We start from the raw sequence: 69,604 nt of genomic DNA on the forward strand, positions 1-69,604 counted from the left end.
CTGCACGTACCATGACTGCCATCCGACAGATAGTGCTGAAAGTGATCAAATGCTGCATGCACCATGACTGATCAAATGCTGCATGCACCATGACTGCCATCTTCACTTTTCTTGTTCATTTCGAAGGGTGAGCAAGTGGGAACATTTATATTCAAATGCTAAAATGATAACTTATATTCATCACTACTATAGTATTATGAGGAAATTAAGTCATGTTAATGAAATTCAATATAAAATTATAAATACTCATAATCGTGCACGAGCTATACTTAAAAGTTACATGAACAATCATGTCTCGTACAATTTAAGAGCTAAGAAGACTTATATTTTAACCAAACAAATAAATCCCTCTAACAAATACTAAAGCGGACAATCTTATGCACCACCAGATTACATGGCTTATGAGTGACTCCGGGCCCAAACTTGTAACTACATCATTAAAGGAATCCAAAGCAAAAATCTCTTACAAATAATACATTTTGCCGCAAAAACATGTGAATTAATAAGAGTCCTTGTTATCAGATTCCACTCCTAACGAATAGAGGTAGGCATCAAGCGTTAACTCCTAACCCGCTTTAATAGGAAGAAGCTCAACGGCAACACAGAGGTATTACTATAGTTCTTATTCCAAATGAATCAAGATTGAAATAGATCAACTATTTAATCGCGTTATCATTGTGTTATTGTTTTCGATGGGTGAGGCATGCAGTCATGCACACCTTCATTCATGCATGTGGCTAATTAAACTAAAGAGTTGGACCGCTAGCAGTTAAATTTGGTGATGAGGAATTTTTCTACAAAATGTAGGAAGACTAGTATCCTAAGTTCAACTCTCCCATCCTCTAATTACAGAACAAAATCGGAAAAATAAAAATAGCTTTCATAATAGATTTCCATGTCAGATTCTATAGCATATTCCCTGCTAAATAAAAACACCCTATAATTCTTCTTCTCTTCTGCTTAGATCTGAAACCAGATCCAGTGTACCCTTTTACTAGTCTACCTTCAACTCTCAAGTTACCTCTCAAAAAAGAAGAGGGAAGAGTAATTCTCCTTCAAAGGACACGTGTCCATCCATCACTGGCCCTCTTCATTTGTTCAGTCCAATTGGGTTACTGCATGATCCTCTATATAAACAACTCTCACAAGCGATTCCAGCACTGCAAAGGATCTGCTTCACATTCTCTTTCGCATTGACCCAATTACAAGGTGAATCCCAACATCCTTTGAACTTTTAAATCTCATTAAGTCTGAATCTTAAAGTTCAAATCTTTTTTGTTTTTCTCATTGGGTTTGATATAAAGTTGGGTTCTTTGGTTTCTTCAGTTTATGATGGTTGATGGGTTTAAGGGTGCTCTAGTTCACGGTGTAGGCCTCAATGCAGTGTCTTTAGTAAAATCTTACTGGGTTTGGGGTTTTAATGCTTGATTCATTGGTTTTCAACATCTGGGTGGATACTTGTTTGCTGTTTTATTGCTTAGTTTTCTGGGCATTGGTTCTTCATAATTGCATAATGTTGTTTTCCAAAGTCGAATTCTAGTTTTCGATTCAAAGGGTCCATTTTGGACAAGCTGAAGCTCAGTTCTTTGATCAAAAGATCTAAACTTTAAGTTGAGCATTGTGTTGTTCTGAATTTGGTTTGCAGGAAAAGTAGCAGGCTGTAAATGGCGGTTATGAAGCCTGGAGTGATTGCCTTGTTTGATGTTGATGGGACTCTCACTGCTCCCAGAAAGGTACGATATCTCTGGTTTTAGTTTCCTCTAAGTCTCGTTTGTTTTTAAGTAGGGATCTTAAACAATAATTTACTGATTCAATATGGATGTACTCATATGTATGTACACGCTCCTTAAAACATCTCTAATTCATACATTTCGTTGGAATGCTAGGATGTTACTCCGCAAATGTTAGGATTCATGCGAGAACTCAGGAAGGTACATAACTTACTCGTCTGGAAGTTTACATATATGCAGGGGCTCTTTTTTTATGAGGGGTTGGGCGGTGAGTGTCTCAGTGGATGATTATATCCTTGTTGGATTTCAGGTTGTTACAGTGGGCATTGTGGGAGGATCCAACCTTTCTAAGATAACAGAGCAGCTTGGAAAGACAGGTATATATTTCTTCATTTTTAATGTAATCAACAACTTTAGATGTATTATAATTTAATTGTATGTAATGGAGAACTGACTTCAAACTATAGTAGCAGTCAAGTATAGATATATGGTACTTGTCCATTGTTTGAATTCTGATCTTTGTTTTTACTGGACCTTGATGATATAGCTTTCCTCCCCATACCTAAGGATCTATGCAAAACTTATATCTCTGTGTGTTTAAGTACAATTGCAATTGTTTTGTTCTATCTATGATTAGCGTTTAGAATGTCTTACAACACAATTTTCTATAGGTTGGTACTCTTTTCCTTTTCCTCTTACTCTTAAACATCTTATTGATATTAGATTTGAGGGCTGTTGTGGCTAAATAAATAGCTATGTTTTTACTGTTTTCAAATTCCATCGACTATATCTATTAACTGTACCTTTGTCTTTGCAGTTATGGGTGACTATGATTATGTATTTTCTGAGAATGGTCTTGTGGCTCACAAAGATGGGAAGCTCATTGGCACCCAGGTATGTCAAAACTTAGTGGTGATAATAGAACACAAATTCTCACATTCATGGTGTGTGCTGTTTAAGTGATTTTTCTTTGAAATATAAATCAACTATGTGAAAGTTGGTTGATATTCTTAAGCATCATGTGGCAAAAAAGATGTTTTAATTGTAACTCATGATCCTTTGCTAGATAAATGTATGGCTGAGAACAGAAGGAAACAAAATCTACTGATCTGATACCCCAAATTTGAGCAATGTATGTATTGTTAACATAAAAACCTTTTCTCAGAGAAAAAAGAACAAAAAGAAAGTGGATACCCTTCTAGCAAAGTTAAATATATCCATGTTACAATCTTATTGTCTGGATTCTTTTTAGTTTCATTAAGAGAGGAAATGTGATTATCTGTGGCCAATAGAAGGTCAGGTAGCCTATTAGATTAAGGTAATCATGTGCTGTAACCTGTAGGTTCTGTATGGTACATACTTATGTTTCATTTCTTCATTGTCCTCGTCAATTTAGTTTCTATTTGTCAGAAATTCTGCACTTTCCGAGACTGAAAAGCCTTTAGCTAGGTTTAGATGCTCATTAATGATTATTGGTTTATGGATCCACGACAGTACTGTATTCTTTTTCCATTTCCTCCATGTATTTGATAAATACCGGACTGATGGGTTTTGCGTTTTTCATTGTTTTTCATTTTTAGAGCTTGAAGTCACATCTTGGAGATGATAAGATCAAGGTAAAACATATCCTCTGTTGTATTGTACTGGTTTCTGTACTTGGAAGAGACCTAAGGAAGTCTGAAGCACTGTTTTGAAATAGATTTGTTTACAATTGTGCAGGAATTTATCAATTTTACACTTCACTATATTGCTGACTTGGACATACCGATAAAGAGGTTAGTGGAGTGGGGAACCTTTGCTAATGCTTAACCTGTGTATGGAAAAACTTATACTTATTTTTAATTATAACTGTAGGGGTACATTTATTGAGTTCCGAAGTGGGATGATTAATGTATCACCGATTGGGCGAAACTGTAGCCAAGAGGAAAGAGATGAATTTGAAAGATATGACAAGGTTAGATACTTATGCAACAAAATAGTTAAAATGTTATTTCATTTAATTCTTTATAAATTATCTTATTTAATAAGTCATCATATTGGTTTGCAGGTTCACAACGTACGCCCCAAAATGATTTCTATCCTTCGTGAGAAGTTTGCTCACTTTAACCTGACATTTTCCATTGGAGGACAGATAAGCTTTGATGTCAGTGATAGTTGATATTCATTTATGCTTTGATGAATCTTGGAATAAGTGCTTAGCTAATTGCTTATTTATTTTTACTTGGCAATCCTTAGAATAGACTAGTAAGTAATAACAGGTGGTTGACATTTTCGTTGAAACTGAATTTGTATGGTTAACATTTAACAATGCTTGCTACAGGTTTTTCCTCAAGGTTGGGACAAGACATACTGCTTGAGATACCTGGAGGAATTTCAAGAAATCCATTTCTTCGGTGACAAAACTTACGAGGTTAGTCCATACTCCATAGTTCTTATGGTCCATTCTTCTTCCACCACAGTTGCTCATTACCATTTTGACCCCTTCTCAATAAATTCCTAAGTTCCAGCCTCATGTTTTATCCTTTACATTTGAACCTTCCTTTGTTCGGGTGCTAAGAATTGCGAGTTGCATTTCTGTAGGGAGGAAATGACCATGAAATTTATGAATCTGAACGAACTGTGGGTCATACAGGTAAAGTCTACATCTCAAGTTCCGGCTACTTACAGCCGTCTCCTCATTGATTAGCAATATTTAATTAGGGCTAAGCTTGTAGTGGTCTACCCTTTTGCAGTTACCAGCCCTGAAGATACAGTCGAGCAGTGTAAAGCTCTCTTCTTCAGTCGCTGATATGAAACCAGTCTTTCAGTTTTCAATCATATGCCATTTTTTAAAACAAGAAGCAAAAGTTGTATGTCATTTGTAATTCTATATTTTATGAGAGTAAATGTTGAGCAGAAGTCGGAAATGTGTAATATTTATAGACACAAATATGTTGGTTGAGACATGCCTTTCTGCATTGTATTTTTTGTACCATTTGTTTCGATGTATCAATCTAAAAAGATATTTTCTTTGCACCAACATTGCTTCTGCTAAGGCTTGTTGCCCAATGCCCTGTGTGGATTTGTTCTCGCCTCCAACAAGTCATTTGAGCGATTTGGAATTTTTTGACAAAAATGAGGTCATGAGTCGATCAGCTCTATCCACTGACAATTAGGTAAACTAAAGGTCAGCTCTATACTAACCCAAAACAAAAGCACCCTTAAACTATAAGGATGAGCTCAATCAATCAAACACCATGTATACAACATGGTAATTATTCGCGTGATTGAAAGTCGGATGTGTCATGTGACATCTGGAGCCATACCAGACACCGGGTTTGTTCTATTGATGGACCAGCTTTAGATACATATTAAAAATATAAATATATATATATATATATATATATATATATCAATAAAAAATATAAAAAAAGCAAAGTGCCACGAAGTCTTGAACTCAAGAAGTACAAAAGCATAAGAAGAGTGGAGTAAACGAAAGGAAGCAGGGAAGCAGTTGAAACTTTGAGACACATGGCTGCTGCCGCTAAACAAGTACAACAGCAACTACTAGAAGATGAAAACGACAGATTCTTCGTCGCCGTTCATGTCGGCGCTGGATACCACGCGCCTTCCAACGAGAAGGCCCTCAGGTCCGCCATGAAACGCGCTTGCCTCGCCGCCGCTTCCATTCTCCGCCAGGTCTCTCTTGATCAATTCCCATTTTAGAATTTGAGTAATGGGAAGCTTTTGTCTATAACTGATGTTTGGTCTTGTTTTGCTTCAGGGCTCTGGTAGGTGCATAGATGCTGTCACTGCAGCTATTCAAGTGTTGGAGGTATGTTTATATCAAGTGTGATATGTATGCAACTAGTCAATGTGGGATCCAATAGCCTCGCTTTTTTTCTTATGCAAGAATTACCATTGTGGTTTGGCTTTAACTTTGGTGCTAATGAATGTGTATTCTGGGAGTTGTATAGATTTTTCGGATAAAAGTTAGGCCAGATCATATAAGAGGAAGGTTACAGTGTCTAAGAAAGATCAGATATTTTGCCTCGTGATTTCAGTTTGTCGATGGAATTGTGGAGGGTTTGTTGGTAGAAGTGTCTTCTCTTTATGTGAGAGCAATATATGGTGTCTAGCGTATCTTGTAGTGTTTGTTTTGAGTCTGTTTTGAATGAAATTGCTTTCCTTTAGGATGATCCAATCACGAACGCAGGCCGGGGGTCTAATTTGACTGAAGATGGTCGTGTAGAATGTGATGCCAGTATTATGGACGGGAATTCTGGAGTATTTGGAGCTGTTGGAGCATTGCCAGGTTTTCTCCTGACTGAAGATTACGTAATTTAGTAATGATGCCATGATATAGTTTCTCTAGAAATTGCTGGTTATCTGATTCTGATTACGTATTAGGACTTCCTTGATTGATTCATACTATGCAGTTTCCCATGTGTTTACTGAAAATTTCTTGCATATGATGTAGACCAGGTGTCAAAAACCCCATCAAGGTTGCTGCTTTACTGGCCAAGGAGCAAATGATGGGATCCTCCCAGTTGGGCCGAATACCTCCCATGTAATAATCAGTCTCTCCTACTCAGAAATTATAGTGTTCTTATTCTAATTTTTTTAACAATATCTTCTTAATCTAATTATATCCCTACTTCAATAGTATTTTCTTTCTATTATTTTATCGCTTACATATGTGTAGTTTTTAGTAGATTCTTTGCCCATTCCTTTTTGTTTCTTTTTCATTTTCCGTCGTGTTCTTTTGCTTAATTTACTGATGAAGCACGCTCTTTGATTTGTAGCTTCCTCGTTGGTGAAGGTGCCCGCATATGGGCGAAGTCCAAGGGCATTGCTTTGTCGGAAAGCACATCAGCTGCTGATGAGGTCATTTCTTGTACTTTGTCTAATATAATTTTTAACCAATTATTCAAAAATCACTAATCTTTGTTTAATTGAATGTGCGATTTACAATTTTAAGGCTCTGATTTCAGCCATGAAGTTCTTTCTTAGAATCTATTGATTAACTTGTGTGTTCCAAAACAGTGGCTGGTAACGGAAAGGGCAAAAACACATTGGAAAAAGTACAAAGCAATGGTAGATGATGCAAAAGCAAAGACAGAAACTTCTGCTGGTGGACTTCCTTGTAGTCCTCAAGAGGCTGCTGGAATTCCAGGTACCTCATCACTTTTTTATGTCAAAAGCACCAGTACTTTCTTTTTCAAAGCTGATATTATTTACAGCTCATCTTCCCCCGTTTACATATCATTTCTTGGTGATGACACTGATCAATTAGTTCAATTTTCGCTATCCTATATCGTTATCATCGTTACTGTTGTTGCTTTGCTATGCCATAATATGTAAGGGATATTTTACACCAGGGTTCCAAAAGAAACTTCTGAACCATTGATTTACAAATTGAAAATAAAGGACCATGACATACTTTGATTCCACTTCATATCATAATATGTTCTATATTCCTTTTCCTCTTGCCTTGCCCTATTAACAGTCTGATGTGCTGTTAGTTTAGCAGCAAAGTTTTGGACCCAGGTTATTTTCTCCACTAAAGATATATTGGTAATTTGTTCCTGTTATAAGTATGCGAGTTTTAAATTTTATACTCTCTGATCATGCATTTTTCTCAACCCTCTTGCTCATTCTTATTTGCCGTTTGTCTGACCATATAATATATTCAGCAAGTATATTTTTCTCTGAGTGTTATTGCATTTGTGTTTCAGAATTAGAAGCTCAACCATGTGATTTTTTGAATAAAAATGGGGCAGAGGAGGATTGCATCATGGACACTGTAGGAGTTATTTGTGTAGATGCTGACGGACAAATTGCATCTGGTGCCTCAAGTGGAGGCATTGCATTAAAGGTGACTTATAGTAATAAAGTTTTGCCCTTCTCTGTTTGTAGTGACTGATAATCTAACCATCTGCTTGTATGTGGGAAAATTACAGGTTGGTGGGCGTGTAGGGTTAGCAGCAATGCATGGTTCAGGCTGTTGGGTATCCTCCAAAGGTCTTTTTGGGGCTCCATGTATAGTCGGTTGTTGTGTAAGTGGTGCTGGAGAATATCTGATGAAAGGGTTTGCAGCTCGAGAGTGCTGTGTCTCTTTATCACTGTATGTTTGACCTATATATCATTTTCAATACATGAAAAATGTAGATAGAGTAACACACACACTCACCAAAAAGACTTCAGTTCCTGGCACTTCCTGCTTTAATGCATATTGAAGTCCCCAAAGTTGAATTGATCATGATTCTTTATGTTGGAAATTTGGTATTGTAGAACATTAGTTTCTTTTACCAATTGCTTAGTTCATACGCCATGCCTATTCTTGTCTGCATAAAGCTCAGTACGTGAACCTGACAGTCATATTCTTTGCTTAGTTCACAGGCAGGTCCTGCCTCTGCTTGCATGAAAGTTTTACGCTCCTTTGTTCAAGAGAGTAATCAAAATTGTACTGATAGAAGTGCCGGATTTCTAGCTGTGCAAGCTGATGCTCCTGTGATGGTGAGTTCCAAGCTTGAACCTTTTTTTCTTTGTGCTGGTTTATGTGGAAAAGATTTATGTTTATCAGTTTCTTTAGGTTTCAGGAAGTTCTCCAAAGTTAAAAGCTATTGAGATTGCAGCTGCTTACTCTTCCTTATCCTTTGGGATAGGATTTTTTGGAAGCTCTATGGAGCGACCCAAGGTATATCATTCTGTTTGATCTCATCAGTTCTCTTTCTCTTGGTCTAGTTTTATACTCGAAAGCTCTCATTGTCTGATTATTCTTGTGTTGTTCTTTCACAACAATCTCATCCTTACAGGAGAGCAGTCATTGCCTATATCCGGTGCAAAAATGAATTGTAGGAAATGTACTAAAATGGCAACTGAGATAGAGACACCAATAGCATCAATAATTGATTTCCTAAACCTTTTATATACAGAAAAGTTGTATTGAGATTATAAAAACCTTCCATAATAGCAAAAATGGACTAAAATATGCCCTGGATTTACTGACGTGACCTGACATGATGTGCCCATTTCATGAGATGTGCAAATGTAGCTAAAGTCTAAAATTAGGAGCTTGACTGCAGAACCTCTAGAATTGAACAGATGCTTTCTTCCATAACACCAATCCTTTCTGTAGAATGGTATTATCTATTATTATTGTTTTAAATAAATGAATGTGTTTGCTAGCAAACTAGTGATGGTAAGTGTGAGAATATATTGTTAATGGCAACTTGAAAACTAAATGCTTCATCCTTTGCCTAAATCAAGATTTTTTATTTCTAATATGAATTTTGAATCCCTTGTGAGATAACTATAAAACTTTTCGCATCTTTCAGGTTTCAATTCTCAGGAGTACAAAATTGCAAACCAAAACTGGAGTAGACCATTTTGAAGCACGAATTGATCTTTCTCCTAAAAGGAAGCTATGACTGCAACCCTGGCGTAACTATTTGGATTCTGGCAACCATGTTTGGAGGTGTTAGGTCATCTGTCTCCAGTTGATGAGTAGTTGTTTCCCAAAGTACATGATCAAGTCCGTCCTGATCAATTCTGAAAGAATTGGAAGAGGCTCAAGGGAAACTTATATTACTGTATGTTCTCCAGTTAATCACTAGTTGTTTTCCAAAGTGTGTGATCATATCAACTCATGCCTTGTTTATTATCGGTGAATTTTGGCCCCTTTGTCTCTTTCTTATATTAAAAACTCAAGTTGTTTAATTTGGAATTTGATAATGAAGATCTCTGTATGTTGGTTTCTGCATGCTTTTGTTTAGTGACTAATGGGTAGGATGACCCGACCACCAATGGCAGTCTTTAACTAAATCACTGATAGAGAAACATCGCAGGCATACGCATTCGATTCTGAAGAATTGGCAGCTATATTCCATAGTCAATACGCCCCTAATTCAGGGATCATGCGTGCGCTGTGTGACTATGGTTTGATGATCATTGAAAAGGTCAATGCTTTTAGGTCAAGAGCTAAAAGGTCAACGAACAATTACCTACTTAACATGTTCTAGTTGGAGTTCTAATGGAGGGCGAATAAGCCTGCAAGTGGAGAGATTCTTAAACATTGGCTGAACAAATCAAAGATTGTTTAAGTACAAGCATAAATTAACAGAGAGAGGGAGAGAATAATTGTATAGAAAGAATGGAGATTCAAGTATCTTATTCATCTCCCAAAGGGGTGTGTATTTATAGGAGTACATTTGTAGTGTGAATGCTCCAAGAGAAAACCAATTTGATAACATTCTTCTCTTGGTTGATTGAGGGCTGCAGCTCCACATGGTGGCTGTAATGATCACAATTGCCATGCTTGTTGCCCTTTGGCATCAAGTATGTCACACAAGTCTCTATACCTATATTATACACTCAAGTACCTATTACATGATATAGACATTTATACTCTGACTCATGTATACTACAACATGATTCATATATACTACAACAAAGATGACATGGCATTTGAAATTTTGAATACATTAATTATTGTTGCTTCCTTTGTAGGCAACATTGTAGAAAAATATACAAGGACTTGCTATCAGAACTAAACGTTAGCAGCAAGTAGAGATATAGTATAGGTTGGCTGAGCAAGTAAAAGACATGCTAAAATGTCTCGAGTCTGCAAAAGTCTACTCTCTATCTACCTCTTTCTGGTGATCTGCTCCTAAAGCATCTAACTATTCAGCTATTCTTGGATTTTTTTTATTTTTTTTTGGTTTGGTTTCTGCGGTTTCTGCTTTCCTTGATATAGTTCCTCACTTGCCTGTTCTTGAGACCTTGTTTTCCTTTTTTGTGGTTTTCAATGGCCTCAAGCTCCCACACAGCCCCTGCACCGCTTCCTACATCAGTTCGTTGTTGGAAGTATGATGTGTTTCTGAGTTTCAGGGGTGTAGATACTCGGAAGGGTATTACATTTGAATTATATGATCGTCTGCAGAACAAAAGAGGAATTAAAACATTCATCGATGACAAAGACCTGCCACCAGGGGCTGACATTTCTCCCACTCTCCTAACAACAATTGAAGAATCAAGGTTAGCAATTGTTGTTCTCTCCCAAAACTATGCTTCTTCTATTTGGTGTTTGGAGGAACTTGCAAAGATTTGTCAATGCATGAAAGATGAAAACAGAATTCTTCCACTTTTCTATCATGTCGAACCTAGTCATGTTCGATTTCAGAAAAGGAGTTTCGAAGAAGCTTTCACCAAGCATGAAAACTCTAACCGACACCAATCAGAGAAGGTGCAGGAGTGGAGAGATGCTTTAGCACAAGTGGCAAAGTTTTCTGGGTGGCATACACAAAATTATAAGTAAGCATCACGATACTATCTTCATTAGCAAGAGTTCAAATTGTTCTTTTGAATTTATCATTAATTTTCCTGATGATATTTGACCGTTAATTACTTGTAGGACTGAAAGAGAACTTGCCGATGCCATTGTGGACTTTGTGTGCAGTATAGTACAACCAGTTGGAATCATCATGGGAGATTTTGAAGCATTTGAAGCAACAAGGGAAGCCATGGACAAGGTTACAAAAGCGCTAAAAGATGATGAGGTCTCAGCTGTCGGGGTCTATGGAATGGGAGGCGTTGGCAAGACAACCATGGTAAAACATGTTGGTAATCAAGCCCGCAAAAATGGGATTTTTCATCATGTGATTATGGCTGTCATGTCCCAAAGCCCTGACTTGATGGAAATTCAGCACACATTGGCAGAGCTGCTGGGGATCGATTTACAAGAGAAGTCACAAAGTGGAAGAGCCTCTAGATTGAACAAAGAGATAATGAGAAAAAATAAAATCCTTATAATCTTGGATGACATTTGGGAGAGAATAGAATTGTCAAGCATAGGGATTCCCAGCTACAAGGAACTTCAAAAATGCAATTCCAAAGTCCTACTCACAACAAGGATACAGAATGTTTGTCATGCCATGGAGTGCCAAGAAATGATCACCCTTAATGTCCTCTCGGAAGAGGATTCTTGGACCTTATTTATGAGAAATGCAAGAAGGTCTTTCGAAATGACCATTTTCAGGGATATAGCGAGGAAGGTAGCTAGAGAATGTTGTGGTCTACCAATTGCATTGATAGCAGTTGCAAGGGCACTTGGAGATAAAGACCTGCGAGAATGGAAAAAGGCAGCTTAAAGACTAAACAACTCGCAAACTGCCAACCTTGACGATAAGGGAGATGCATCCCAATGTATAAAGTTAAGCTACGATTACTTGAAAGATGAGGATTGCAAGTCATTCTTCTTGGTTTGTAGCCTATTTCCTGAAGACTATGACATCCCAATAGAAGACTTGTTTAGGTATGCAATTGGGAAAGGTGTGTTTCGAGATGCTGACACAATTGAAGAAGCTAGAGAAACACTACATATGGTGGTCACATACCTTAAGAATTCAAGCTTGCTTTTAGATAGTGGCAAAGAACTATGTGTAAGGATGCATGATGTCGTTCGGGATACAACCATGAAAATTGCACTATCTGAAGATGGTCACGGGTTTTTTGTAAAAGCTGGCCGCAGTTTGGAGGATTGGCCACGTCAATTACAAGAAGGCTACTCTGCGGTCTCACTAATGGGGAATGAAATCCGCACACTACCAGAAGAGTTGGTATGTCCAAAACTCCAGGTTTTATTACTACAAGATAATTGCCATATAGAAAAGTTCCCAGAGGCCTTCTTTCAAAGTTCCAATGAACTAAGGGTCTTAAATCTTAGCAACACTTGCATTTTATTACTACCCCAATCATTCAGTCTTCTAGCCAACCTCCAAGTTTTGCATTTAGATGATTTGAAGATCATAACTGACATTTCCATGCTTGGAAAACTGAAAAAACTTGAGATCCTTAGTATGAGAGAATCACACATTGGGGAATTTCCAAAAGAAATAGGAGATTTAACCAATCTAAGGATGTTGGATTTGACTGGTGGACATATTGTCACAATTCCATCAAAAGTTTTTTCAAAGTTGCATAAACTAGAAGAACTGTACATGCAATGTGGGTTTTGGGACTGGGGGAGTGAAGTTGAGGGAGGAGGAGGAGAAACCAATGCTGGCTTTGATGAGTTGACTAGTTTGCCATATTTAAGAGTTTTGAAGGTTTGGATCTCCCATGCAAATTGTATCCCTAAAAATGTTGAACTCAACCCGAATTGGGTTGAGTTTGATATATGTATTGGAAGAGATGACGAGACGGTGGTCTCTCAATATTGTTATAATTCAGTATGCTTGACACTTGACACAGCCATCAGCACATTACCGGATTGGTTTGTCTTTGTGGTAATAAACAAAGCAGAGAAGCTAGAGTGGGTAGAGTGCAAAGGGTTGATTGATTTTTGTGTGGAATATGAGCATAGGAGGTTAGATAGATTGAAGTATCTCTCTATAATTGGGTGCGATGAGAACTTGAAAGAGTTGATGAGCACAACAACATGGGTTCCGAAAGAACCTGTGTTTGAGAACTTGGAAGACTTGCATCTCAGTCGAGTAGATTTCATGAAAGAGTTATGTCTTGGTGATTTACCACAAGGGTCTCTATTCAGTCTCAAGTTACTTGAGGTTGACTCTTGTTATAACTGGGGGAACATACTTTTACCATCAAAATTGTTGCAGAGAGTACGAAATCTGGAAACTCTAATTTGTAATGATGTTGATGGAATGGAATATGTATTTGGATGCGAAGGATTTGAGCCGGAAAAATCAAAATTGATAGACTTGTCATTGAGGAGTTTAAATGCAGTAAGAAGCATATGTAATGGTCCTGCTCCACCTGCAATGTTCCAGACTCTTAAAGTTGTGTCCATTGAACAATGCAGCTTTGTAGGAAGTCTTTTCTCTTATGAGGCAGCTCAGTGTCTGTATCAATTGGAAGACCTTTCAGTTGGCAGTTGCCCTCTTTTGGAAAGAGTGATTGAAGCAAACAAGGAAACAATGAACAAGAAGAAGACCATTTTTCCAAAATTGAAGAACTTAGTTTTGATGAGACTTCCTATGTTGTACAGTGGAAGTGCTACTATTGATTTTGAGTGTCCTTTACTGGAATGCTTGTATTTGAAGGACTGCTCCCAGTTTTTATCTTCAACCTCTGCTTCTGACTTCCACAGTAGGAAAAATGTCCAGTTCAATGATGAGCAACACTACCTGTCTCTATGGGAGAGGTACGTCCCTGTGTCATATATTACACTTTTGCTCCTTGTTAGATCATGCACTGTGATGTTATCATTAAGACTTATTATATTGCCTTATTTACTTCTGATTTATTCAAACTTTTTTTTTGAGTAACTGATTTATTCAAACTTTGATCATTAGAATGTGGGGAGACATAATATAAAGAACAAAAGCTGATGCATGGAGAAGAAGCAGTAGGAGATCTTCAATGGCCCAGAAGAGGACACCTCAATTGGCTATTAAATGAATAGTTGTTCTTCCAACTGTGTAAATGTGTTGCTTCGAATTATTGGCACAACTCTTCGAGCTTTTTGGCCCTTCTTTTTTAATTCTATTTAAATGAATTGGATTTTTTAACAGCTTATGCATCAAGATCCTCTCCCAAAGTATGTAGTTGTAGCACAATGTATAGTAGCTGAAGCTCTGACTATTAGCCTTCACGAAGCATGAGCCTTAAGCTCATGACATGATAGTCAAAACCCAGTACATATAGATGGGTAATTATTGCGTGGTCCGGGACTATCATGTTTCCATGATCCCGACCACTAGCAGTTGTATTAGTTACAGTATAGGCTTCAAGTAGTTATCATATGCTCTCCAGGCATCTTGGTTCCAGTTAGTACATCCCTTATTAGATGCAATTCATCGATCACTTTCCCGATCTCCATTCGCGCTTTGGGCAAATCTACTGAACAAGCAACTCCTATCCTAGCAATGGAAACCAAGCATTTTTCAACCCTTTGCCTTTGATCATTCTGAATGTGATTCCTGTTGCTCATCCTGGCATTAATGATAGTGCTGTGCTCTTTACTTTGAAGAAGCACTGGATCATATATTTCTTTCACACATTCAGGCAAAGTCATCCGAACATACTTGTGCAGGTTCAGACCATCTGTAAACATGTCAGCAGTTGGCCTCTTGCCCGTAAACATCTCCAATAATAAGATCCCATAGCTATACACGTCGCCATATGTTGACACCGGACTTCCCATACCATACTCTGGAATGTATTTGTACAAAGTCATATAGATTATACAGTCAAAAAATGCACTAAAGAAACACATATATTGTATGTAAGGGAAGAGTTGAAGTATAGAGCCAGTGTTACCTGGAGCAATATAGCCGATGGAACCCATTATTGCATTGGAAGAATTTTCATGTGCGTGGAGTGGATTTGTGAGGTACCTTGCTAAACCAAAGTCACCAACACAGGCATTCATATCATTGTCCAAGAGAATGTTACGAGGCTTCAAATCACAATGAACTATTGGCTTGTGAAAGAAATTGTGCATATAATCCAGAGCAGTAGCTATGTCAATGGCAATGTTTACCCTCTGAATAAGATTCAAATACCCTTGCACAAAGGGAGCCCCAGGTAGTCTATCAGCTGAACTGTGTAGCCATTCTTCTAAACTTCCATTCATCATAAACTGATACACCAAAGCTTTGAAATCATTTCCTTTGAAATCGATACTTGCACAAGCAGTTATTAATTTGACAATATTCCGATGCCTAATGCTTTTCAAGATTTCACATTCAGCTATAAAACTTCCTCTTGAACTTTGAAGATTAAGTACTTTCACTGCAACAATTCTTTCTTCCTGATGGAGAATTCCCCTATACACAGACCCAAACCTACCCCTACCAATCAAATTCCGGGGAGAGAACCCATTAGTTGCTTTGAGAAGATCTCCATATGACACTTTCAATTGTGAAACCCCCAATGAGCATGATCTTGGTGTCGACTTCACTTTTCCTTTTCTTAACGGGTGAATAAGCAAAAAGCACAACACTATGATAACAATAACCCCGCTACAAGCAATTGAGGTAATGATTTTCACCCTTGGAATCGATTCTGTAGAATTGCATCTGGGAAGTCTTAAGGTAGGTATACCTCCACAAAGCCGTGCGTTTCCCATGATAGAAAACGCACTAGTATTCTGGAAAACCCCGTCCAATGGTACTGCACCATCAAAATCATTAAATGACAGATTCAAATTACGCAAAAATGGGAGATTCCCAAAGGCATCAGGAATCGTGCCAGACAAGTTGTTACGAGAGACGTCAATATCTTCAAGACCTCTCACCTCCAACAACCAACCAAGAAGCATCCCTTCCAACAAGTTCCCTTCCAAATGCAAAGTTTCCAAACTTTTGCAACTCCGTATGTCCGATGGAATCGAACCTGACAACTTGTTTTCAGAAACATCCAAGGCAACAAGATTCTTTAACTTACCTACTTCAATAGAAATGGGACCAGTAAAATGGTTACTAGACAAATCCAGAACTTGTGACAAGGAGGATAAACTGAGGATTTCAGGTGGAATGAAACCACTAAGATTATTTTGAGAAAGAACCAAAACAAGCAAGTTGTTGCATTGACCAAGACTCTGTGGTATTCCTCCTCGTAAGTTGTTTGAAAAGAGAAACAATGTGCTTAGTGAAGTTAGATTTCCTAGAGAAGATGGGATAGTACCTGACAGCTGATTGTGATTCAGAAACAGATTATACAGCTTATGTAGTTTACCAATTGAGCTTGGTACAGGGCCTGTTAATAGGTTGATATCCAAGCCTAGTATCCCCAAGTTGATGAGATTTCCAATCCCAATTGGAATGCTTCCGCGTATCTGATTTCTTCCCAATCTAATTGCCTTGAGCTTTTTTGAGAGATTGCCTATGGACTCAGGTAGAACTCCTTGAAATTTATTTCCATTAAATCCCAACAGCTCTAATTTAGTGCTGTTAACCAAAGAAGAGACAAAACCCAAATCGTTATCCCCATATCCAAGATTGTTATCATCCATTTCTACCCTAGACAGATTTGTCATCCTCGCCATGCTAGGTACTTTGCCAGTAAAATGGTTCTGTGAGATTCCAAATTCTGAGAGGTGGGTGGCATTGGAGATTGTAATTGGTATTTCTCCACTGAATTGGTTCATGTGGAAATGAAAGATTTCGAGTTGTGGAAATATTGAGAGCCCCAATCCAAAAGGAAGAGTTCCATCTAGTTGGTTATCAAGCAGTGAAATGTGCTTGATTGAAGAGAGGTTGTATATGGACGGAGGGAGAGTACCAGTCAAGTTATTTGTACCCAGTGCAAGAAATGTTAAGCTTTTTAATTTTCCAATGCTACTTGGAATAGCTCCAACCAGATTATTTTGTTCCACAGAAAACATATTAAGAAAAGAAAGATTTCCAAAACAAGCTGGGATTTCTCCTATTAAATTGTTCTTGCCTAAATTAAGTACCTGAAGCTTGGACAATGAACCGATTTCTTTAGGGATGATCTGGCTGAAGCTATTGTTTTGGAGGTTTAATACCCTGAGAAAGCTCAAGTTTCCGATGTGGTAAGACAGGTGACCCTTGAGCTGGCTTGACTGGAGGTCCAGCACCGTCACTCTCAGGTGTTTTCGACTGCAGTGAATGCCTGGCCACTTGCAGACAGGTAGGGATTCATTCCATGAGCTAAGGATGCCAAGGGTATCATTCATTTCAGCTTTCAAGGCTAGCAATGCCAGCTTATCCAATTGACCTCCTCCTAGACCTGAAGAGGCTGAAATAAGGAGAAAGAGCTGTAAGATAATCGACCAAATGCTAGTACTGAACCCCCAGAACTCCATTTTTGGCCGCAAATTGAAGGTTTGAAGCTGAATACCAGTGCTGTATGGTAAACATGAAAAATTTGAAAAGAACAACATAGACTAAATTGTGAAGAGGATGAGAGTATGAAGTTTTACTCGGCCCAACAAACATCTTGACACAGACCTGTTAATGCTGACCGAGTATTCGTTCAACTCAAATTCGTCTGCATTAACTTCTCATTCAAATCGTCCAACACGTGAACAGACTCATCTATATTTTCTTAGACTCCAGATATTATTCTTGCCAAAAAAAAAAAAAAAAGACTCGGATATTATTACGAAACAAAGAACATTGCACTTTTTTATGTGAACATGAATTGCACTCACAACTCACAAGAGAATACAACGACAAGGGTAAGAACACTGGACTTTAAATATTAGGAAATCAGGAGAGAGATGCCCCAAGACTATCAAATAAAATGTCAGAGTAAGTACTTGGTTTCTGCTATATAATTCTCCTGCTGTAAATACATTATACCACATTATACATTAGAACGGTCCGACCAAGATAGATTTGACTGTTTTGACCAGAAAAGAGCTTTAAACTCTGAAAAAACTTGACCGAAAAGAACTCTCGACTTCAAATAGTGAAACCAATAGGAACAGGACAGAACTGTCCCTGCACTAAAAAGCATTGCTATGGGAGTAACTCTGAAGATCTCACTGGAAGTTGTGTATCCTTTTTGCTGATATGAGTGTATTAGTGAGAAGCATTGCTATAGTCATTGGACCAACTCCTCCTGGTACTGGAGTAATTGCTGAAGCAATTTCTTTGGCCTCCTTATAACAGACATCTCCAACTAGCCGAAAGCCCGAACGCTTTGTTTTATCCTGTCCAAATATACAAGCACAGAATGAGCACATGAACACGTGTAACCTTGAATGAGGGAACAACATGCCATGACCATATCATCAATTTCATTCTTTAAATGCAATAATGCTCCATATATCTCGAACAACCTAGATAATGCTTCATTTCCTGTTCACCGATCTTCAAAGGAGGGATATATTTATTTTATTTTTATTTTTTAGAGGAAACAAAGAGTTCATTACTGAAATTAAGAGATAAAAAACCACAGCCTAGAGAAAAACATAAGACAAAGACACTAGAAACCAGATACAAGAAGCCAGCCTCACTTCACAACAGCTAAAAATATTAAAAGAGAGGGACTAATTCCTGAAATGATTGGTAAGCGAAGCCCATAAAGCAGAGTTGCAGACCAGTACCACAGTCAATCCCAAATCATCATCCCAAAGCCCATAAACTTAAAAAATTCTTCTAGTTTGCTCCATCTCTAAAACACAAAATACTGCCGAAAGCAAACATACCCAAAGGATTTTGGCTTTCTTACCTTCCCAAAAGCCATAAACCAAGTGCCTAAAAGCTCAAGACATCCCTTTTAACTGACCCAGTATCACAAAACATTAGAGAACTTAAGAAATGAATTTCTAAACATTAAACTGAAAGGCCATATTAACACGGTATGATCAATTACCAATTCTGCATCTTTTCAAGAACAAAGACGGTCCAATATATCTGATAATTTAGCCAAAAGATTCATTTTCTGATTACAAACTCAAAAGAGAAATGCTAAATGCATGAGAGAGAGAGAGAGAGAGAGAGAGAGAGAGAGAGAGAGGAATGAATTGTCAAGGGATGATAAAAAAGACCATCAACAAAGCCGTTCTCACCTCAACTGGATTGATTCCGACATCAATAACTACTGCACCAGGTTTAATCCAGCTACCCCTCACCATATTTGCTTGCCCTACAGCTGCGATTACAATATCTGCTTGTTTTGTTAACTCTTCGGGATTCTTGGTTCGGGAATGGACTATGCTGACTGTAGCATCTTCCCTCTACCATAATTTTGAATTTCAAGTTAGTTTAAGAAGATAAAGAAAGAACTCCCTGGTTTAGAAAATGAATCTCACCTGCAGCAACAAAGCAACTGGCATCCCAACAATATTGCTCCGGCCAATTACAACAGCTCTCTTTCCTTTGATAGGGATGTCATATCTATGCAACAGCTCTATGCAGCCTTTGGGAGTACAGGGAACAAAGAAGGGTTCCCTACCTCGCATGGCAAGACAGCCAATATTTAGCGGGTGAAATCCATCCACATCTTTCTCAATGCTAACAGCATTTAAAACGTTTTGTTCATCCATATGCTGGTATAACAAGCACATGAAAACAGTTAGAAGGTTGAACATATCATGGAAGAATAAATGCAATGTTTATATTTTGAAAATCCTTACACATTTACATGGTCATGAAAAGTAACTGAGATCTCCAAATGTTGTATGAAAAAAAAGGGGCTAAAAAAGATCCAATCAGGAAACTAACCATGCCCTTTTGATCTAAATCATACAATAGATGCATGAACCATTTCCCCGAATCATAGGATAAGTAGATGAAAACATATATATAATGAAGACTTGAAACCATGTAGCAATATAACCTGGAGTCGCATCATTTGGAACAGATCATTTCCTTAGATTATAAAGCACGAACCTATATGTCCAATAGTTCTCTATCCACTAATCAGTATAAGTGCCTAAATTATATTTACTCTAAGAACTAGCAAAAAATGTATAATCTTTGAAACATTAACTCATACTTGTATTCTTATTGTACCATGATATCACCAACAGGAAAGCAAATTCAAAATTCAGCCACATACCCTAGTCAGAGGTAGCTGAACAAGGATGCCATGAACTGAGGGATCCTCATTGAAGCCGGAGATGGAGTCGAGCACTTCTTGTTCCGTGGCATCCTCCGGCAAATGCACTTCAAAAGAAGTAATTCCCACAACCTCACAAGCCTCCTTCTTCTTGCTAACATAAGTGGCAGATTCTTCCCTATCTCCAACCAAAATAACCGCCAAACCCGGAACAACCCCAATTGCATCCTTCATCCTTGACACTTCCTCAGCTATCTCCCCTCTAATTTTCTCTGCCACTTTCTTCCCATCAAGCCTTTTATTCACTATTTCCAGTTTCGTATCCGATTTTTCGTGCTTCTCAGTTTGGGAAACAATTGAAGCTGTAATACACAACACACAATGCACAAACTCACTAACTAAATTCTAACAACCGATACCCATCAAACAAAATCACAGCTATTACACAACACTTACAACAAAGCTATGATTTTGATAATAAAGCTATGATTGTGATAATAAAAAGCTCTGATTTTGATATCAAAGTTGTGATTTTGATGATAAAGTTTTGATTTTTGATATGAATTGAGAGAAATGAGAGGCGTACCGGTGGACAATTGGGAGGGGGAAGAAGAAGAGGAGTGGATTGAGAGGACTCTGGGAGGGTGGATGAAGCGGCGGGGGAAAACGACGGCGTATTGGGTGGTGCGGAGGAGGAGAGGGGTGGTACGTGTGAAGGGGAGGAGGCGAGCGGCGGCGGTGGTGGAGGAGGAGCAGTCCGTAAATACCATCGACGCTGCCGCCATCGGATGATTTACAGGACAACAGAGTAGGACTCTTCTTCTGTACGTTATGATCGGATTTCAGAACCCTCAGAAAAGGGTTTAGGGTTTCAGGAGAGAGAGAGAGAGAGAGAGAGAGAGAGAGCAGAGCAGAGAGACTGTGAAGTAGGCAAAACGGCGCGGCTACAAAAGAATCAAACTTTTTGGAATGATTTTTTTTTTTTTTTTTTTTTTGAGAACATTTAATTTTTACTTAAATTATATTAATTTACAAATTACAATTTTCAAAAATAAAATTAAAAAGGTATCCTCATACATTAGTCAGGATGAAATATACGAGGAATGTATGATATCGAAAATTGGGGAAAGTTTATGTTAAACAAGATTTGAGAACTAGAGATCATTTCCTTAATTACTAGAGCTGTAAACCCACACCAATGAAACTGAAGATCCAGCTTATCCCCAATCTTGAATACTTTTGAAGCTTCATTCGATTCACGATGTTGTTGCATGTAGTTAGGAGGAGGAAGCGTTCTGATAAGACCTCCTGACTACAGATTAGTCCTTTGTTGAAAACTTTAATTGAAATACCGTAGGACTCCGTAAAAGAAATAAAAATAAAAAAATTGTGGGATAACCAGAATTTCTGGAAACTGAGTATGCTTCATAGGATTGAAATAGGCATTCAACCCATGAATCGGAAAAGAAAAGAGAAAATACAAAGCATTCAACATCTCAAATTTGAGCATGAATGCTAAATGAGCTAAATAAAAGGATGGAATGATCTTCCAATAGGAATGCCCATTCCATCTGAACTGCTATTTTCACTTCATTGAAGCAAACTCTGGTCTCATGAGGTAGAAATATCCAATTTAATAAAGAAACAAATAAGAAGATTGGAGCATTATGATCTTTCCTTCATCTTAGAGCCAAGAAGAGCCCAAAAACCAAAAATGTTAGGAGACTTCTGTTTAGAGACTTCAGCCTCATTAGACATAAGAATACATTTTTTAAAAATGGTCCAAAAAAGTTCTTCGAACAAAAAAGCTTGTCAAACAAGTGTTTTCCATTGATGTCTCTTCAGTGTATTTTCTGTACAGTCTACCCAATGGAAGATAATCTCTTTCCTTTCTTTTGGGTCCAAAATTGAAGGAGTAATCTGCTATACAGTTATTGAGCTGTTTCTACAGTTTCCCTTTATCCTTTACTGTGTCATCTGGCATCTTTTATATTGCCAGTGTTCCTTCAGTGAATTGGTTATCGTCTGTGGGATCCAAAGGCGGAAGTTTGGGTTTGATCATCATTCGAGAAAATCCATAGCCAAGAGAGCTTCCACTAGTTTCACATAACTGCATGCAGAAACATATGTTTAGGATCCCATCTCAAATCTGAAGCATAAGGGAGATAAGCAAGGCAATATCTGGTGAGAAGAAAAAATGTAAAACTAAAGCCAAATAGGGATTACCTCAGTTAGCTCAGCAAGATGCCGGGATCTATACTCATTGATGGCTGCTGCAATCTCTGACGTGGGAAGTTTAGCCTGAAAGAGGACAAAGTTAACCCGGAGAAACCATATTACCATCATCTTCTGGAGAAAATAAATAAAAACTGAAACTGCAACCTCGAGTTGAAATAAAAGAGAAAGCTACTGATTCTATTTTGACCATGATACTAACCTACTGAACAATCAGAACCTTATGAAACTTTCAAATTTATTGAATCAAATCAAGCTTACTCCAGTCACGAGACCCATTTACAGACTCAGTGTGTTTTGGATGATACCATATTTGACATAATATTTTGTCGCTTACTCATGTTATATACAATTGGAAAGTCATGATTTTTTTTTTTTTTTTTTTTTTTGAGAAAGACATGGATTTACCACCATGCAGCTAATAATAGATGCAATCGCAGTACACTAAGGCCCAATTGAAATGTCACATAAACTTTGGTGGTACTCAAAGAGGTTGGACTGAACAGAAATTTGATCAAGAGTAGGAATTAGAATTTCTATTACAAATACAAGAAATTATCATGATATCATACAGTCCAGGACAGGTACACATAAGTATAACAAACATGACAAATGTAGCCAGCACTTACGACAAGAGTCACAAGACACAATTTATGAAACATAATGCATTAAAGAGAAATGAAAACCAGCATCTCCATCATGTTGTGACGTATGCCGCAGTGATAGTTATATCAGACACTGACAATAAACCATTTACCTGAGCAAGAACAGCAGCTGCCAACTGTAGACTCGGTTCCAAGGTCTCTGGGACAACCTGTAAGTTTCTCATGATTAGGTCAAATTCTCGTGTATGCAATGTAAAGCTAATAAGAAGATATATGAGATAAGCATTCCAATTTTTAAGTCAGCCAATGACACTAGTTCAACTTTTTCTCAAGTAACAGAAAAATGCAGTGTTTGATATTTATAAGTTATAACCCAATAAATATTGGGTTACTTCAGACAGCTGCAGTTACAGGTAGTATAATAAGAAAAGGTATAGGAGTATTACCGCTGTGGCCCCAGCCTTCTCCAAATTAAGACCGTGGTCAACATCATGAGCACGGACAAAAGTTTTCACGTTGGGGAAATACTTGCTCAGAGCCCAAACAGTTCTATAGTTTGCACCAGGGGAATCTAACGTTATTGCTGCAGCGCATGCTCTGTGAGCACCAACTTTGTGGAGCACCTACTCGTAGTAAAAGGCATGTCAGATCAGAATCCTGCATGGCTGCATGTAACTATAGTTTCAACTAATTATACATACCTCTCGACTACCGGCATCTCCAAAATAGACCGGAATGTCCAGGGAACGTCCAACTGTCACTCTATCACTGAACAATAGAACACAGGATGATTAGTTATTATAAGTTCCGATATATTGCAGAAAGATATCGTCAAAAATATGGAAAATAACAATTCCAAACTTAATTAATCCTCAGAATATTTGTTTTCTTTTTTCTTGATCCAAAAAGACTTTCAATAATACTTTGCACAACTCACAAAATCAAGGGTACAATTAGTGGTAAACCTTGCTCGGATCTAGGCAAAGGAAAGAGTACCACACCCCATAGTAACTTGGAACACAAACATCTTCAATAATAGAAGACAGCCAAGATGGCTCAGTATCCATTCACAATAAGAAGTGATCAACAAGAGACAAAGCAAATCTAGCTACCTTGTGATTAGCCTTATTACAATCTTGATAATCATAATAATTTAATTAATAACTTTAACAATCATCATATTATTGGTAATGGCTAAGAGAAATTAAATTACTGCAAGAACCATTCTGAGACGTATATACTAACTAGACAAACCTACACTAGTATAACATACAGGAGAGCAACCTATAAGGCTATGACCAACCTGAACTATGATGGAAGAACTGTAGAAATACTACTTACTACGAAAAGTTTAACATAGTTTTAGACATCAAGATTACCTCCTCACATCAAGAGCTACAAATGGAATTAGGCGCTCTGAAAGAAGCTGTGCAATTATCTGCGGAGAAAATGGGAGACACCACAAATTGTTACAAATCCATGCGTAGGTAAGACTATGAATTTAAATCAATTTGTAAAATAAACTATTTCACAACCTGGCCAACTCGTCCAAATCCGCAAATGATTATATGATCTTGTAAATCATCTGTCTGGAAATATTATCAAGCCAAGAGAACCCGAGATTATCAGTAAATAATAATTCCTAGAAAATACAGGATCAATAAGCGCAAACAAATTTGTATCCATCCTAACAAAAGCAAGCTACCTAATTTGAAGATAGCAATTAAAATGGACGGCTAAAATTATACTCATGATATACCAACCAAATTTTTCACATAAAAGGAAACTATGGTTGCATAGATATGAACTAGCAAGAATTTTAGTGGAAACCAATACATGTCAACAATTGTTCATGGCCTTCCGAAAAAAACAATTGGTCATGGCAGAACATCAAGAATAATAGTCATGCATTCACTGCAGGTATTTTTACCTCACTCTCATCAGGTAGTAAACTTCGAACATCATGCAGCTCAAAACGAGATGCAATTAACTGTCCTCCAGCAGCTAGCCAAGGTGTGAGGGCCATTGAAACTCCAACGACAAGAAAGAGCAAAGAAGATAGTTGAGGAGACATTATTCCCTACAGATGACAGAATAAGCATGGTATTACAGAAATGAGTATGGTAATTCTACAAACATCGAAGACTAGCTAAGAGGGTATTAAGCTGCAGATGCACCAACTAAACCAAAGTAACTGATCAATATTTAATAGCAATTACATAGACAACTGATATTTTGTTTCCACCATTGCGTTTACCCTGTCTACTTAATTTAGCAGAGCAGAACCTCTTTTTTCATTGGTTAACAACTACAAGAAATTTCTTTTGAAATTAAAAAACTATAAGAATATTAAATGCATTAAGGAAGCAAAAAGGCCAGATGACAAGAAAAAAAAAAAAAATATATATATATATATATATATAAACTGTATAGCTGCTAATAATATAGCAAACAAGCAATTTTCCCACATAGTAGTTAATAAAGAAGTAAACCTGATTAACAGCTTCACCAAAAGCAACAAATGCAAATTCTCCACCAGGGGCAAGAAGAAGACCAACTCTTATTGCAGATATTATTGAAATGCCAGATAGTTTGCCTATTAAAGCAACCAATAAGCATTTGCCAACAAGTAGAAGTCCTAATGATCCAATTATAATGGGGAAGTTCGAAACAAGAAGTTTTGGATCAATAGACATTCCAACCTGAAAAACCACAAACAGTTGTTAATAAAAAATAAAAAAACATTATACATATTAATAGACTGACAGTTGACTACATGTGATATTTATAAGATGCACATAAAAGAAAGGAAAAAAAAAGGAAGACTGGAGTTGGGTTATAAGATTTTATTCAGAAATGGAATTCCCCACACCCCCCCCCCCCCCCCCCCCCTCCCTTTTCTTTTCCCTCCCTCCATTAACTTGGCTCACAATTTAACCACAACAAGTTGCCACCATGAAGTACATACCGTCATGAAAAAGAGACCCAATAGAAGGCCACGATATGGAGCAATATCCGACTCAACCTGTAAGGAAAATTCAGTTTCTGCAAGAAGCAAACCAGCCAAAAATGCTCCCAATGCCATGGATAGTCCAGCCTGTACATAAGAGGAAAAGATTAAGAGCTTTACAGCACTAGAAAATGATTATTAAAAAGCAAATAATGCAGGACCTACCCTGGCAGTGAGAAGACTTGTTCCCAGAATAACAAGCAATGTATTGGCAGAAAATATTTCTGCGTTTTGATTTTCTGCAATTTGCCTATAAATTGGTCGAAGCAACTGCAAAACCACACCAAACAACATTAGGTTCAAGAAACAAGTTTGACTTTTATAGAAGAACCTGATGAGATCAAAAGCAGAGCTTGCAGAATACAAGAACCCATTCCAAAACTGTCCTAATAAGCAGTAAAGAAAAACAAATAAGTTTCCCTTCCTCCTAGCTACATTATTATTTCTAAGAGAAGCATCAGGATTTTGACCCACAATATCAGTAATGCCAGGTAATGACCTTAAGCAGTTAACAATTTGTCACTTTCTGCTCTTAATAGAAGCTTTAACAAGATTTCCCCCCAAACATAAAATCTATTATGAAATTGATACATACATTGTCAAAATTTCTTCCAAGGTTACTTAGTTCTTCACACTAGAGAGTTTCTTAATCAGGCCAAACACTATTCAAGGGTAACATTTTGAGAGGCAGCAACAGCCACCAAAAGCAGATGTGGCCCTGTTGGATCATCATGAAATGGTCTAGAGAATTTTGATAACAAGGACTTCTATGAAAATCAGCTACATAATACTATTAGTGAGTCAGAACAATTTATAGACATTAAGATATCATCATACATTGCCACATATAGAAAACTGCCTTTGCCTAATAACACCTGCATTAATTTTAATCAAGATCATAACAGTTGAAAATAAATAGTCTATTGGGGCATTGGGAGCTACAACATGAATGTGTAAAAACATGCATTACTCGTTTACCTATTCAATGGCGTTATTGAAGAACTCTGCAAAATATTTTATATACACAAGGCTTACCAAGCGTCCACCAGCAATAATGGCTGTGATGGCAACTGCTGCCTTTACAGCAGCAAGTCCAAGAGCTTCAGCAATAGCTTGGAAACCAATCTGAAATGTAGCAGACAAAGTTATTCAGTATGTACCTAAAAACATACAGCAAGAGAATTCCCAGTATTTCTTGATTTATGTTCAAAGATAGAAACTAGGTCTTTATTTCTCATGGTTTTTTTTTTTTTATTAGGGTGTGAGAAAACTAAGAAACTAATTAGAATGTGAGAGCAGTCATCTCTGTTCTCAGGGAACATAAACATTCTGTTTAGGGAAGAGGAAGAATCATTACTGTGTAAATTATAAGCAGGTCAGCAGCTATAGTCAGTATAGATCAAATTTAATAGAAAGAAATATATTTTATTATCAACCTATTAATTGTTGTACTAGTATATGAGTTTGGTCATCAGTCCTTGCTATTTAAAGTGGAACAGAGACAGTGCTGTGTTTCATTCACGCCTAGTAATCAGCATATGCACATTGAAATTCAAATTAAACAAAATGAAACTGAAAGCTCATGTTTAGCCTAGAGAGAGAGACAGATTGCATTGCATTGCATTCGGGCATTTGACATCCCAAAAAAAGTTGTATCCAAACATAGAAAAAGGTAACAGGAAAGCATAAGAAATATTACCCCTCCTTTGGATGAATTTGGTGAAATGAGAGGTATAAGTATTAGCAAAACCACAACAGCCAAATCCTGAAAAATATTAAAAAGAATCAGGAATATACCAAATTTAGGTTCAAGATGTGCAAGAACGACATAAAACATGAAAGTTCAAACAAAAGGCCCTACATTTTCCCCCCTTCTTTCTTCCCAGGTTAACCACTTAACCACATGTCAATAAATTTAAATGTATGACACCTATTTACTGATTTACCAGCACTAAAGGTGGAAGGTTTCCGGGGGGAACTATAATATGTATACGGATGCTGATCACATTACAATACACGCTTTACTAAAAATACATAAGCAAGCACACACAAAATCATCGAAATGTCGGCACGACAAATTCACTTGAATAAGGATGCTGATCACATTACAATACTTGCTTTACAAAATATACATAAGCAAGCACGCACAAAATCATCGAAATGTCGGCACGACAAATTCACTTGAATATGTGCAAGATGACCCTAACTCTTAGTTTGATATTCAATTCATTGGAATATGCCCTTACTATATTCAATAAACGGATTCCGTGTTTCAAAAAGTTATTCTGTCAAAAGCAAGGGACTTAATATATGTTGGAATTTCAGAATAGCCTGGAAAAGCTCTTATAAGAAAGCAAAACCTGGAACAGTAAAACAGAAAAGGTTGCACGACCATGGCGTGATGTGCTCTCACCCCGCTCTTGCAAGACCTGAAAAATAAGTTGATGAGAATTAACTTCTCTGTCGGAAAAAGATGAAAGAAAAAAATATATATGTATATATACATACATTAGAAGGTTTTTGCCTTCATATAAAAATTGAATAAAAATGTTGAGAAAAACCACTAAGAGGGTGCAGCCCAGCATCATTAACCATATACCATGCAGAGTCAGAGACATACATAAAACAAAAGAAAAGAAAATGAAAATTTCACCCTGCTAAAGAACAACAAACTACCAAACGAAGATCCAATAAAACCCTGAAGCCACTGAAAATTTCAGAAGGTGATAAGCTATTTGCGCTACCCCTGTGCATTAGTCATGCCTATTCACTATTCTGCCTCTGATCCACAAATTAGGAACAACTAAAATTTTATAGTAATCTCTTTCCCAATGAAGAATGCTTTTAGTGGCGCATTCACATCTGACATTCCTTTCTAAGGAACAGAACCTGCTTTGACCTCACAAGACCAGAGAAGAAGAATTACATTTCAAACTTCTTACGTCTATGTAGTCTCCACGCCACCATATTGCCACCCTTGCCATACATAGAGATTTAAGAAAGTGAAGTACCTCTTGCAGTTGCTCAGCATCCTATAGGCTAATAAAAATTGGGTACCAGGTTATGTTATCTACCAGAATCTACATTCAACAAGTAGAAATTCCCTCTCCAACTGCCAAACTAAAAAGACCTGAGAAAGTATCCTTAAAGGGAACTCTTCCACCCCAAAATTGCCAGACCAGCATTGCAAAACCATACCATCTTGTACCTGAAAAACCAAGTCCATCCAACCATTCCTAGTGCTCCTCCATACACTGTTGACTATAGCATTGTTGGATGGGATATATAAAATCTAAGATTTTTCCACCCATTGTCAATTGGTTTTGGGTTGCATTACAACTTCAATATTCAAAGCGGGAAATTCATCTGTGCGTCAGACCTATTTTGGCCAAATGGCTCCATCTACCAAATAAATTGATCCACGTTCTTGCTGAATCCAGCCACATGTACAAAAGTCAATAAAATGATCCCTAAACCCTAAACTGTTTATTTAAGTTTTGGATAATCAAATCAATTGAATTAAAGATGCCTATATACAAAAGTCATATACTATGATTGCTCATAACCATTACCTGCAGCACAACTGCAGTGGATGATAAAGCTAGACCATTGCCAATTACAATTGCAGCAGGGCCAGGCAGCCCACAAGCAAAATGAGCAACCAAGCCAACTACAACAGCTGTGACTAGAACCTGCATTTAAATATCAAGAACCTTGTAAATTTATTTATCAATAGCATACGGAAATTGTTGTTGTGGCCCAGCAGAAAAACTAGGAGATAATCACCTGAGCAGAGCCTAATCCAAATACATATTTCTTCATGGAACTCAACCTTTCAACAGAGAGCTAAAATGTAAACCAAAGTCCTGTTAGTTTTCCATTGTTCTTCACATAGAATTTCATCATAGTGAATCTAAAGTGCATAAATAGAATAGAAATCTTCAATTGATAGACTCACCTCAAGGCCAATGTTGAACAGTAAGAAAACAACACCAAATTCGGCAATTGCCTTTGTTCCATGTACATGACGAATAATCGAGAGGCCATAAGGCCCAATTAAGATACCTGCTGCCAAGTACCCAAGAACAGGACTACCTAAATATAGCAGGCAGAGAGAGGACACCCGTTAGTGAGTGACACCATTAATCTCAGATGTACAGCAATATGTAGGCCGCAACAGATGATGCCTTGAAATCCATAGGATTTTCAAAATATAATAAGGGTCAGTGGCCCACGTTTATGTAGTATAGGGATTGGACAAGTGTAGGTGTAGATTATAGTAACTAAGAAAAGATGACCAGCAAGTGAAAGAAAACATATTCACAAAAATCGACAGCTTATCTATGTACTAACAGCCCATTTAGGAATATGGAGGCACCATGTAATTTATGGACTAATAGATTAAAATCCTGTACAGCAAGGCAGTCCTCTGACCAAAATAGATGACACTACGCACCTATTTACATTCAAAATGACAAAAGAAAGACGACCAAGTGTGCAATTAGGTATCAAATTACCTCCAGGAATCTTCTGGAATACAGGCACAAATATCACACTTGCTAACAATAACCATAACATGTCAAAGAGGGAAGCTTCCTCCTCATTCACCTAAAGAAAAGAATAGATCAGACCTGAAAGTGAAAACAACAACCTATGATGGACTGAGAACAAAGAACATTTAAGTTAGGGGATATAACCACATACCTCTTGATGAGGCAACATATCAATTAGGCTTTTAATTCTCTTAGGAAGTTTACGTAATTGTTGAACTAGAGGCCTCGCAGTTGAGGAAACTTCTTCAAAACTAGTGGTAATTACATCTGGCTGTTGTATCAGTTGAGTGGCTCTTTCTGCCCGATTAGTGTAAAAGGTGAGCCTGTGATAAATCTCAGCAATTTGAGATCAAAGGAAGTAAAGACTACACGCCATGTAATTATTCAATAATAACAGCAAAGCAAAAATACAGAGAGCTATCTGACGAACAAAGAAGAAGAATTATAGTGAAAAAATAAAAAATAAAAATAGTGCTACATCATGGCAACAATGTAGTCGTTGCCTCCATGACTTTTCAGTAGAGAGAAACACCTGCAGAAGCTGTGAACCAATACCTCATTATACCATCTTGTTGGCTTGCCAATTTGTACTTGATTAACCAAAGAGGGAGAACTTTTACTGGTCAAATTTTGGAAATTTCATATTCGCATATTACAGGTTGTCTAGTTTATCTCAGTCCTGATATATATTTTATGTCTCTCATAAAACAAAGTAGATCCACAGCATTCTTGAAAGTGTGGGTTGTTTTCCGTCAGAGTTCAACCCAGAATGCAGACATGTCATGACACTTATTATTCATAAACCAAGTACTCAAATATAGCTAATAAACACCTTATAAATTTTTCTGCATGAATTCTTCCAAGAAGCGATAAAATAAATGAAACACAAGTAGAAACAATTATACGTACCCTATGCCACATAGGAATATCCCAACAACCAACTTGGGCCACTGCTTCCTTGCATACTCCAACAGACCCTGGAACACTGATGATGGTGTGAATTCAGTCCCATCTTCAGAAGAAAAGAAAGATGCAGGAATGAAACGAGAAGATTTCTTCACTATTGTCTTGGGTGCATTTGAGGTTGAACTCTCCCTACTCGATTCCTTCTGAGTTTCCTGTTTTTTAGTTTGAACCACATTCTTTGACTTTTCAGTCTCTACTTCAGCTTCTTTAAAAGAATCTACGCCTATCTTTTGTTTCTCATGATCACTTAGATCAGCAGTTTGGGTTGTTTCTTCAACACTCTGAGTGATTCTGTCTGAAGGGCTATCTGGTAAGGGCTTGATAGCAGACGAATCACCATCAATTAACAGATCTTTATCCTTTTCAGTAATGATATTAGCAGAACTTCCTTGAACTACCTTCTCCTCCTCCTCGACAGCAGCATCATCATTCAACACCTGTCCCTGGTTGTTTTCTATGGTATCAAGAGTTGAATTGGAGAGAGATTTCTCTGCTCTTTGTAATGCAATCTCTGCATCATTTACACGTTGTGCTGCCTCAAGTTCAAAAGCAACAGCTTGCTCTGCTAATAGCATTATATTTGTTACATCCTCCTCTGCTTTCAAAGCATTCAGCTGTGCTTTCTCTGCAACCTCATTCAACCTGTTCACTTGCTTCTGCAACTCCTCTTTTTTACTCTGTAAGCACCTTAATTCTGACTCACAGCTGGCCAAATTCGCCTGGCATTCCCGAATTTCTTCTTGCACAACCAAAAATGCTTTTTCATCGTCTTCAGAATCATGTTCCCCATCACTCTCTCGTGAAGCATCCAGTGAACCGGTCCCCTTTTTTGCAACCTCCAAAGATTCTGCTCCCACCTGAAGCCTTGCCTCTGCTAATGAAAGAGTCATTGTTGCTTTCTGAACAGCTTCTTTTGCAATCCCCTCTTCATTCACAATCTCTTGAATAATGTCAAGGGCTGAATTAACATCATTCCAAGCAGTTGCTGCTTCATCCTGCAGGGAAATCGCAGCTTCTGATATTTTCTGAGCCTTTTCTTCAAATATGGCACTATTACAACGTGCAACTTCCAATTCTTTCATGGCATTCTGCAGCAACTCCCTCAATTCATCCACAGTACATGCCTCTGATTCATCTATTTTGTCTTTATCACCCTCCTCTTTTGTGGAACTGCTCAATTCTTCATCACGGATGGGCGCAACTCCTGAGTTCTCATCATGACCTTCCACAAACTCTACATTCCGACCATTCCCATTGACATACGCTAATGAGTCGTTACTCTGACACCGAGACCACCAAACCACTCTCGACCCTTTAAGAACATTACCAGAGCTACGAAACAATGGCGTTTTCAGATTCAAACTCCAGCAACGATCATCAGCATTTTCTCTAGAGCCCAAACGCGAAACCCTACAACCATTAAAACACACACTCCTCTTCACCTTCTTCCCCAAACACGCTTTCACAACAACTCTCGAATTACCCCGAAAGCTACACCCACCATCTCTACTCCCAAACAAAACATACGAATCAACCCCATTCAACTTCCTAGAACTCCCCCCTTCACTTCCACACAACACCTTCGGCTGCCGAAAACTACACGCAAGATCCATACTTGTTCAACAAACCCTCCACAAAACCACTCAAATATCTCCAACAACAATCACCCTCACATTTCCCACACTCTCATTTTCTCAATAACTCTCAAAAAACCCACCTGGCCAAACAAAACCCAACAATCAAAAACTAAACAACTTCAATACCACTCAATCCAATCAAAGATTCAAACTTTTTATCTCTACCCCTAAACCCATCAACCAATCCAATCAAAGATTCAAACTTTAACAAATTCCCACCCACAAAAAAAAAAAAACGAACATTTATTCAAAACCAAAATCAACATACTAACAAGTTTCGATGAACAAAAACAAAAACCCAGAAAGAGTGAATGTAAATGGTTGCATGAGAGGCGGACTAACCGATCAAATTGAACAGCCGAGCAATCCAAAGGCGGAGTTTTTGAAACGAAGAAAATGACTCAACTGATAGCCTATGAACGTCGTCGTTTCTGGTACCAGTTGGGCTCTGAGAATGAGTTGGAGCTCTAGTCTCTACTACAAATTGACTCTTTCTCTCTCTCACTGTGGTTGGGAAGTGGGAAAATGTTTCCAAAATGGCTCCCTTTATTTTTCTTTTTGTTCTGAGTTTCCCAACTAGCCTCGTCCGTTCTAACGACCAAATGAATATTCTTCTTCTTTTTTTCTTTTTTCTTTTTTCTGGGGTAAGGAAAATAAAAAATTTCTACTTGCAGCCTTCTTCTTCTACTTCTTCTTCTTTTTTTCTCCCTATATCCACAGTTCCACATACACCTACCACGTCCCTCACTAAGATCCAAAGGAATCTGCCATGGCTAATTACTTCTTTTTGGCTTGTCTAGTTATGAAATTTGTTATTTTGTGGGGAACAAAATAAAGTTTCATGAATAATTTACGTTTATAAAAAGGTTAATCTAAACTCAGAAAATTAAAACGGTTATCTACACTCACTTATAACATATTACATCTTACGGTTGATTTATTTTCTTTGATATTTTTAGGTTTCCCTTATGCAGACCTTCATCGCTAGTCGATGAACTTTCTATGTTCGAAGTCATGAGTCTTACCTTTCTCTCATTTCCGCATTTTTCTCATTCTCTTCCACTTATATAATCCAGAATGATGATTCATATATTATCACTTCTAATCTTATTTGTATGAATATGAATATGCAAACTAAACTTCAATTGTGTGTCAATGTACATTTTCATATTTAAAAAAAAAAAAAAACATTTTCATGTTATTAATTTGGTAGTGAATGAATGGTGCATAAGTACGTAAGTACTATTTCAAAATATATAACATAACTCATGACTTCTTATTGATGACATATGAAACAACCAACTCCTCATATGTTTTTTTTTTCTTTTTTTTTTAAAAAAAAACGACTTCCTGGCAGGTTCTCAACCTTGATAATCTTGGTCACTCTGCGAGATCAGATAGGAAGTTTGTCTACCTCTTCAACCTCTTAAAGGTCATGATCCTTTAAAACAAAAACAATTGAGATCATGATCTTTGATCCTCTTTAAAAAGCGAGGGAAAAAAAAAATGATCCTGTGACGTTTTGCTTTTTGACACATGACAGTGATCTACAAATTTAGAGTTTGTTATCATTACGAGAAAGGCCTACAGACCTAATCAAATACTGATTAACACCAAAAAGGCCACAAAATACTCATCTGCTTTAAATTCCCTTGAACTCCTCAATAATCTGATGTACATGTTGGATTGTTGGCATTGGACTGATGGCTAGTTTGGGAAATTCACTACCCTGATATTATTTATGCCTTGGGATATTCTACATAAGCACGAAGATGCAGAGTCTAAAACTCGAAAGGATCCAAATCCATCGGTTCATGTCGTTTGGCATTTGCTCAGCTTCACTCTCTTTCTCTTCTAAAGCGTCACGACTAGTTCCAACTCCTAATGATAGGCAAAACTACATCATCTTTTCTGTCGTTTTATTCATGGCAAATAAAATCGTCAACGACACTAATCCTATCGCTCTCGAAGCTACAATTTACCCTAAAATTAATTAAAGTTTTTGACTATATTCATATACATATTGTCTGTCAAATTTATGGACATATTTAGTTTACAGATATTGCGATAAGCCGATAACCTACTATGATGTCATATACATCATACATGTTAAAAAAGCTTATTTATAGAACTTACATATTATCAGGCCGGTCCTAGTCCAAGGCAGACAAGGCAACTGGCTCACTTGGGTGAAGGCCTCACTTTAAGACAAGTTTCTGTACTTTATATTATTTAAAACCCAACAAAAATTGAATACAACTTCTAAATTACCCAACATATTACCCAGTCATTTGAACTTATCTAGATCTTGTAAAACTAGGCCTCGTACCTTTGCGTCAATTTTTTTCTCTCTTTCTACTACAAACTTTCTTGTATATTTTGTACTTGTCTATCTTTAATTAATGCATATATACTCGATTTGTTTGAACTTAAGTAGTTAACTAACTGAAATTAGGCTCCATTTATAGGTTATGTTATTCTTATATATATTCATGGTAGAGACCCAAAAAATTCTTCTACCAAATACTTTGTTTGTAAAGTAGTAAAAATATGCTAAAAATACAGAAAAATAAAAAACAGGTTATAATTTTCGCCTTAGGCCTCACTTACCATTGGGATGGCCCTGCATATTATGATGTATGAGTCGGAACATATCACGTACTATCACTATGTAAGTATGTATGATGTGCCTTTAATCTAATATTTTCTTGCTTCATGTGAGTTCTATAAGTTTATTGGAAACTGGGAATAACCTTTTATATATAATATGTAATATTACTTTGCTTCAGCTTCTTGAATGTCGATCGATAAGGTTTGATCATGCATTTACTTGTTTTCGAAGCCACCTTCTATTAATTTGTTCTGTTAGCATGGGTAAGAGTTTTCTGCAAGCTTGGAAAATTTGATGACTAATATTGACGGGATGTCAGTTAATTAGCAGCATCACTTGCTCTCTCGTCGGAAATGATAAGTCCGAGCTTATGAAGATTGTTTCAATTCCTATTCGAATTCCAATGGCATTTCAATTAATAATAGAGATGATCCTCGTTGGCTTGTAAGAATTCTTGATGATGATGGAGATGTTTAATAGGATCAAAGGTGATCAACGACAGTTGAGACATGTTGATGATTAGAGCAGGCAACAACCTAATGAAAAAAAAAACAGAAAAAACAAGCTCAATGAAAAATAAATTTCACGAGGGCATCAATATCTCCAAAAACTGACATTTAGTATTGTTGTCATGTCGCGTATCCAACACTCTCCGAGATGCCTCTGACGCGTACGATCCAAGATTGTGTCGATTGGCTTAACTTTTCAATATTTTCGGAGGACTTGTTATCATCGACACAGGTGTTGCCACAATCAACTCTCGTTCAACACTTATTTGGCTCTAAAAAAAAAAAAAATCATGTCATTATGTATGGAGCAATAAGGGTAAGGAAGCGCGCGCACACACACACACACACACATATATATATGATACTTATTTTTGCTATCAAGAGACCAGAAACCCTCTGCTAAGGTTTGAGAGAACGCCGTCCTTGGGTATGCGTTTCTACAACTTCCTCCATCTCCGATGGAGCAAATTTCTGGCACTTCCCCTAGTGTCGCAGCCATCAAGTACGGTCTAGGCCGTCTCTCCCTTTTATATGTTCTTCTCCAAGAAGTTGAGGTCCTCGTTCCTTTTTTAAGCGATTTCGTTCATTCCTCCTCAGATTGGTTCGATCTTGGCCTTGAGGAACCTTCGGTTCGTTGTCCATTTGGATTGGGGACTGTTGGTGACTGGAAAATCTGAGTTCCAGGGAGTTTGTGCCTGGAGAGACGGTCATCATCCTCCTGGTCGGGTCAGATTCTTCTTATGGCTGATTGGCGTCCAATGGCTGTGACCGTGGTGGGTGTCAGGCTTAGGAGCCGGTGTTCGATCCATCCTTCTGGGGCGCTGAAGAGGCGATGGGAGCGATGCAGAGATCGGGTCTTGAGTGGCATCTGTACTGCGGCCAATGGCATGGATGGCAGCGGATGTTGTCTGGTTGATGGGGCTGAGAGGTTCCTTCTCCGACGAAGGGCGGTGTAGCAGCGGTCGAACCTGAGATCAGAGACGGTTTGGATGCCAAGGGTACTTTTGGGTGCCAAAAGGTAGGCCTGGGCCCTTGCTTTGTTGGACTGCTCACATGGGCCATTGGGTTGGGCCTACTTAATTAGTGTTTTGCAACTGGTGTATGAGCCCGAAGCTGTTAGGGGTTCACATTTGGGATCCGGGAGACTTTTTCTGGGCCCTAAATTTTTCTATAAGTTGGAATTCCTTTTTTTGTTACTTAGGTAGAAGATTGCTCTCTATTCAGCGTATTTCTTTGTGTGGAGTAGGCAAGATCGGTCAACACTATCGCCTATTACTTTGATAGAAGGTTACCCTCTGTTCGGCTTATATCTTTGAGTGAAAGTATGGTCGACCATACTACTGGTACTGTTTTACATAACCCGGATTCAGTCCGGTGCCTCATCAAATGCTTAATTGCATCCTTTCATATCAAAGATTTCCGATGCTTTATTGCATCTAGTATTTCTCTTATTATTTTCTATATTGATGTAGGTTCGACATCTATAAGTTGTAATTTATTATTAATAATATGGTTGATTATTATTCTAAAAAATATATATATATATATATATATAAAGATTTTCTCCTTATACAATTTATACACATATCATGTTTGAATGTTATTTGTATATTTAGTCATTTAGTGTCATGATTTTCTTACGACTACGGTTAATTAAGTTAAAAACCATCGAAACTTTATATCTTTTGGAATTTTTTATCTTCAACTTATTACGATAGAATTGGTGTTACACATGAATCCAATTGGTTATACGAAAACCCTCTGCTAGGGTTTGAGAGAACGCCGCCCATGGGGATGCGTTTCTGCACCTTCCTCCATCTCTGATGGAGTAACATTCTGGTGCTTCCCCTGGTGTCACAGCTGTCGAGTCCGGCCCTTGCCGCCTCTTTTTTTTTTCCTTTTTTCTCCAAGAAGTCGAGGTCTTTGACCCATTTTGAGGCGATGAATTTCCCTTCTACCCAGACTGCTTTGCACTGGGGTTTGGATTTGTTTTCGGTTAGGTGCCAAGGATTGGTGGCTGCTGGTGACTGGAAGGTTTGGGATCCAGGGATCTCGATGTCGTTTTGGAGGTCCGAATTGGGATTAGGAGTGGCTCCAGCAGATCTGCAATCAGATCGGTGGCGGCACTATGGTCTGGGGGGCCCGAACCAGATCTGGATTGCAGTAGGTTCAGGTTGGTGGCTGATGGTTGCTGCGCGCCAGGAGCTTGGACGAAAGTTCTCGCCTTGGCTTTAGGTTGTGTCAAGGATTAGGTTGCTGCGGCTGGCCGTGGTGCTCAATCCTCTCAGCGACGGGTTTTTCGGTCTGTGGTGTGGCGAAATGATTAGACGAGGAACACAGGGGTTGGGTGTGGTTGGTGAGGGTGGCGTTGTGGGTTCTTCCACTGGTGACTTTCGACGGCCGCAGGCTGGGGTGCACAGATGTTCTGGTGGCCAGAGAGGAGCTGATGCTAGGGTGCCCATGAGATTGGGTGCCCTAATCAGATTCAAATGGGCTTGGGCTTTTGTCAAGTTTGCTTTGGCAGACTTGACTTTGGTCTCGGGCCGGATTTGGATCCGTATTTGGGATCCTGGTGGCTTACAACTCCGGATCTTGGATCCGAGACAGCTGCTCATATTGCTATGGTATTGGTTCTGGTTCTTAGGAGTTCGTTTGCTAATTTTCTAGTTTCTGACATCCTCGGTTACTTTCGAACTCCTGGTGGGCGAATCACCTCTCCTAGGTGATCATCTCACCGGTTACGGTTACTGTTACGGTTACTATTACATTTACACTGCTTTTGTGACATGTGCAGTGCAGCGATGTCGTCCGACATCAAGTCACATCCTGGTTACCTTTCATTCTAGATGCGTTTGTGCATCTTATTATCCTTGATTGTTTTTTCTTTATTATAGATGCGTCTGTGCATCTTGTTTCTCTTTATTGTTTTATTTCGATGCTTTTGCCTCGCTCCTTGTAACCTTCTGTTATTATTTAATATAGTCTGTCGTCCTTCCTTAAAAAAAAAATGATAGAATTGGTAATTCCAATTCATTAGTAGGTGTTAAATTATTTTTTTAATATTATAAATTATTTTAATTATCTTGTCGACATCGTGTCGTGTGCTAATTTTTTTTTTTTTTTTTTTCAAATATCACGTATCACCATATTTTATCGTGCATATCAAATTTCAGTGCTTTCTAGATTAATATACAAGAAAAAGAAAAGAAAATCTGTACAGATCCTTGTAATATTATCATAGGGTTTGATTACTCGATTTGGTTTGGGTACACTAAATCCAGTATGCCTTCTACGCCAAGAAAAGGAAATAAAAATCCCATGCTCTCCTTATAAATATAGGAAATAAAAATCCCAAGTAATTTGTTATTATAAATACGCTGCCCTGTGGTACATAGTTCTCACACTGCGGATTCTCACACTGCGGATTGTTATAACCCTAACTATCTACAACATCCAACATCCCTCAGCCATGGACAACACCCAAAGGCAACTTGATAATCACTGTGCTGCCCTCCGCCGTAAAATAACTAAAATTAAATGGTTATTTATTTGTGGAGTACCCGTGGTAATTATTTTTCTTATCTTCTTGATGAGTTTGGTCCTCACCAAGAGCCCGAATAACGTCAAGTGTCATGTAACCAGTGCATTGCTCACCGATTCCAACCTCACCCTTGAGATCACTATTCGAAACCCGAACAGTTTCTACCGTGTCCACCATGATCACATTGACATTACTGCCAACTACAAAAACCAGACGTTGGGTTCGACATTGAATTATGCCTCCTTCTCCCAAGGACGTAATCGCGAAACACGGCTAACACCGTCCTTTAACGGGCTGATCCTTGGCGGAGGCGATGACCTCCGCGGGTCGAACAACTGCGGAAATAACTATTACGATATTATTGTCAAGCTCAACATGCAAGACGAGTACAAGAAACAGATTGTTCCCAAGAAGAGATTTCAAAGGAATTTGGAGTATACGTGCGAGTTGAAGGTTCCTTCTGGCAGTGGGAGTAGCTTCAACACCACCCTGTGCCGCTATCTACAAATTCCATGAGGCATGACTGCATGGGTAGTAGTACTACGTATTCAGATTAAATTTTTATTTTATTTTTTTTATGTATCTTAGTTATTATGCATGCTAGCTTTTGCATGCTTTGGGATTATAATTTTATTGATTAATAAAATTTCGTTCGATTTTTTCTTCAATTTAAGGCAATTCATTCACATATTAATTTGGGGTGGCGAATTGTGAGCATATAGCGATTTCATGGGCTATAGCTTTAGGGTTTAGGAGTTTGTTTGTTTAGGAAGACTCGAGTAGTTGAGTTGATAACTCTGACTTGAGTGTGGAGAGGCAGAACACAAGATCGAGCGAAAGAACGTGCCCTGATATATTAATATTAGGAAAAGAAAAAAAGAAGGTAAAAAAATTTGGGTTAATTAGTTTTAAGTCTAAAAATCATGACCTATTTTGAATGTAATCCAGGCAAATTTTTTTGTTAATTGCAGTCCAGTGACTAAGCATCCACATCAGCTTACTTTCCTATATTAGCATGATGAGTCAACTGCTACTTTTCCACATACCGAATTTACCCATAACAATATTACTCAAAACAATCAATAATTTATGAGTCAATTAATTGAGAGTTAATGTTGTTTTTCAATTAATTTGGTATTCATAAAAACCATACCAATATATTAGAGAAAAATTCAGCTACCGTCCCCAAACTATTTTACCAAGGCCAATTTGTTAATTCATTTTTTTCCTTTTCTTTTCATTTCTTTTTCTTCCTTCTTCTTCTGGGATTTCCTTCTTCTTCTTCTTCTTAGGGTTTCGCGGCGCCAAGCAGCTTGGGGCTGAAGCTTCCAATCGAACCCGATATCGGTCGAAGAACCTGCTGGTGCTGAGATGATCAACGACCCGTCGGCGTAAATTGGGGCCGCCGAGTTGTTGAGTGAGACGAGGCGTTCAGCCGGAAGGTACCGTGAGAGAGTGGCCGTCGAGGCGGAGTATGTAAGGTCTCCAAATGGAAGGCGGTCCAGTTCTAGGGATGCCATTTTAGCTATTCTTCTTCTTCTTCTCTCTCCTCCTCTCCTTCTCCTCCGCCCAAACCATCACTAACGCTGCCGAGATCCTCTCCAATTCCTGCAACAAATCCATCTCAGCGGCGTCAGTGATGGTTTGGGCGGAGGAGAAGGAGAGGAGAGAGAAGAAGAAGAAGAATAGCTAAAATGGCATCCCTAGAACTGGACCGCCTTCCATTCGGAGACCGTACATACTCCGCCTCGACGGTCACTCTCTCACGGTACCTTCCGGCTGAACACCTCGTCTCGCTCAACAGCTCGACGACCCCAATTTACGCGGACGGGTCGTTGATCATCTCAGCACCAGCAGGTTATTCGACCGGTATCGGGTTCGATTGGAAGCTTCAGCCCCAAGCTGCTTGGCGTCGCGACCCTAAGAAGAAGAAGAAGAAGACGAAGAAGATCCCAGAAGAAGAAGAAGGAATCACGTTGATACCAATTTAGGTCTTTGGTTATCACATTGATACTTTTGAGAGTTCGGGTATCAAATTGGCCTTGGCAAAATAGTTTGGGGACGGTAGATGAATTTTTCTATAAAAAAAAAGGGTAAATTTGTCATTTCACTTTTTTTTGGGACACACGTGCTTGCCACGTCAGCAAACAGACGGCGTTGTTAGAAAATTTTGACTGAAGTATCACGTTGATACCAATTTAGGTCTTTGGGTATCACATTGATACTTTTGAGAGTTCGGGTATCAAATTGGCCTTGGCAGCATAGTTTGGGGACGGTACCTGAGTTTTTCTCATTATATTATGTCATCAGCACAACAAAGCCCTTAATTGATGCATCGTCATTAAAAAAAATTATGACTTAAATAAAATGATCATACCTTACCATCATTTTTCTACACCCTATATATATCTTGTCTCTTTTCTTCTTCTTTATTCTCATCACTCTTTCTTCTTATTTTAACACATTCATTATAGAATTGTACAGAGGATGAAGTTAGAATTTAGAGTTTATTATCCTCGTCGTATTTAATGGGAAAGTGCTCTAGGTGAACATTTTAGTTCGCATAGAAAATCAGAAAAAGGAACAAAAATATCAAAACACAAGAACGACATCAGAAATTCCAGCAGCTTCTTCAACCCAAGGAAGATTCAGGGACAGTTTACCAGAAGCAGACCACTCAAAAGTCACTACAGCACCATTCAAACAACACTTCTTCGGAGACTGACTTGAGTAGGCCAAGAAGTTGCCTCCACCTTTAACCTTGATCTTTGCTTTATAAGATTCCATGCCACTTGTATACTCCAGCTCTTGGATAGTGCCTCCACTGTTGAACATGTTTGTCAGTCCAATCGGCGCAAACTTGGTGTTGTTGGAGCCGAGCTTTTGTACTGGCACGACGCTGAAAATCTCGAACGAAGATGGTTGGATCACCATTTGAATGGGATCGGATTTGGGGGTCATTTGGAAGAGTTCATTGGCCTGGTTGAGATAGACCACATATTCTTCGGCCTTACCCAAATGGGCGGCTTCCATCTTTTGGTCCCATTCAATTTCAGAAACATGCACTGAATAGAGGATTTCCTTGTAGCACTGGGAGTAGCCTTTGATTCTCTTTTCTTTAAGGTCCCAACCAGCCCCTTGGCAGTTGAAAGCTCCCATCACACCACCAAACTGTGCAACAAGTAACAATTTGAGTGCCAAGTTATACATTAAATTGAATCAAGCTACAGAATCGATTAGCAAGTGTGATTGTATCCAATGGAAAAAAGGTTTCAATGGGCTATACCAAAGAAAAAAGGGTAGATAGGGTTTATGTACCTTGTTGACATTCCAAATTTTGAGAGCAGTCTTGCTGTCAAATAAGGGGTTCTTGAATAGGCAGTCCCTAGTTGGAAGAGCAAAATGCTGGCACTTGGGGATGGTACCATCTGGGTAAACAAGCTGCCTAATAAGATCAAAATTGTGACCACCAACCGAGTCACTTATATACACCGGACCTCCACATATAGCCCTAGATCCGGCATGAAATTTGGCACACAGATGATCTGACTGGAACATATCCCAATCAGGCTGAATGAATTGACCCATCCACATGCTGTTGTAGGCACAATGGATCATATGGACACCTTGTAGCCAGTAAACTCCCATGGGGTCTCCATTTGGATCCTGAAACCAAAAATCATCACCTGCAATACCGATTTGTTAGTGTACATACTGCTTTAAGTTTTAGAAGACCAAATCAACAATACAGATTTTCTTACCAACTCTTCCAATAGAGATTTGTTTTGTTCCAAGGAAGAAGAAATCATTGCATTGTTGCATGCTAGCAATAAGTCCAGTTCCATTGAAGTTCTTTACAAGAGAAGAAGTCAGCCCCTTGTAATAAGCCTTTGCAAGCTCAACACGGCCTCCGAATTCCTCAGATACATATTCGAGAGTCTGTAATCAAAATTCATTCATACAAGCATTGAATTAGAAGACGATCGCTATGTACAGTAGAACTTAAACAGGTTAATTATGTGAGGATAGACTTACATGAATAACATCCACTTTGACTCCTGTGATACCAGCTTCAGAAAGGTAAGAGTGCATAGAATTATAGAAATCACCAGCTTGATCAGGATGGACAAGTCCAATCCCACCCTCAACTAGTTTCACCACAGCTAGGTCAGACATGGAACCATCTAGTCCTGGAGAGACTTTGCAGGGGATGATCTTTGAATTGAGATGAGTTGTACCTGGTTTAACACCACCCCAGGCACCACAAAGAGCATGCCATACATAAATATCATCCAAATTCTTGAACTTGGTTCTCAAGTCGCATGTGAAAGACTTCATTCCATAATTTTTAGCCTTGCAAGAACAGCTTCTACAGCTTCCTTCTTTTGAAACACTGCCTTCTTCTCCACCACCAATTATCATATCCAACTCTTGCTTATGCTTCTGCATTTGTTTTTGGAACTCGGACAAATCAGTGACTCCAGATTGAATGGCCTTATCACGAGCCTTTTCAACATTCTCTAATTCAATTGCCTTGGATATCAACATCTTTGGCCTTTTTGGATCAAATGAAGGTGCATGAGGACCCAGTAAAGATCCACCTTTGTAGTTTTTGAACTTGTCACACTCCTCAAGCCTGTGAAGCCTAGCAGTCATTTGAGTCCCACCAATGACTAGATTCTTCGCATCCTCATTCGGGTTCTCATCATCATCGAAATTAATGCTTTGCCAACCATCATCAATGATGAGAAACCTTGGGGGTACACCAGCTTCAACGAATTCATTTACACCATGGGAGACACCAACAGGTTCCACAGTTAAGTAGAAGGCATCCCAAGTGCACCAACCAAATTTATCAACTAGATTTGGTGCGGATTTTTCTTCAAGGAGCCTAAAGGTATTGAGATGGACCCTCAGAGCACTGTAGGCCTCTTTCATCAAGGTGTAGGGATTGTCGGACACATGAACATAAGCGATGGCATCAAACTTCGATGCTTTCACTTGGGTAGAACCACTCTCAGCAAAGATCATGACATGACCATCAGTACCAGGTTGAAAAGCAGATCTAAAACTGCCATCGATGATGGGTATGATTATGACATAGGAATTGATTTCTGGAACATTTAGGAGGACCCACTGGGTTTCCATTTGCAAATCTGACCCAGAGTTCCCAACCCACATAGTAGACCACCATGTTTTGAACCTAAAGATACTAAGGAAATCCCTGTTATCGAATTTTCCCAATGAATTTATCAACTTATCAGAAGACGACTCCTTGTTGAAACCAAGGAACCCTGCCTTGTGGGACAAGGCACTGACACGGCTGAGCAGATGAGTTGGAACATCAGAAGAAGATTGGCAGATTGAATAAAAAGGACTAAAGGTGACATTGCTTGGAACTTCAGAGAGCAATGGAACACCTTTGACATTAAACTTTCCATCAGACAAATCAAAGTATTTTTCTGAACTCTCGGACCGGATAACATTGGGGACTGGATTAACAGGAATATTAGGAGGTGCCATGAGGACAAGAAATCAAAGAGAAGAAGACGATTGATAACAAGAAGATCTGAAAAGCTCAAAGATAGTAGAAAGCAAACCTTGGTTGGAAGATGGAGGATAAAAAAGCTTGAATAGGGTATTATATAGGATTCATAGTGTCGCTCATTTTGGAGCCTAATATCTTGGTTATTAAGGCTGAATCAAATCAGAACTTTTGAAAAAGGAAAACAAGTTATATAATTAAGTTTGGTTTTGGTATCCTGTAATGTCTTTGTTCATATTTTATCTTCTCAGACCAAAAACATAAATATTTCTTAAGCAAATTTATCATTTTGGTCTCCTATAATGTCTGCACTATAATGTCTTTGTTCATTTTGGAGCCTAATATCTTGGTTATTAAGGCTGAATCAAATCAGAACTTTTGAAAAAGGAAAACAAGTTATATAATTAAGTTTGGTTTTGGTATCTTGTAATGCCTTTGTTCATATTTTATCTTCTCAGACCAAAAACATAAATATTTCTTAAGCAAATTTATCATTTTGGTCTCCTATAATGTCTGCACTATAACTGGGATTTATAATTAAAGTATACTTAATAAATTAGATTGACATGAGAGAGAATCTCTTGAAGCAGAAATGGAATGCTCAATGTAACACTATTGAAATTTTTTTAATATGCAGAACAGAGATCTCATAGAAGACTAGCTTTGATAGCGGAAGATAAGTATAGAAGGAGACTAATGAAGGAGGGTTGAATTTTCAGTAACAAAACAAAACCATAGAAATTATCTAGTAATTTCTGATTTCTCAACTATATACCTGCAATATACACAGCGAAATTATTGTCCAAGTAAACTGCTGCATTAATTGTTCACAATTCACAAAGGATTGGGATGATATAATCCTTCATGCCAAAACATTTCTATAGTTTATGTACATCTACTAAACAGAGATTTTCCATTTTGTGAGTTTTCGACTACCTCTCACATCATCCTGTGTGGGTCATTTACACTTGTGATCAAGAGCACATTCTTTAAGAATGTATCAATATGTATGTAGAAGTTTGCATCATTAGAATCAGGTCACAGAAAGTTCTCAGATTGTTTTGGAGCAGGCTCCTATATCATCATGGCCTTCAGTGAAAGTAAAACATGAGGTTGCCTATTGAACCAACAGGGCAATTCAGCATGGGAGGCAAGTCATCAGACTGGAGCAACCATACAATGTTTGACAGAAGACACGCGTTCAGGATGACGCTGAGGAAGTGGAGACTGAAGATCAAGGAAACTGGATGTTCATGCTGGACACCCCCAATAATACATTCCCCAAGCTGCACACAAGACACAACATCAAATCGAGAAAATACTGATCATTTGTAGGAACAACGCATTATTTAAAGGTTAATTACATCAGTTCATTCCTTCCGATTCTGACTCAGCTTAAGTTTATGACAGATAATAGTATAATACTAACAAAATTAGAACTCAGTTATTTTCTAATGCTGTGTATATCTGCAAACTAATTTGGTAACCATAACTAACATATTAGAACTCAGAAATCCAAGCTGTCATAATATAAAACAACAAACTGGCGTCCACAGATATATAAAGAAACTATGGGAAGGAATTCTAAAATTGAATGGTGCTAAATTACCTCTGTCCTGTAAACAACCTCCTCATTTACTGCAGAAAACTGGACTTCAGTATCGGTCGCATGTACAGAAACTGCAATGACACATAAGAGTCTAGTGAGTAAGATAGAAGTTACTACGTGCGAATGGTGTAAAGCAGCAACTCAACCAGAGAGCAAGAAATTGTGATACAACAAACAAAAGTTACTTGAAGGTGATAGCAAAATCCTAGATTTGAACAACATAAATGTCGATCAATGTATAGGTTCAAGTGGTCAACCATATTTGGTCTGTGAGAGTATATAACATTTCAAGATAGTTCAAAATGGCATGTACCATGGTTTCGTTTGGTAACTCCGAACCAGACATAGCAGGCATCGGAAAATCCTATACCAATATGTCATAGGCTAATAGTGCGCATTGTTATACACAACCAAGCTCATCACAATATGATACAAGCTACAGATTATTATGCCATTGCACTCCATCCCTAGACCAAATATTACCACGTGCGACTCTAAGATACCATAAATGATAAAGTAATACAATGAAGATGAACACGTTCTCTTCAAAACTAACAAAGCAAAAGCTCATTTTCTGAAATCCAATCTGTAAATGCCCATCACAACAAAGAAAACGAATATAGTGCAGATGATAAGTACCAGAATTCCCAAAGTAGTGCAGATGTATGATAAGATGTCTAAACTCCTCTGAAGGTATCCCAATGATGGCTCGATATTCATAATCTAACTCTGGTAAATCCAACCCTTCAGCGTATGATTCAGACAATTCCATTTCAGAGAAACCAAACTCCCCAGTTCCTGTTATTTCATTTAGAGAGAAAATTAAACAGAAAAGAAAAGCATTAAGATTCAGAATGCAGATACTTCATCCATCTTTAAATAGGCTTTACAGCAAAACAATATAAGCAAAATCTAACAGATGATGCAGAAAGTAACACACAAATCCTCAAGAAACTGATAAAGCCAGAAACAGGACCATTAACCCAAATGAAAAATCGTTGGGTCAACTAACCATAGCCCAATCGTAAGAACCAACTAAAACCACCATAAACTTGCAAAAGCAACACCATAAAGTTTCTTGCTTACTCTGGGAAATCTTCATTCCCAAGTTTAAAGGAAAACTGCAGTAAACTGCAAGAACCAACTGAAACTACCGTCAACTATGAAAACAACTAGTACCGGAAATCTTTAAACCCTAACTGAAAGGAATCCGGAAAATTTTCTCAAGTCGGTGCCGGTAAATTGTCCAATTAAGTTCGATTCATTTCCAAGAAAGAACTAATCTTACAAAATTACTTAGAGAATTAAGCGAAAACCCCAAGAAAGGCGAAATTAGAAAAGCGGTACTGACCGGAATTCACGGTCACGAAGCCGATCAGATCGTCGCCGTCGTCGCCGTGAATGGTGAGCGCGTCGTCGTCGCCGGCGCGATTCAGATTGGAATACAAGCGGCGGAGGTTGAGAACGAACGACCCTGCAAAGTCGCAGACGAAGCGAGCGAAGGTCGATTCCGGAATCCGCAGCACGACGAAGTCTTCCTCGGAGATGGCGGGGTTGCCGGCGGTCAGCAAGATCACCTCCTCCGGGGAGATTTCGACGTCGGCGAAGTCGGCCAGGTCGACGAGTGGCGCCACGGCCTTCCGGAGAAGAACGGCCCCTTGGTTCAGTTGGAGCTCAAACATGGTTGGAGTCTCGGAGAAGAGAGAGAAAATGAGAGAGAGAGAGAGAGAGGGGGGGGGAGGGAGTTTTGGCGGGAAAATTTGAAGAAGAAGTTGGACGGTTGAAGAAGTCGGGACGGCTTTTGGAATTCTGTTTCGGGTCCCTGTGATTTAAGCAGTGTCAGTTTTGAACACGTGACAGTTTCTGGAAACAAAAAGTCTATATAGCCCTTGATTGGTCTTTAAATGCTTCACAACATTAGAAGAGTAAGCAGTAGTGTTACTTTCGTAAATTAACATTTTTTTTGGTCGACAAATAAAGGTAAAATAGCCGTTTATTCCGTGTGTTTTCCCAAGCTGCCAATTTACCCCATTACTCCCGCTCACTTTTTTAATTGTTGTTGATTCACACACTGTTGTTAACCTTTAAACTTTGGGATAATCACCATTTACACAATTTTATGATAAAAATTATTCACTTATCCAAACACTTAGAGATTGTCCATTTACCCAAACACTCTAAGAGATCATTTCCCTATTACCCAATTATTTATTTATTTATTTATTTATTTTTGAGACATTTTTGCCCTCTTCTTCTTTGTCACTTAGAGAAAGAAGTCATCGGAAACCTTGTCGGACTCCTGTGACCGGTGGCTGGCCGCAGACTCCGGTGATCGAAATCCGGCGACCGGTGACCCGAATCCAGATACCGGACCGGTGACTGGATTCCGGCGTCTGAATTTATTGGCCCCTAATAATACCCAGTAACCATATTATTGCCTCCTAATAATCATATTATTTCCCCCAAATAACAAATTTATTAGGGGTCAATAATTAGTGAAAAATGAAGATGTTTTTAATTTTGAAAGTTTTAATAGGTTTATCCAAATAAATAATCTTATTATTGTCCCCCAATAATCCTATTATTATCTTCTAATAATCATTTTATTGCCCACTAATGATTTTATTATTGCCCAACCAAATCATAATAAACAAAATAATAACTTCTAGCAACATCCCATATTGAAATCGGCCAATTTTTTGGAGAAACAAACCACCGCAATCCCAGATACAACGTTTGCTTACCCCTCTTCTTCCTTCAGCGAGAGAGAGAGAGAGAGAGAGTTACAGACACATCCAATGACAATGATTTTTTTTTTTTTTTGGCTATTATGCTTGGTCTCGGTTCTCTGCCTCTAAACATTGCAAGAGAACTCTCATAAATCTCCCCAAACTTCAAAATCGCCCTCGCCAATTCCCTACACGCCGCCCCACCCGCTAACCCTCCTCCTCCCCCCTCCACGTTATCCTCGTAGTCGCTCTTCGTGGAGCTGTCGCGGCAAAAACCCAGGGGACGGGCTACTGGGGTCGGCGGCGGACTTGAGGGTCAGGGCGAGTATGAGTGGCTTCGGGGGTCTGGTCAAAACTGTGGATAATGACCATGGTTCTGCGATGGGTCAAGGCGGAGGAGCAACCACGGTTAGGTGAAGGAATGGAGAGCGGTGTTCGGGTAGTCTTCATCTCGGGTCTGGATTCACGATCTGGATCCAGGCTGCGTGGGGGGAGTTGGATGACATCCTCCTCTGGTGGTTCGACGGTGGGGACAGAGCAGCGGCGGTGGAGGCCCGACATCGACGGTGGAGTGGTGGGCGCGGTGGCTTGATGGTGGAGGCCCGACAAACCGAACCCAAATTCAAACCCGAACCGGAAATTTTTGATCTGCAGACATGGGGAGAGAGAGAGAGAGAGAGAGAGAGAGAGAGAGAGAGAGAGAGAGAGAGAGAGAGAGAGAGAGAAATCGGTGAGGGGGGAGGATAGAGAAAATAGATCGAAGAGAGAGTCTGAGAAGAGATGTAATTTATTAATTAAAATAGGGGAAAAATTGTCAATGGATGTTAGATTAGGTAAATGGGGTTAAAAAACTCTTAGTGGAGTTAAGTGAACAATTTTTAAGCTGAAAATGGGTAAGTAGTTAACCGAGCATGTGAGACGCATTTTCGTCTTCTCAACTACTATAAAAAGAAAATTAAGTAACTAAAATTGTAATCCAACCTACATTACGGGCAAAACCAACTAACCAAGTTTCCCTTTTCTAAAATTAAATGCGGATGTTGCTTTGGATGATGTATATGGTATTAGAGGTACGTGAGCAGTTTTACGCAAGGAAAGAGGTGATCTCCTACTAGCGGCTTCTAAGAGATTTCGTGGAAGATTTGGTGTCAAGGCAGTTGAGATATATGCTACTGCTTTGGGCCTATAGGTGCTATCCCAATATGGTTTTCACGCTTTTCATCTTATCTTAAAATCAGATGTTTTATCTGGAGTCAATGATCTTTGCAAAACAAGTGAGGATGATCTGTGGAGGGAAAATTGAAGAGTTAGGGATAAATATGCAAAATTGAAAAGTCAGGGGAATCAACAGCTCTGGAAAAATACATAGGGTAATTTGACTATTTTGCTATAAGTTAAACATAGCAACCCCAAAATTGGGGAACAAATTTGTTGCCCACCCTAGCTATGGTGGGCGAATGCCCACCTTTTAAATTAATTACACTTGTCATTTTGCTTAACCATAATTAAAATTTTACAAGGTATAAAATCAAAAGGGGGTAACTAAATTATAATATATTCGACACTTTGGTCATTCACTTAAAAAAAAAAAATTACTTTAGTCGATCACGCAAATTTAACCTTGCTATTACTGTCAAAAAATTACATCATGTCTAACATATGGCCTCTACACAGCAGGTAGAGTTGATGACAATAAGAACTGGAGTGAAACTACTCCAAAACTTTAATTACAAGAAGTCAAGAAGTTGACATAGAAAGTGATTTTCTAAAAGCCATCCAAGAACTCTCAGCAGATGATATTGCCATTTCTAAGGATGGCAGCTTAGTTCAGGACATTCAATCAGGGGCGGAACTATGTTCAGGTCTGGTGGGGTCCGGACCCCCCTTGAGTTTTTGACAGATATCTCAATACCAAGCGTTGCAGTGATAAAGCTTAAAAAAAATTATTTTATCCCATACATGGACCCACGTGCCACTTGCTAGGTAAGAGAAAGAAAACAATAACAGAAAGATGGATGGATCATAAATGTCCCCCTGATTACTATTCTATATATAATATTTTATTGAATTGAAATTGGTTAACTAAAAATAATTAACAGTTGGTTAGATTAATAAAACGTAATATATAATATGCAATAGATGCCTGTAAGGGTTTTTAATGGTTTTGAATGAGAAGTTTTTTGTCAATTTTGTGCCTCTACTTTTTATTTCAAGTCTGCGACTATAATGGTGTGGAACTAAATTTTCAGAAATTCATTCTCGATTAAACAGATATGGAGATTTTGTAGATTTAGCCCTCTAAAGTATTCAATTCTTTGTTTATAAGTATCGTGATGAAAAATAATCTACAAAAATGCTACATTTAACGTATAGTTAACTAAAATAAATAATTGAAATTATAAATCTAGTCCTCTATTGTCAGACTCGGACCCCCCTAAAGTAAAATTCCTAATTCCGCCACTGCATTCAATCAAGCATAAAGACTACGGCTTGTGTCACTATTAATTGTGCATACCCGTCAAGCAACCAATGATGTAGTACATCGACCTATTAGCATAGCTTATGAGTCGAGCATAAACTCAGAATCGTTGAACCAAGCAATAACTATTTTGATGAGCAGTGTTGATATGTGGGAGGGTTGCATAAGAACTTGATCCATTTTACTTGAAAGAAAAACTATAGATCGATGATTAAGAAATTGTTATTATACAATTGTTTAACAATATTTTAACATCAAATATCATGCACCGGACATTAACAGACAATCATCCCAAGAATCTGTGAAAAACAAAAGAAAGAAACACCTCTCTTAGGTGGTCATTACATCACCAGTTACGATTACATTTACAATTTACACTGCTCAAATGACCTTCACAATGCATTGTTTGATGTATTTCGGCATTTTTTATGTTTCTTATTACCTCATATTCTAAATGCAACTCTGCATCATGTTATTATTTTCTTTTTTATTTAGATGTTATTTTATATCGTCGCATTATATTCTTCAATTTCATTTATTAATATATTGATTGTCATCTTTTCTCATAAAAAATGCTTTGCTCATGAAGATTATAATGCATTAGTTTGTAGACGGATAGAAGTATTTCTATTCTTATAGAAAAATTAGGGAATGGCAAAAGCAAAAACAGAGAGAGAGGAATGTGATTCAAAGATAATGAAAAGATGAACTATTACCACTATGATTTCTCGGACAGTCTTAACCAGTGTGTTGGAAGTATTGATAAAGTTATTGAATTCAGCTTGATCGCACTGAAAGCCAGATTCGTTGATAGCTTTCATAATATCGTCAGCTAGCCGATAAGTTATGCACACTCGGCCAAATGAAAATTCAACACTGTGCAAATTCGGTGATAGCTAGAGAGATATTTATGCCTTATTGGGCATTCCACGACCAGGTAATGACGTTCTCCCCCATTTTGCCAAACATAAAATATTCTATTGGTGTTACAATAATAGCCATAGTTAGAACTTTTTTGAATTGGTTGCTGTAACACCATTAGAAGCTTTTATGTTGGGCAAGATGATAGGGTAGAGAAAAACAAAGGAAACAGAAATTGTATTATATACTACTGGGAGGGTTCTGGGGTCGTCATCTTCACATTTAACCGAGATTTGCTGGAAACAGTAAAGATGAAAAGAGTAAGCAAACCCAGAAATATGCATGGGTAGAGATTCTAATAGTGGGATGATGTATAAAGGCACAATACAGTTATTCAAACGGTTTGCTACACAGTTACAAGCTAACCATGGTTGAGTTAGCCTAACTTTGATTTTTGAGGAAAAACCATGGCTGGTACATTGGTACTTGATACTCAAGAATTTCAAGTTAACTGAGAAATTGGATGGAAAATCTAAAAGTTAATGGTAAGGTGTAAATCGACAACAATTAGAAAAGTGAGAGTGTAAATATTCAAAATTGAACGGTTAGAGGGTAAATCAGTAGCATGGGAAAAGACATGGAGTAATTTGACTATTTTGCCATAATTTAAACATAGTGATCTCAAAATTAGGGAACAAATTTGTTGGCCACCTTTTAAATTAATTACACCTGTCATTTTGCTTCACCATAGTTAAAATTTTACAAAAGATGAATTGAAAAAGAGAGAAATCAAACTGAACATTCACTCACTTTGGTCGCTGATCAAATTTAAATTTTCTATTCACTTTGGTTGCTCAAATTTAAATTTGCTATTCACTTTGGTCATTACTGTCAGAATTACACCATGTCAAGCTTATAGCTTCTGCACAGCGGGTAGAGTTGATGACTATAAGAACTGGAGTAGAACTACTCCACTATATACTTTAGTTACAACAAGTTGACATTGAAAGTGATTGTCTAGAAGCCATCCAAGAAATTTCAGCAGATGATACTAACCTTTCTGAGGACGGGTAATTAGTTCAGGACATCCAATCAAACATAAAGACTATGGCTGGTTTGACGATTAATCGCTCATACCCCTCGAGCAACCAACAATCTAGTACATTGACTTGCTAGCATGGCTTATAAGTCAAGCATAAACTCACAATCGCTGAACCAATCACCAACTATTTTGATAAGCAGTGTTGATATGTGGGGGAGTTGCATTATAATTTGATCCATTTTACTGGAAAGATAAAATATAGATGATTAAAGAAATGTTATTATACAATTGTGTACCATTATTTTGACATCAAATATTATGCATCGGACATCAATAGATAATCGTTCTTCAGGATGTGTGAAAAACAAAAGAAAGAAACACCTCTCTTTGGTGGTCATCACAACATCGGTTATGGTTATGCTACTGTTACGATTACATTTACAATTTACACTGCTCAAATGACCTTCACAATGCATTTTTCGATGTCTTTCGACATTTGTTCTGGTCTTGTTACTTCTTATTCTGGATTTAGCTCCGTATTTTGTTATGTTTTTGCTTTTTTTCATTTCGATTTTGTTTACATCGTCGCATTTTACTCTTCAATTTCATTTTATATATTAATTCTCGTCTTTTCTTAAATAAAAAAATGCATTTGTCATGACGATTATAAGGCATTAATTGTGGACTGGTGAGTTATTTCTATTCTTATAGAAAAATTATGAGATTGTAAAAAGGATAGGAAAAAATTATGAGATTGTAAAAGTAGAATGAGAATTGGAATTGGTCTACTCATTTAATTTCATAGTCCCTTTATATAGAGAGAGAATTACAATGGAAATATCAATTACAATGATGACATTAAATGCTGATTGATCCATAATCCTTGCTGATTGATGGTAATCGCAAATTCCTTGATTCCCTTTCTGTCAGTCACTTTGACGAAGACACATAATGTGTGTTTCCTTTAACACTCCCCCTTGTGCCAAATCAAAGACGAAATGGTGCATGAGTTGTTGCCTCACTAAAAACCTTGCCAAGTAACAATAAAAACCCTGTGGGACAAAAAATACACCTTGGTAGAAGGAAAAGAGCACAACGCACCTTTTACATTTGAGGATGACATGTGTGTGTTAGACTCCCCCTGACATCTACACCTCCCCCTGATCCTTACATTAATCAAGGGAGCTTGGAAAGTTTTCGCATTCCTATGCTTTTCACATGTTTCTCAAATGTGGCCTTTGGCAATGATTTGGTGAACAAATCTGCCACATTCTCCTCAGACCTTACTTGATTCACTTGAATCTTGAGGAGGGCCTGTTGTTGCTGATTGTAGAAAAACTTTGGCGATATGTGTTTTGTATTATCACCCTTGATATATCCTACCTTCATCTGTTCGATGCAAGCTGCATTATCTTCATAAATGTAAATAGGCTCTTCAGTGGTAGAACTCAAACCACTAGTCCCTCAAATATGTGTAATGATAGCTCTTAACCATACACACTCACGAACCTCCTCATGTAGAGCAATGATCTCTGAGTGGTTCGAGGAGGTAGCCACAATGGTTTGCTTGGTTGATATCCAAGATATCGCCGTGTTCCCTCAAATATGTGTAATGATAGCTCTTAACCATACACACTCACGAACCTCCTCATGTAGACCAATGATCTTTGAGTGGTTCGAGGAGGTAACCACAATGGTTTGCTTGGTTGATATCCAAGATATCGCCGTGTTCCCTCAAATATGTGTAATGATAGCTCTTAACCATACACACTCACGAACCTCCTCATGTAGAGCAATGATCTCTGAGTGGTTCGAGGAGGTAGCCACAATGGTTTGCTTGGTTGATATCTAAGATATCGCCGTGTTCCCAATAGTAAATACACAACTAGTTTGGGAACAACCTTTATGTGTGTCAGAGAGGTACCCAGCATCAGCAAAACCAACCAAAACATCATTTGGCGTTTCGATGTAGTGAGTGGCGTTGCCATCAACATTTCCCTTAGGGATTGCAGTTCCATTTGTGGTCTCTCTTGTCTCTTTGTCGGGAAAGAATAGTCCCAAGTCAATGGTTCCTTTTAGGCATCGAAAAATGTTCCTGATACCATTCCAGTGACACTGCGTTGGCGCTGAACTAAATCTAGCTAACAAGTTCACTGAGAATGCAATGTCTGGTCAAGTACATTGGGCTAAGTATAATAATGTGCCTATTGCATTTAGATAGAGAATTTCAGCTCTCAACACATATTCGTCATCTTCCAATGGACGAAATGGATCTTTCTTTGCATCCAAACTTCGACCGATCATGGGAGTGCTAGCAAAATGCGCTTTGTCCATGTTAAATAGTTTGAGCATCTTTTGGACATATGCAGATTGGTATATTAGTATACCACAAACTCGATGTTCTAGTTCAAGGCCTAGACAGAATCGAGTTTTCCCAAGATCCTTCATCTCAAATTCGGATTTCAAGTAGCTCGCGGTTTCTCTTATTTCATCAAGAGTACCTATTATGTTCATATCATCGACATATACAGCTACAATTGCAAATTCGGAACTTGTTTTCGTTATGAATGCGCAGGGGCATAATTCATCGTTCTTATATCCATTCCCAATCAAGTAGTCACTTAGACGGGTATACCACATCCACCCGGATTGTTTCAATCCGTAAAGTGAACGTTTCAACCTAATTGCAAATGCACTCCGTGGTTTAGAGTCACTTGACTTGGGTAATGTAAGGCCATCAGGCACTTTCATATATATATATATATATATATATATATATATATATATATATCTCTCTCTCTCTCTCTCTCTCTCTCTCTCTCTCTCTCTCTCTCTGAATCTAGATCCCCATAGAGATATGCATTAACCACATCCATGAGCTGCATTTCCAGTCCTTCAGAAACTACCAAGCTAACTAAGTAGCGGAATGTTATAACGTCTATTACGGGAAAGTATGTCTCCTCGTAGTCAATTCCAAGGCGTTGTGAGACACCTTGCGCCACAAGGCGAGCCTTGTACCTCAGGACTTCATTCTTCTCATTACGCTTTCTGACAAAGACCCTTTTATGTCCTACAGGCTTTACACTTGGTGGGGTTAGCACTACCGGACCAAATACTTGTCTCTTTGTCAGAGAATCTAATTCTGCTTGGATTGCTTCTTTCCATTTAGACGAATCTGCTCTTTGTTGACATTCTGCAACAGAGCGTGGTTCGATATCATCGTACTCTATGATTTATTGAGCAACAGTGTATGCAAATACATCATCAATGTGTATGGAAGATCTTTCTATCAACTCATACGCACTCTCATAATCCATTGAGAATTCTTTGTTCTCTGGAATCATTTCAAACATCGGAGCATTCTCCAGTATTAATTCATGGACATAACTATAATCAGAGACAATTTCATGAGAGGGATTCTCTACATTGATGATTAATGGATCGGTTTGTGCCTTACTTTCCCTCTTCTTCCTTGGGTGAATGTCAATAGAACCAAGTGGCCTCCCCCTCTTCCTTTGGGAAGCCACGACCTCAACCACACCTCCACTAAGTGTGGTTGCAGTGCCTCTATATGCTGCCCCGTGCCCCTTGTTGGGGACTTCTAACTTGCAGGCACATTTGCAGCTGGTATTTGTGATCTCGTCACTTTTGCGATATTAGTAAATGCATCAGGCATTGAATCTACTATGTTCTGAAGATCGATTATTCTTTTCACTTCACTTTCACATTGTGAAGTGCGGGGATCAAAATGAGACAGAGTGGGGACAAACCATGACAATTGCTGTCGTTCCCTTGGAAAATCCTTTTTCCTATCTCCCCCTAACGATGGGAAGACTGTCTCATCAAAGTGACAATCCGCAAATCTAGCGGTAAAGAGATCGCCTGTCAAGGGTTCCAAATAACGGATAATTGTTAGAGATTCGTATCCAACATAAATACTTAATCGTCTCTAAGGACCCATTTTGGTGTGTTGTAGGGGCGCAATAGGCATATATACTACGCAACCAAATATGCGTAAGTGTGAAATGTCAGGCTCATATCCAGTTACCAACTGAAATGCAGAAAATGGTTGGCTAGCAGTGGGTCTAAAATGAATAAGTAAAGCTGCGTGCAATATTGCATAACCCTAGGCAGATATAGGCAGGTTGGTGGGCATAACCAGTGCCCTAGCCACCATCTGTAGCCTTTTGATGGTGGATTCTGCGAGACCATTTTATGTATGCACATGGGGTAAAGGATGCTCTACATCGATCCCAATAGACATGCAATAATCATTAAATGCTTTTGATGAAAACTCTCCAGCGTTATCAAGTCATATAGACTTAATAGGGTGATCAGGGTGGTGAGACCTTAAATGTATAATCTATGCTAGGAGTTTTGCAAATGCAGCATTTCTTGTGGACAATAAAGCGACATGTGACCAGCGTGTCGAAGCATCCACTAGAACCATAAAAAACTTGAATGGTCCGCATTCTGGATGGATAGGTCTACAAATATCTCATTGTATCCTTTGTAAGAATGGAATGTTTTGTTTTGTATCTTTAGCATAGGAAGGTCTTGATCCTATTTTTGCTAAAGAGCAGGCTTTGCAAAACGAGTGTTGTGCCTTTGAAATAGTCAATAAGGCATAATGGGAGAGAGATAGTGTTGCTAGTACTTCAGAAGGCAATGGCTGCATTTGAGCAGTACTAGGACCGACACCTTGCAGTGTGGCGGATTTTTCTCTCATTTTATTTTTCACTCGAAAGAAGGGATGTCCGTGTGAGTTCTTTAAAATACGAATCATCATGTCTCGACCGGGGTGCCCTAGGCGGTCATGCCAAAGCCTGTATGAGTCAGTATCCCACATTTCATTGTTGGTGACAGCATATGATTCAATTATCCAAATCGTAGTAAGGTACAGTCTACTAGATTGACTCATAAGTTTCTCTAAAATGCATTTCCTTCCACATTTGTTAGAGGTAATATAAAGGTATTCAGTTCCGTTCTCACAGTGTATTTCTACAAGATAACTGTTGGCACGAATATCTTTGAAACTTAACAAGGTTCGATTAGCTCTTGGTGCATACAGAGCGTCTGTGACATTAAATATATCTCATATTCTTTAGAGTATTTCTATTTTAGGTAGAATGATAATATTTTCATTCAAATAATTTTTTCTTTTTCTAAATATATTGCTTTACATCTTTATAGTGCTATTTCGAACCATGTAAATATGTGTAGTAAATAAATATGAATAAATTCAGTGTTTTAGAATAAAATTTGAAATTTATTAGTAAGCCAACAATAATCAAATCAAGGTCTTGTTCTGAAATCTAATTCATCAAACCATTATTGAAATAAACTTTAAGAACAAGTAATAGTCTAATTAAAAAATGAGGCATTATGCCTTCACAACTGTTTTTGGAAAATACATAGATAAAGTAAATCAGTCAAAATCTAGTGCATCCATTGACTGAGCAAGTTCCTTGTTGCCATTGAAGTATGCAATTGTGAGGTTCACATCTGGATCATGACCTCCTTCTTCCATATGGTGAGCATCTTGTTCTTTAGACTCCCTATAACTCTTGTAATTGGCTGCTATTCTGTTGCTTGCTTGGTAGTTCTTGTACCAATGCCCAATGACTCCACACCTATAGCATGGTTCATTGTCAACTCTATCCTGTTTGACTGAAGGGTTCTTAGGTGCCCTTTGCACCTTGTTTCCATGACCACTGGGGCCAGCACTACCATCTCTGCGCCATACATTGGGAAGGCCTCCATGGCCCATACCACGACCCCCACTCCCTTGCCACGTGGTGCATTGTTGCCACATGAGTAGGGATCAGCATGTCCAACCCCCTTTGCATTGGGGTTCTTTCCACCTTTTACTTTGCCATAATTAGCCTCGGGGATTTTCTTTGTCTTAACAGACCTGTCATTGTTGTTCAAAAAAACCTCATTATGCCTCTCAGCCACTTGTAGTAGGTTGATCAGCTTATTGAAGGTTGTGATTCTTTTGTTGTCATACTCCAACCTATATTGGTTTGCTAGTATAAGTGTTGATGTAGGAAAAGTAGAAAAAGTCTTTTGGATCATATCATCTTCTGTGAGTTCCTTTCCACATAAATTTAGACGTGTCTTTAGGCGCAACATGTCCTTATTGAAGTCATTGACCTTTTTGTAGTCAAGCAAGCGGATTTCATTCCACTGAACGGTCAGTTCTGGGAGCAAGGTGTCATGAATGTTCCCAAAACGTCCCTTAAGGGCATTCCATAGTTCTTTGGGTGTCTTCAACTGAAGGTACTCCCAGCGTAGGCTAAGATCAATATGTGGCCTCAAAAACATTAAGGCATTTGCTTTCACCTTGTCAAACGGTCCATCGTCTTTGGGGTTAGTGGGAGTTTTGATGGTGGCAGTGTAGTCTTTTGCCACAAAGGCAGTTTCTACATCGGAAATCCAACGATGGTACTCAAGTCCTTCTGAGTCCAAAATGTCAAATTCAGGTCGAGTTGGATCAGCCATCTATATAAATAAGAGAGAAGGAATAAATTACGTAGTCATAAAGACATCCACATGAATTTTTTTCCAAACATATGAATTAGATTTCAAGACCAAGATTCATAATGGTCACATTTTTTGATGCAATGTGAAAATGTTTTATCACAATAAGTGTGTATGTATAATGCACATGAATTTTCATTATCATGGCAAAACGGAATTTATATGTATATCATTCTAAATAAGGAATAACTATAGCACGTAATAAAGGATAAAACATAGCCTATATAAAAATAAATTGCATGGCATACTCAAATTTCACAAATATACAACAAATTATATACTACACATAATAATAGCAATAATATATCATGCATAAAATAAAATGTAAACAATAGCATAATACAAAGCATGCGTAGGTATAATTTATATAAGCGTAAATAAAATAAAAACATGCTCAAAATTTCATAAATAATATATATAACAAAATATATATGGCATGTTTAAACATAATTATGTCAAAATCACAAGGCATGCTTGGAAGTTTACAAAAAAAAAAAAAAATAGTAAACATAAATAAAATTCACATGCTTTAGATTCCATGAATATATATAACACATATATGAAAAGTGAAATATAAATAAGGCAGCCAAAAATAAAATAAAATAAAAACAAAACAATTCTAGCGCACGGGCGTATTGATGCAGACGTGCGTAACGATGTTTTTGGGCTTGAGAAAAACTAGGTCGCTTCCTCTCTCTTTTCAGCAATGGGCCACAAGGCTTTTTTTTCTCTTTTTTTTCTTTTTCTTGGCCATTGGGTTTGTTTACTTTTTTTTTTTTGGGCCGCAGGGCCTATTTCTTTTTTTTTTTCTGGGCCAAAAGGCCTGCTTTTGTTTTTTCTTTGGCTCGGGTGTTTACTTTGGCCCTTCTCTTTTTTTTTTTTTTCCAGGCTGGGATTCCCCTTTTTTTTTTTTTTTTTTTGTGTGTGGGCAGCTTGTTTTGTTTTTTTTTTTAATTGGGTGGGAATTTTTTTTTCTCTGGGCCGAACCGTTTCTTTGGGCCGGCTCACTTTTTTCTTTCTCTTTTCTCTCTTTTTTTTCTTTATTTTTTTTTCAGCGTTTCTTTCTTCTCTTCTTCTTCCTCCTGGTTTGCCGGTGATGGGTGTTTTGTAGATGGGTGGTTTATGCAGGCGTGGAGGCGTGCGCGCATGGTTGCAGGGAGGCTAGGAGCTGGGCACAAGCAAGGCACGGAGGCGCTGTGGGGTTGACGGCAGAGAAAAGATAAAAGTTTTTTTTTTTTTTTTTGGTATTGGCTATTGGCTCTGAGCGTGCTGATAACTTGTAAAAGTAAAATGAGAATTGGAATTGGTCTACTCATTTCATTTCATAGTCCCTTTATATAGGGAGAGAATTACAACGGAAATATCAATTACAATGATGACATTAAATGCTGATTTATGGTAATCGCTAATTTCTTGATTCCCTTTCCGTCAGTCACTTTGATGAAGGCACATAATGTGTTTTTCCTTTAACAGAGATTGTAAAAAGGATAGGAAAAACCAATGAAGGTCTCTTGAGTGAATATTGAGGTATAATAATTGGGTGTTTTTGACAAGAGTTGCATGACTCAGTTTTTTTTTTTTTTAGAATTTTAAAGATGTTTGTTGTCAATTTTAATTTAGTACTCGCAAGTGCACGAATCAATTGTAGTATAGTTAGTGCAAGTGTGGTGACCCAAGGTAGGGGTCCCACAGCGCCGCGACCCCGAGCCAATGAGAAACCGACATGTCACTAACGACATCGCGATAACTCATCAACCCGAAATCACAAGACTTTTTAGGTTCAGGTTGTTGGTTTACAAAACACTTTCTTGGACAAAAGTCACAAAAAATTCTAGCAACCGAACAACATATTTTCAAAAGCGGAATTTAAGATGGGCTAAAAGATTTGGGCTTACAAGAGGAGCCCAATTTGGAAAATAACAAATCACCACGTAAATACAAGTATGGGAGACGCGCCCCAGCGTTGCGGGTCTCTCGAAATTTTGGTAAACGAGTAGGAAATAAATAAACAAATAAATTAGTGAGAAAGTAAATAAACAAGTTACTTCAAAATCCGGTAAAGAACCAAAACCATTTCTTGATAAAGTCAAGGAGAAAGGCGCCAAGCCGAGCCATGTGCCTCCTCTGTATGCTCCCCGACCACATACTCGAAACCTGCACACTGTTGTAGGGGTGAGCTTTCGTCTTCGCATGCCCAGTAGGGGCCGACCCAACCATGCTAGGTTTGAAAGATAATAATAATAATCGAAAATATTTACTACATAATATTGTGCACGTTTATCGAAAATACTTTAAGAAAATGAGGCAACCACAAACATTTATTTCTTTTATAAAGCATATGCAGTATGCTTCACATAATTTGGAGCTCCTAGATACTTACTTGCCAGCTAAAATAAAACAAATCGGTGACCGACCTGGTCCATCATCCTTCGAGAACCGGCCAACTACTCTGTAGCCCTTGTGACTACAAGTAGCGAAAGTGTCCATTTCCTGGCCCTGAGTCTCCTATGACTGGTTCACTGTCTGTACTCACTTTTCCTTGACAAACATAGGAGCACGGCCCCCTCCGGAGGTTCACGGTTATCGACACCGTGGGATCCCTAGGAATCTACGCTTCTAGGTCCCATTCACTTTCAGGTCACAAGTAAAAACATACAAGGGTACAGTATCTCAACATGCAAGTCTAGCCTCGGTTTTTGCAATTGGCAATTATCAGTTCTGAAAACACATGTATCACGAGGCATCGACTAATGAACAACCAAAAACGTTCTTGCAGGCAACATACTATCATAGAATAGCATTCCACATATATCGAAAAGCCTCTAACAAGGAAGGGACAGCTCACCCTACCTGGAATTGGAGTGCTCGTCCACATTCGGGTTTGTTCCCGACTTTCAATCATTTGTCCAAATCCAAGCGCACACGCTCGAGTCCTTTAACAAAAACTAAATCCGATAAGTACTCAATTCATAACTCATTTGCTTAATTTCTTTATGAGTTACCAATTTAACTTGAATCGATAATTGATGGTAACCATTCCCGAACAATTCACTTAACATAGTAAGCTCATTCGAGAGATGGTGATCACATTGCTTCCCATATTAAAATTTCGGTCAACCAATTTGACCTCAATTTATTTAGCTTCTAAACCTTAAGCAATTAAATAATAATTACCATTCCCGAATAATTTCGCCTTTCAAACTCCTTTCGGGACATGGTGATTATACTTATTTTCTTAATGTATTCCAAGTCAACCGGTTAGAACCTTTTTACTCAATAGTTAAATAATAGCAAATAAATAGTGATTACCAATTTACCATTCCCGAATTATCACATTCTCACAATAACTCCGGGATATGGCAACACTAGAATACTCCGATTTTTCTAACATTATTTCATGAACGTTAATCCAATATCCTAATTTAGCTCAATCAAATAAAATCCACCATTTTCATTCCCCATCTCCACTCAACATTGATAGTTACTCATGCTCAACATTTTCTTTCACAACAACGATTTAACTTGCAATTTACAACTTCTTTAAAAGAACTCACTGATTTAGTCATTCACCTTATAACAATGACATTTCCAACATAACCAATCACTCAATTACCATAACCAAATTTATATCACGCATACTCAATAAAACCATAACTTTGATCAGTACAAACAGTACACGGCCAAACAAATTCCAAAATACACAGTCCCTTAACATTCTTCTTTTCCCCAGCCAAAGGCTATTTCTAGTTGTTGCAGTCCATCACTATCAACCCATTCGGACCTCTAGCAGAAAAACAATACTATCAATATTCAACACTCAACCAATTTCACATCCAGAATAGAGTTTGAGGTCCTTAGTTCCTTACCTTATTCGATTTCAACCAAAGCTACCCCTGTAGCTCATCTTCTCCGATACTCCAAATTGCAGAAATCCAAGAACCTCAAGTCTCCATCTCCACAACAGAACAACAACTTATTTAATTAGTCTCAAAGTCCAAACAACAATCAAAATCTTAAATTCATAAGCCTGCATTCCTTACCCATTTTCAGTTCTGCCAAAACCACAACCTCCATAACATACTGCTTCTTGCAGTCCTTCTGTATTCTTCACCATCCCATCAAAACTGAAATCGATACCAAGACCAGAAGCTCCCCTCTCATTTCAATTCCCATCCTCCAGTCCCGAATTCAAGAACATCAACCAAAAGAATTGAACATCAGCAATCCACTACTTTGGAATTGAAACTCAACCAAATAATGAAAGGGGGCTTCGAAAACGGCTTACCCGAACAATAGGACTACGCCGGCAGAGTTCACGGCAGCATCAAGGTTTCTCACACGCCGACGCCGGCGGCGCGTGTGGCGGGTCTGGTCGGAATCGGAGGTCTGGTGTTTGGACTATTGGAAAATGTGAGACGCTGATTCTAACCATAGAGGTGGTTTAGCTAGATTCGCGTTGGATATTGGAGAACAAAGGCATGCAGAGCTCGATTTCCGGCGATGTGCGTTTGACGTCTTCTGGCGATGGGATGTTGGGGCTTGATGGTCGGCGCTCCCTGAGCTCACTGGAGGCGACGGTGTATTGAAAAGGCGGCCGGAAATTGATGGGGGTTGAGAGGCAGCAGCGTTGCAGCCTTGGGTGGTCACTGGTAGAGGCCGGAGGTGGTGCACGTCGATGGTGAGGCTTGGGCTTGGGTCGGATATGGGTGCTGGATCGATTGGAGGTGGCGGTTTTGCAAGGTGGTGGCCGGAGATGGGGTTTTCCGGCGCTATAGTGGGAGGACGAGAAAGAGAGAGGTCGGGGGAGAGAGAGAGTGATGCGGCCGAGAGAGGAGAAAGGGAGAGAATGAGATTTTAGGGTTTTCCATTCCTATTTATACTATCGCGTGAGAAATGTCGAATTTGCCCTCACGTCAAATTACGTAATACTCCCTGCTGATCGCTTTCGGGTTTTCCGGCTCGTAACTTTTATTTGTTTTTCACCAACGATTTCTCTTACAGACTCAATATTCAAATTCGCTACAACCCAATTCGTATCCTATTCCAATTTACTTCGACGATTTGTCTCGATAAATTCTAGTAACAATTTAGGCCCAAATAAAAGAACATTGGCCCAAACTTAAATCACATGGCCCAAATTAAAGAATCTCGTCACCAAAGAAATCTTCGAACTCAAATCCTTCACTTGAGTGACCTTGTGAAAAAAAAATCTTATTGGCGAAAAATTTACCTTCAAAAATTAAACAAAATTTTCGGGGGCTCACAGCAAGCACGAGGTCATTCCCTCAAGGACTAATTGAGACAATTTTGTTATGACAAATGTGCTATACTTAAGTGAAACAAACTGATTTTTATGATGTGATTGAGTTTTAAACAGAAAATTAAAGAAAGGAAAACTAAAATTAAAGACAAGAATGAGCAATGAGATTCTTTAGAGTTTAAGAACAGATTATGAAGATGCTAAATCATTGAATCCACCACCTAATACTTCTATCCTATTCTCTAGTTGATAACAATTGAATTCCCTAGATTTCATGCTAAAGATTTCCGTACATAAGCTTTATTCATCCCAGACATATGCCAAAGTTCTTCTAGCCTATGAATTCCAACTTACTGATCCTATATAGAACTCAAGTAGCCAAACTATAATTTACTCCACTTAATGATTAGGTTCAAGCAAACATGTTCAACTCCATTAAGCACAAAAGAACTAGGAAATCATGCAAATAAGAATATCGACTATGATCAAGCACTTGTATTCTCAATTCACATCTCTTTAATCACAAGATTGAATTATCTTTTGGCACCCTAGAAAACATCTACTCATTGCTTAAGCATCATGTTCTCCAACCAAATAACTCATAAACAAAACCTAGGTCTTATTGATCCTGAGCAAAGATTTTGAATAAAAATTCTATTGAAACGGTGATTAAGAGTTTAACATAGAAATCCAGAAATTCAATAGCAAACCAACTAAACAATTAGAACAGTCATACTAGGGCTTCATCTTAGCCCTAGCCTAGAAGTTTAGCAACCCATAACTATGAAAAACATGACTAGAATCAAAGAAAACATGAAACAAACAATGGAAGAATTAAGGAACTCGGAACCAGCGATGGTGAGAGCTTCTCTTCTCCTTGTTCTCTGCGAAATATGCTGCCTCTTGTTGTCTCTAGACGTTCTAGGTTTTCTGCCTTGTATGTCTCTCCCCATTCCTACTTGACTTGGGCTTCTTTGGTCTTCTAGTCCAACTTGGAATAGCTTTCTTCTCTCCAAAGAAACACAGGGTTATTAAAGTCAATGCAAGAAATTACTCCAAATATGTCAGACATGTTCAGCCTTGTTCCATTCAAGTGCTAAGAACAACGGATTTGGGCCTCACAAGTCAGATTCCAAAAATCCGTCAGAATATGCCTTCCCGAACTAGGTTCGCTAAAATCATCATAACTTGCTCCAGAAGAATGCGAATCCACTTCCGTAAAATTCCTCTGAAAGCTAACATCCGTATCTTTCTAGTGGTATAAGGCTCACATGCTAATTCCTTGTGAGAAGGTACATTTTAATCTGTGAAGTTGACGCAAAGCAGAGACAATTCTAGACACTCAGGATAGCAAGCACCCTTTTAGTCATGCGTTTGATTTTAAGCTCCAAATCTTTCTTTTCTCCAATTTAACTGCAAAACACAAACACAAAGTAAATGACTCAAAAATAATAAGAACTAAGCCTAGAATCCTACATTTAAGGGTATAAAAATGTATGAAATTATAAGTCTATCAATGTTTATCGAACAAATCTATGTAAAAAGGTGGAGCAAAGAGTATGAGAGGTCATGTGAGGACATTAGGATAAAATTTTTTTAAATCAATATATTAGGCACCATGAACAGACAATCAGGTGCTCTGGCGTCAACGCTAGCGTTGCCTCGGGGATGCTGTCGGATGAGTGATGATTGACTAAGGTTTTAGGCTTTTAGAATGACTTTGCTTAAGGTTTTGGCAGTGGTGGCGGTTCTTTTTAGGGGACTCATCGTGGTAGCTATGGCGATCATGAGCACCGTAGTCAAGATGGCGACGGTATGGGAATTGATTTGGTCTAGGCGATGTCGGCTTGAATGCAGCAACGAGTCGTAGCGATGGCGGGATTCTTTGCTCGTGGAGTTGTTGCTACACAGGGTTGAAGGAACTGCATATGGGCTGAGCTGCTGCATGGCCTTAGGCTAGCTGTTTTTTTCCTTTGGGCCTTTGGGCTTCTAATTAGTTAATAATTTTTTTTTTTGTTTCTAATAATTTCCTATTGTTTTTAGGGAGTTATGAACTTTTGTATTTCGATGTCACTACTAGAAATCGGGCCTATAGGTACACCTAAAAATTCATCCCCATTGACTCTATTTGGGACGGTTAGCAGTGAGTTTTGAGCAATAGAGTCAGACTGGACATGAAGCATGCATGATGCTACGGGTTTATGTCTTTATTCCTTAAATATTATAAAAACCAGTAAACATATACACTGTGGTCTCAATCTCCTCAGGTAAAGGTTATTTTGACCAAAATGTATGTATCCATAACTACTGAAAAATAAGTGAATAATTAGATAAATAAATAACTACAATGTGAGGCCTTTGAAAAAAATTGGGCTTAGAAGAAGAAGAATAGCAGAGAATGCAACAACCAGTTAAAGTAATTCCATAAAATGTCACAAAAGATAACTCAATCTTTCAATTATCTTCAGGTACATTGATGAAATTTTGAAAACCATGCCCTACTGCAACAAAGTTTAAGAGACTCCTCAGTCCTTAAATCAACAACATTCAACCACACCAATTTCTTTCTCTGCTCTCTTTTCCTTTTTTCCATGGCATGAGTCAGCTACACCAATGTTACTGTCAACCTCAATTATCCACTCACTTAAAAAGTTGGCAAAAGCCCACATTTTGTAGCTTAATGTCATATCAAACTTGTTCTTTTCTGTTATCTTCAAGTACGTTGATGAAATTTTAAAAACCATGCCCTACTGCAACAAAGTTTAAGAGACTCCTAAGTCCTTAAGTCAATAACATTCAACCGTACCAATTTCTTTCTTTGCTCTCTTTTCCTTTTTTCCATGGCATGAGTCAGCTACACCAACGTTACGGTCAACCTCAACTATCTACCCAATTCAAAAGTTGGCAAAAGCCCACATTTTGTAGCTTAATGTCATATCAAACTTGTTCTTTTATGGTGAGCCTGCATATCCATCCTCAAAGATTAAACACATGAACAAAATCAAGATTGAGTTTACATAACTAGTGAAAACTGAAATCTATTACTCAACTTAAAGCTGCACATAAGAACAAGGATTAATTTCAGTTTACCCCCCTAAGGTTTGGGGGTGTCATCATTTCACCCCCTGTACTTTCAATTTTGAATTTTTACCCCCTAAACTTTCCAATTTCAATCAGCCGTGTCCAATTTTTACTATTCCGTCCAAATTGGATGTTAAGTTTGATTTTTGAGGGCTAAAATGGTCATTTTAACATAAAAAAAATTTAAAAATTAATTTTTTTTCTTCTGTTTTTTAGTTTTTTATTTTATTTTATTTTTTTGTTTCTTCCTCTTTTTTTTTAATTATTTATTTTATTTTATTTTGTCTTCAACCTATACATCACAAGTTATAATAGGTTTATAAAAACAAAAAAAATACTCTAGGTGGTTGAAAGCCACTCGCTGGTCTACGATATTTGTGATATATCTCTGATAAAGTGAAGAATTTTAGGATATATCCCCAATAAAGTGACGAAATATTTGTAAAAAATAATTTTACACTTTATCTGTAAATAAATATCTGTATATCTCCAATAAAGTGAAGAAATATCTGTGTAAAATCATTTTTGGTCTACGATATTTGTGATATATCTCCAATAAATTGAAGAATTTTATGATA

The 69,604-nt window shown here is 38.2% G+C and overlaps 8 protein-coding genes and 1 pseudogene across 11 annotated transcripts; 4 read left to right on the top strand and 5 right to left on the bottom strand.

Annotated features, from left to right (window-relative positions):
- Positions 1 to 993: 993 nt before the first annotated feature.
- LOC112183009 (phosphomannomutase) lies at positions 994 to 4,749 on the top strand. Its single transcript, XM_024321596.2, has 12 exons — positions 994 to 1,209; positions 1,646 to 1,733; positions 1,887 to 1,931; positions 2,041 to 2,107; positions 2,548 to 2,624; positions 3,311 to 3,346; positions 3,450 to 3,505; positions 3,585 to 3,684; positions 3,778 to 3,873; positions 4,051 to 4,140; positions 4,311 to 4,362; positions 4,463 to 4,749. The coding sequence occupies exons 2-12, from the start codon at positions 1,665 to 1,667 to the stop codon at positions 4,516 to 4,518; spliced, it is 744 nt and encodes a 247-aa protein (XP_024177364.1). The 5' UTR covers positions 994 to 1,209; positions 1,646 to 1,664; the 3' UTR covers positions 4,519 to 4,749.
- A 408-nt stretch (positions 4,750 to 5,157) lies between these two features.
- Positions 5,158 to 9,474, top strand: LOC112173907 (putative threonine aspartase). 3 transcript variants are annotated; one of them, XR_002925772.2, is made up of 11 exons: positions 5,158 to 5,408; positions 5,494 to 5,544; positions 5,904 to 6,024; positions 6,195 to 6,279; positions 6,515 to 6,596; positions 6,756 to 6,885; positions 7,448 to 7,587; positions 7,673 to 7,836; positions 8,105 to 8,228; positions 8,312 to 8,409; positions 9,050 to 9,474. XR_002925772.2 is itself a non-coding variant. In XM_024311602.2 (11 exons), exons 1-11 carry the CDS (start codon positions 5,241 to 5,243, stop codon positions 9,140 to 9,142), a joined length of 1,263 nt encoding a protein of 420 aa, XP_024167370.1. In that variant the 5' UTR covers positions 5,158 to 5,240; the 3' UTR covers positions 9,143 to 9,474. The 3 variants fall into 3 exon arrangements, 2 of the variants coding, with proteins under 2 accessions (XP_024167370.1, XP_040371985.1); XM_024311602.2 differs by having other exon boundaries at positions 8,305 to 8,409; XM_040516051.1 differs by having other exon boundaries at positions 7,493 to 7,587; positions 8,305 to 8,409.
- A 704-nt stretch (positions 9,475 to 10,178) lies between these two features.
- Positions 10,179 to 14,247, top strand: LOC112168033 (annotated as a pseudogene).
- Positions 14,248 to 14,298: 51 nt separating this feature from the next.
- LOC112181350 (putative receptor-like protein kinase At3g47110) lies at positions 14,299 to 17,743 on the bottom strand. 2 transcript variants are annotated; one of them, XM_040516039.1, is made up of 3 exons: positions 16,362 to 17,743; positions 14,994 to 16,121; positions 14,299 to 14,885 (listed from the first exon to the last, which is right to left on the bottom strand). In XM_040516039.1, the coding sequence occupies exons 1-3, from the start codon at positions 17,581 to 17,583 to the stop codon at positions 14,461 to 14,463; spliced, it is 2,775 nt and encodes a 924-aa protein (XP_040371973.1). In that variant the 5' UTR covers positions 17,584 to 17,743; the 3' UTR covers positions 14,299 to 14,460. The 2 variants fall into 2 exon arrangements, with proteins under 2 accessions (XP_040371973.1, XP_024175502.1); XM_024319734.2 differs by having other exon boundaries at positions 14,994 to 17,743.
- A 158-nt stretch (positions 17,744 to 17,901) lies between these two features.
- On the bottom strand, positions 17,902 to 21,137 carry LOC112181362 (bifunctional protein FolD 4, chloroplastic). Its single transcript, XM_024319738.2, has 5 exons — positions 20,797 to 21,137; positions 20,211 to 20,572; positions 19,462 to 19,698; positions 19,219 to 19,386; positions 17,902 to 18,357 (listed from the first exon to the last, which is right to left on the bottom strand). The coding sequence occupies exons 1-5, from the start codon at positions 20,993 to 20,995 to the stop codon at positions 18,187 to 18,189; spliced, it is 1,137 nt and encodes a 378-aa protein (XP_024175506.1). The 5' UTR covers positions 20,996 to 21,137; the 3' UTR covers positions 17,902 to 18,186.
- Positions 21,138 to 21,869: 732 nt separating this feature from the next.
- LOC112181371 (K(+) efflux antiporter 2, chloroplastic) lies at positions 21,870 to 33,904 on the bottom strand. The gene is made up of 21 exons (XM_024319744.2): positions 33,559 to 33,904; positions 31,523 to 33,296; positions 30,765 to 30,936; positions 30,578 to 30,668; positions 30,019 to 30,155; positions 29,847 to 29,906; positions 29,633 to 29,752; positions 28,421 to 28,489; positions 27,760 to 27,825; positions 27,096 to 27,185; positions 26,226 to 26,330; positions 26,019 to 26,147; positions 25,543 to 25,752; positions 24,981 to 25,130; positions 24,586 to 24,639; positions 24,430 to 24,488; positions 23,752 to 23,818; positions 23,497 to 23,673; positions 23,203 to 23,259; positions 22,437 to 22,511; positions 21,870 to 22,320 (listed from the first exon to the last, which is right to left on the bottom strand). Exons 2-21 carry the CDS (start codon positions 33,190 to 33,192, stop codon positions 22,198 to 22,200), a joined length of 3,681 nt encoding a protein of 1,226 aa, XP_024175512.1. The 5' UTR covers positions 33,193 to 33,296; positions 33,559 to 33,904; the 3' UTR covers positions 21,870 to 22,197.
- Positions 33,905 to 39,805: 5,901 nt separating this feature from the next.
- On the top strand, positions 39,806 to 40,393 carry LOC112168040. Its single transcript, XM_024305161.1, has one exon. It carries the CDS (start codon positions 39,806 to 39,808, stop codon positions 40,391 to 40,393), a length of 588 nt encoding a protein of 195 aa, XP_024160929.1.
- A 2,076-nt stretch (positions 40,394 to 42,469) lies between these two features.
- LOC112189944 (stachyose synthase) lies at positions 42,470 to 45,400 on the bottom strand. Its single transcript, XM_024329346.1, has 4 exons — positions 43,913 to 45,400; positions 43,639 to 43,816; positions 43,196 to 43,563; positions 42,470 to 43,048 (listed from the first exon to the last, which is right to left on the bottom strand). The coding sequence occupies exons 1-4, from the start codon at positions 45,398 to 45,400 to the stop codon at positions 42,470 to 42,472; spliced, it is 2,613 nt and encodes an 870-aa protein (XP_024185114.1).
- Positions 45,401 to 46,388: 988 nt separating this feature from the next.
- On the bottom strand, positions 46,389 to 48,715 carry LOC112168051 (proliferating cell nuclear antigen). The gene is made up of 4 exons (XM_024305169.2): positions 48,383 to 48,715; positions 47,671 to 47,829; positions 47,032 to 47,102; positions 46,389 to 46,708 (listed from the first exon to the last, which is right to left on the bottom strand). The coding sequence occupies exons 1-4, from the start codon at positions 48,711 to 48,713 to the stop codon at positions 46,514 to 46,516; spliced, it is 756 nt and encodes a 251-aa protein (XP_024160937.1). The 5' UTR covers positions 48,714 to 48,715; the 3' UTR covers positions 46,389 to 46,513.
- Between the last annotated feature and the right edge of the window lie 20,889 nt (positions 48,716 to 69,604).

This window comes from Rosa chinensis, chromosome 1, assembly GCF_002994745.2.
Source record: "Rosa chinensis cultivar Old Blush chromosome 1, RchiOBHm-V2, whole genome shotgun sequence".
In the NCBI taxonomy this organism is placed as follows: domain Eukaryota; kingdom Viridiplantae; phylum Streptophyta; class Magnoliopsida; order Rosales; family Rosaceae; genus Rosa; species Rosa chinensis.

Coding starts and splice junctions, on each gene's coding strand:
- LOC112173907 (XM_024311602.2), top strand. CDS start 5,241: ATGGCTGCTGCCGCTAAACAAGTACAACAGCAACTACTAGAAGATGAA. Junction 7,588..7,672: donor GTGGAGGCATTGCATTAAAG/GTGACTTATAGT, acceptor GGAAAATTACAG/GTTGGTGGGCGTGTAGGGTT. Junction 8,229..8,304: donor AAGCTGATGCTCCTGTGATG/GTGAGTTCCAAG, acceptor CAGTTTCTTTAG/GTTTCAGGAAGTTCTCCAAA.
- LOC112168040 (XM_024305161.1), top strand. CDS start 39,806: ATGGACAACACCCAAAGGCAACTTGATAATCACTGTGCTGCCCTCCGC.
- LOC112181371 (XM_024319744.2), bottom strand. CDS start 33,192: ATGGATCTTGCGTGTAGTTTTCGGCAGCCGAAGGTGTTGTGTGGAAGT. Junction 30,156..30,577: donor ATTCCAGAAGATTCCTGGAG/GTAATTTGATAC, acceptor TGCTATATTTAG/GTAGTCCTGTTCTTGGGTAC. Junction 29,753..29,846: donor TTGGATTAGGCTCTGCTCAG/GTGATTATCTCC, acceptor ATTTAAATGCAG/GTTCTAGTCACAGCTGTTGT.
- LOC112189944 (XM_024329346.1), bottom strand. CDS start 45,400: ATGGCACCTCCTAATATTCCTGTTAATCCAGTCCCCAATGTTATCCGG. Junction 43,817..43,912: donor TCAAAGTGGATGTTATTCAT/GTAAGTCTATCC, acceptor TTTTGATTACAG/ACTCTCGAATATGTATCTGA. Junction 43,564..43,638: donor AATCTCTATTGGAAGAGTTG/GTAAGAAAATCT, acceptor TCGGTATTGCAG/GTGATGATTTTTGGTTTCAG.
- LOC112183009 (XM_024321596.2), top strand. CDS start 1,665: ATGGCGGTTATGAAGCCTGGAGTGATTGCCTTGTTTGATGTTGATGGG. Junction 1,932..2,040: donor TCATGCGAGAACTCAGGAAG/GTACATAACTTA, acceptor GTTGGATTTCAG/GTTGTTACAGTGGGCATTGT. Junction 3,506..3,584: donor TTGGACATACCGATAAAGAG/GTTAGTGGAGTG, acceptor TTATAACTGTAG/GGGTACATTTATTGAGTTCC.
- LOC112168051 (XM_024305169.2), bottom strand. CDS start 48,713: ATGTTTGAGCTCCAACTGAACCAAGGGGCCGTTCTTCTCCGGAAGGCC. Junction 47,830..48,382: donor CTTCGTGACCGTGAATTCCG/GTCAGTACCGCT, acceptor ATGAAATAACAG/GAACTGGGGAGTTTGGTTTC. Junction 47,103..47,670: donor GCACTACTTTGGGAATTCTG/GTACTTATCATC, acceptor GTGTCATTGCAG/TTTCTGTACATGCGACCGAT.
- LOC112181362 (XM_024319738.2), bottom strand. CDS start 20,995: ATGGCGGCAGCGTCGATGGTATTTACGGACTGCTCCTCCTCCACCACC. Junction 19,387..19,461: donor CAGTTGCTTTGTTGCTGCAG/GTGAGATTCATT, acceptor AAATTATGGTAG/AGGGAAGATGCTACAGTCAG. Junction 18,358..19,218: donor TCGGAATCAATCCAGTTGAG/GTGAGAACGGCT, acceptor ATATTTGGACAG/GATAAAACAAAGCGTTCGGG.
- LOC112181350 (XM_024319734.2), bottom strand. CDS start 17,583: ATGTTGTTCTTTTCAAATTTTTCATGTTTACCATACAGCACTGGTATT. Junction 14,886..14,993: donor CATCGGCTATATTGCTCCAG/GTAACACTGGCT, acceptor AATACATTCCAG/AGTATGGTATGGGAAGTCCG.